This window comes from Danio aesculapii, chromosome 23, assembly GCF_903798145.1.
Source record: "Danio aesculapii chromosome 23, fDanAes4.1, whole genome shotgun sequence".
Classification (NCBI taxonomy): Eukaryota; Metazoa; Chordata; class Actinopteri; order Cypriniformes; family Danionidae; genus Danio; species Danio aesculapii.
Window position 1 is genome coordinate 11,819,347 of NC_079457.1, and position 65,595 is coordinate 11,884,941.

A 65,595-nucleotide genomic window follows, 5' to 3' on the forward strand; every position below is an offset into this window, starting at 1 on the left:
TTTAGTGTTCTCTTTTACTCCAAAAGCAAAAGAAAAAAAATCTACTCTAGTTTTTGCTGACTCATTTAACTGCTGGGTCTGAAATTTGATTTCTTATAGAAAATAAAAATCAGCAGCAGCAACAACAGAATTATTATACAAATATAAAAAGATACTACTCAGAATTTAATAATTGGGTTTAGTAAATGTTGAGGTTATGAACTACATTTAGTTTATCTTGAACAAACAATAAATTATCAATTTATTAGTTATGCTATTATCTTAGCAATTGAAACATTATTGTATACTGTAAGCAAAAATATGATAAAATAAAAAAAATTATTAAATAAAAAGTTTGCTTTCAGGTTTGTATCAATATTTCACATTTCCAGGTTTCTCGAAATTTCATAGTTGGGTAAACTTAGAGCACAGTGAATGGGAGAGTACAACAAATAATTTATTTATAATCATATTTGCTGAAATAATAAAAGAAAAACGCAACAATGGTGTTATCAAGACTTTCAGAGAGAGTAAAAAATTGTGAGACTGATAATGACAGACTGAAGAGAGAATAACTTCAAAACTTCCTGCTCTCATATACGCTGCATTAGAAACACCTCACACAAGCGTTAATTTGTTTTTTTTGTAATTTGATGCACATTAAATGTACATTCGTTTTAAAAAAAAATCTAAATATTAAAAACTTTCTACCATTTAAGATTATGATGACCGTTAAACACGTCATAACACTCTTGAGAAAAGGGTCCATTATTATTATTATAATTATTAGTAGTATTAAGGTAAATAATAATAATATTATAGCCTGAATTTATTTATTTGACAATAACACAACGTTTTAAAAATAACCATATTCACTAAACACAAGGCATAATGGATATTCAGAGATAATGAGTTTTTCTATAATTTGCCTGCTAAACTAAAGAGGAAATACATCATCAAACTTTGTGGAAACTGTTAATTGAACAGACTACAGATTTCTGTATCAAATTTTGCATTTGCGTCTGTCTAATTAAATATGGCATGTACATTGACCAAGGTCCATTAACACACATTTCAATTAAAATTAAAATGGATAATTAGCAACAAACCATAAACAGAAACAATGATTTTGAAATACATTTTCTTTATCACAGCATAATTAATCACATGGGTTTTGTAGTGCAGGATGTAGTTCACCCAAAAATGAACATTTTGTCATGATTTACTCATCCTCCACTTGTTCCAAACCCATCTGAGTTTCTTTCTTCTGTTGAACTCTAAAGAATATATACTGAATAATGTCACTGGCTTCCATAGTATATATTTTTTTCTGCTTAAACATCAATGGCTACTAGTTTTCAACATGTTTCTAAATATCCTATTTTGTGTTTAACAGAATAAAGAAACTCAAAGATTTGAAACCACTTCAGGGTGAGTAAATAGAATGTAAATGGTATTTTTGGGTGAACCATCTCTTTAATAGTGCAGTGTGTATTAATTCACAGTAAACCTAGTTTTGTATTTTGTGTTACTTTTTGCTGCATTTCACTAAGATTTATAGAAACAAAAGATGTGAATAACTAACATTTCAGAACACTTTCAGAACCAGTTCATAAGTTTGCACATTTGTTAGTGACTTAGTCATAGTTCACCCAAAAATTCGGGCATTGTTTACTCACTTGTCGCAAACCAGTTTAAGTTTCTTTTTTTCTGTTGAGGAGATATTTAGAAAAATGCTGGAAATCTGTAACCAGAGAATTCCATAGATGTTTTTCTCTTACTCTTTAAGTCAATGGTTACAGGTTTCCAACATTTCTCAAAATATCTTCTTTTGTGTTCACCAGAAAAAGGAAACTCATAAAACAGAAAAAGGAACCACTTCAGGGAAAGTAAATGGTAATGAATGCATTTTCATTTTGGTCCCTTCAATCAGTCAATGCCAGTCTTCCCAGACGTTTCTTTGATTCTCCAGGTGAGAAGAACATGTAACGCTATATGTAGGACACTGATCTAAACTGCTTGACCCCTGGCAAGGGCGGTCAAAGGTCAACTCACTTGACATCGCTTGCCAAATCTTACAACCAAACCAACCTGTACTGAACACTCCGACACACAAGACAAACAATATCAAATGCGGGAACTTTAAAAATGACACATGGAAGTAATCTGTTCATCTGTGCTCAGGGCAAGAGGCATTTTTAATTTCACTGGAGGATAAAAAGCCAGTGGCGGAGCTTCATCCATTTTCGCACGGTGCCTTAATTTCACGGGGAAAAAATTGGCAGTCGATTTGTTTTTTTGAAGATCCCTCCATTGATAGTAATTAAATTTGCTCTTGTCTCTCGTTTTTTTCCGTCTTTTCTCCATATCTCCTCCTCTCTTCCCCATCTGTATGCCTCGACTCCCTCTTCTCATTCTGCGTCTCTGTCATCTTTCACTGTCAGGCGGCCGCTTCGAGCCATCGACCTCTGCTCTGAGCCCCGGTTCAGCAGCGGGTCAGCGGAGGGAGGGGGGGCACTGCGTGTTATTGGGGGGTGCCAGTTTCCTCCCCTCGCCACGGTTACAGCTGCTGCTGCCATGGCAACTAGTTTGCAGACTGAGGAAGGACCCGCATGTGGATACTTGCAGATATAGAGAGTTAGAGAGAATGACACGCTAATGGTGTGTTACAACAGGGCCCTGTTGTGCTTTAAAGCAGGTTTAACTGCATAAGTGAAAATAATGTGGGATGACCGTAGGTTTTGACCTTGCTGTTTTAATGTTGAGTTTGGTGGAAAATACAATCTGTTCTTGCAGGATACAATGGAGGTTTTGTGTCATGAGGGTGACTTGAAATTGACGGAAATTGTGAAGAAAATAAATAAATAAATATATATATATATATATATATATATATATATATATATATATATATATATATATATATATATAATAGACTTGTTTAAATGGAATATAATTTTAATGATTAGTTTTGTTGCAAATTGTTACATTGAAAAACAGTACAATTATAAAAATGTTGAAAAACTACTGAATATTGCTGTCTTATAAACAAAATTAAAAATATAGAAAGAAACAAATAATAATATTTAAATAATTAATTACATTTGTCAAATATTTTCTAAATTATAAATATAAGTACTATAAATATACTATAAATACACTGTAATATACAATAATACTATAAATATAAAAACTAAAGCAGAAAATGAATATAGCTCAATATTAAAAATAATTACCAAAATTTTAAAATATGGCATGTTTTAAAAAAATGTTAAAATATATTATAAATTTAATTATTTATTAATTAGAAACCACATTACATTTAAAATGTACAGTTAAAAATATTGATTATGAGATCTGCTAAATATTTACAACAATAATATGCAATAATTAATGGTAGAATATTAGAAATGGGAAATTTTAAAGATAATTATATATAATGATAATTAAATAATATGATATTATAATAATAATAATAATAATAGCAATAATACTATTAGACTTATTTAAATGAAATATTATTTTATTGATTAGTTTTGTTAAATTGTTTCATTTGCAAAACAGTACAATTATAAATATGTTGAAAAACTACTGAATATTGCCGTCTTATAAACAAAATAAAAAATACGAAAATGGGAATAAATAATAATGTTTAAATAATAACTTATTGAATTTGCCTTATTATTTTCAAATTTGTCAAAATTATAAATATAAGTACTATAAATATGCTATATACTATAATATACAGTAATGCTATAAATATAAATGCTAAAGCAGAAAATAATCAATCAATTAAGCTCAATATTAAAAACGATTAACTAAATTTTAAAATATAGCATGTTTTTAAAAAATTGTTAAAATATATTTAATAATATACTAAATATTTACTAAGTAATAGTAGTAGTAAACTTTATTGCCCTTGGCAGGAAATTTGTTATGGGCGTCACTATATTACTGCAGACATTCCGTTAAGCAAACAATAAAAACAAACAAAATATAATAATTACAATAATTATAAGGCTAATTAAGATAAACTCTTGTTAAATAAACCCACTGAAATGGGTACAAAGGATTTCTTATATCGGTTCAACCTACACTTAGGGACTCTGTTTCTCTTACCAGAGGGAAGCAGTTCATAATGTGGAAACAAAAAATGAGTTTGATCATTCAGAATCCTTTTCACCTGATTAAAGAGACATATAGAACTTAAGGATTCAAATATATTTATCGTCTACAACATTTTTCCATCCTGTCTTTAAGAGGTTCATCAACTTTTACACTGTACAGATACCACACTGTGATACCATATCTAACAATGTTTTCAGCTTTATAAAACAACATCATAAGCTCCAAAAAGACACAACCTCCTTAAGAAATACGATCTCTGATACAATCTCGTGTTTTCCATGTAGAAGAACTATCAATGTAAATGCTCAAGTACTTATAGATCTCTGACTGAGTAAAAGGATGGTTGTGTACAATCAGTTGATGATGGTCACCTATACGCTTTGGGTCAAATACCATCTTTTCTGTTTTAGTGTTTATTAATAATTATACTAATCATGAACCACATTACATTTAAAATGTACAGTTTAAAAATATTGATTATGGGATATGCAATATTAAAATATTTTAAAAATGCAATGCTTTATAAAATATGCAAAAAGGGGTGTCACGGTGACGCAATGGGTAGCACGATCACCTCACAGCAAGAAGGTCGCTGGTTTGAGCCCCGACTGGGTCAGTTGACATTTCTGTGTGGAGTTTGCATGTTCTACCTGTATTCGTAGGGGGTTTCCTCTGGGTGCTCTGGTTTCCCCCACAGTCCAAACACATGTGGTATAGGTGAATTGAATAAGCTAAATTGGCTGTAGTGGATGTGTGTGAATGCAGGAGTGTATGGGTGTTTCCCAGTGTTTGGTTACAGCTGGAAGGGCTACCGCTGCATAACACATATGCTGGATAAGTTGGCGGTTCATTCCGCTTTGGCGTCCCCTGATGAATAAAGGGACTAAGCTGAAAAGAAAATAAATGAATGAATGAAGTATGCAAAAAGAATGAAGCTTGACATTTATAAAATAAAAATATAATCATTTTAAGATTTGAAAGACTTCTGTGAAGTTATTTGCAGTTATAAGGAATCTTAATGAGCTTAAAAATGAGCATGCAAGATTAATTATCCATTATTGTTCAATACATATTCATTATGAAGTGATAGATAACAATATGATGCAGAACGATAATTACGGATTTTATTATATATATTTTTAATATATAGTCATTTGATAATGCAAATGCATTGTTCAGAAAATGCTGACTTTCCTTTGTAGAGGCTTGTCTTCCCCAGATGTTGTTTTTCTCTTGTTATCATATTAGGGAGTTTTTCCTCACTCTTGTCTTGCACATTAACCATAATGTTTTCTGTAAAGCGACTTTGGAACAGCATTAGATGTACGAAGTGCTGCAGAAATAGAATATAATTGAACTGATTGGAGCATGCAAGCAAACTTTAATCATGAGCAGCGCTGCATGTGCGTAACAGACAGCCCATCACGCCTGCAGTCAGCTCGACTTGAAAATGTACAGTACACGCCAGAGGAATGTTTAATAAATCACAAGCTGATTAATGACACGATGTTGGCATCTTGGTGCAGATGATAAAGAGTCACCTGCGAATTGTGAGGTCAAACGAAGGAGAGAAAGCGAGTGGGAAGGAGCTTGAGAATGGAAGAAATAGCCACGAGCTGAGTTCCAGATCTCTCCAGGTGTTTCAGCACTGAACGGACTTGCTTCGCTCAAAGCCTCGGGCAATGAGGTTCAGACCAGGTGGAGCTACTACAAAAGAGACTATTAATTATCACTTCACCCCTCCTTCTTTTCCTCTCTTTCTCTCTTGCCAAACAAATATGATAGATGGGGTTATCAGTGTCTCGCAGAAGCATGAACGGCTGTCAGGTGTGCTTTGATGTCCGACAGCTTGAGTCTCCTGCCTTGTGCTTTGATGATGTGCTTGAAATCCAGATGAATTGACGTACTGTAGTTCACACTCCATACAACACGGCGGGCCATTAAACACACTCCACATAAGATTTAATACACTTGTCTTTGCTGCGATAGCGAGCTAGTTCTGCTTTATACTTTTAAAAGCCATTCCCGGCAGAGCAATGGCGAACGCTATAGCCCTTATCAAGAGGAATAACTTTATCTGTGTGACTTCACTTCGTAATGCAGCTTAAAAGCGTTTGTTACATGTGCCACCTGTCTTAACTATTTTTGGAAGTTTATTGCTCCCTTGGAGGATTGGGGAACGTGTGTTGTGATTCGGACAGCAGCTTGTGAGTGGATTTGTTGTTTTTTATTATTATTTTAAGTGCTGTGCCTTTGTTGTCCAATAGGTGGCGCTGCCTACATAAAACACACTGACTGTTGGGCCATTGAATGGGGGAGGACAGTTTCCACGTGCTCTTCGCTTCATGCTGGTTGTCAAGGTAAAGTTTCAGTATGGATATGCACTTTCAGGGTTGCTGTTTGTACACTGGTAAACAGGAAGTGGAATTTCTTTTAAAAGAAAAGAAGGGGAATGAAATGTACTAGCTAATTTTAACCAGAAAAGCAAATTTGGATGGGACAAACTGAGTTTTTTCTTTGAAAGCCTTAAAAAATAAGTTAGATAGACAGATAGACAGATAGATAGATAGATAGATAGATAGATAGATAGATAGATAGATAGATAGATAGATAGATAGATAGATAGATAGATAGACAGACAGACAGACAGATAGACAGACAGACAGATAGACAGATAGATAGATAGATAGATGGATAGACAGACAGATAGATGGATAGACAGACAGATAGATGGATAGATAGATGGATGGATGGATAGATGGATAGAAATAGGTGGATTGAGATCCAGATGGATGGATGGCTGGAGCGATTCATTGGTTTATTGATGGAATATGGACGGACTGACTGATGGATTGAAATATAGACAGAGAAAATGGATAGACTAATATATGCATAGATACACAGATGGGTGGATGATTAATGCTTACATAGACGGATGAATGGAATGACATGAAGATGATTGGAAAGACAGATGGATGGATGGATAGATAGATAGATATGCATATATAGACAGACGAGTGGATGGATAACATGCTTGCATAGATGGATGCATGAATGGATGGATGGAGAGGTGGATGGATAATGTCTACATAGACAGATGGATGAATGGATTGATGGATTAATATGAAGATGGATGGATGTATGCATGGATAGATGGACAGATGGATGGTAGATAGATGATAGATCCATAGATAGATGAATAGATTGATAGATCGATATATGGATGCATAAACAGATGGGTGGATGGATAATACTTATATAGACAGTTGGATGGATGGGTAAATGGATCTATGAATGGATGGATTGACATCCAGATGGATGGATGGGTGGGTGGATGGATGGATGGATGGATAGATTGTGGCATGGACAGATGAATGGGTAGATTGATATAAAGATAGACAGACGGGTGGATAGATGATGATTACATAGAGAGATGGATGGATGGATGCATGGGTAGATGGATGGATGGATGGCTAGACTGATGGATGGATGGCTAGATTGATAGATAATAGATCCATAGATAGACGGTTAAATGGCTATATTATTGCTTATATAGATGGATTGATAGGTAAATTGATATATGGATGGATTGACATGCAGATGGATGGATGGATGGATAGATTGATGCATAGACAGATGAATGGGTTGTTATATATATATATATATATATATATATATATATATATATATATATATATATATATATATATATATATATATATATATGGACAGATGGATCGATTTATAGATTGATGGGTGGATATGGGTGAATGGATAATGCTTACATAGACGCATGGATGGATAAATGGAAATATGGATGGATGGATTGGCATGCAGATACATGGATGGTAGATAGAATAGATGCAGAGATAGATGCATGGATTGATTGATTGATGGATGGGTGGATGGATGGATAAAAAGATAATGCATAGACAGATGAATAGGTAGATGATATATGGATGAATAGATAGATGGATGGATGGATAGATTGAATCCAATATTACAAGCAGCCTTTTTATACTATTTGTTAATTAAAGCAAACAAATAAATAAAAAGTTTTTAAAAAATCCTCATTAAATATCAATTGGGAGCTCAGCCTGTTCCAGCAAAGCTAACATATACCATTCCAGCACTGGAACATACTAAATGACTATATAACACCTCTTATGCAATATAGATTGTGGCGCTGAATTTTTGATGTTGATTTGACAAAGTCGTCGCCGCATCCGGTGAGCTGGACCAAGGCTGTGCTGTTAATGATAGCCCTCCTGTTCAACTCCCCGTGTCCCTGCAAGTCAGGCCCTGAATGAATCATTTACATTGTTTTAATCAGGCGAGTGTGAGACTGGCATGCATAAATGAGCACTGGAACCTATTTGCACTTCGTTTGCGGGGGCGAACGGCCGGCGCTTCCGTCTGAAGTGCCAGGGAAATGAGCAGCAGCTAAATGACCAGCCACCGTTAGCAGTCGCCCTTCAAAGAGCCAGCGACTCAAGGCGCCTTGGTCTTGTCTCTGTTCCTGATTAGCCCTCAAACCGAATGGATCGCGCAGATGCAGAGGTGTCTGTGACAGAATCAGGACAGGGTTTTTTTCCCTCAGGTGGGTAAGAGGGTTGGCACGAGCAAAAAAAGAGCGACAGTCAGAAGTGTGTGTGTGTGTGTGTATGTGTGGATGGCTAGGGAATCATTAGCCAGATACAAATGTTAGTTTAGACAGGGTCACGGATCAAAGCGGGTGAAATGCCCGGCTGTACAGGCAGTGGAATGACTGCGCTGCTGTGCCATCATGGTTTCTCCACTGTCGCTGCTGCCAGAGATTTCCAGTAAATGAGGTTTTTGCATAACATTACTGCAACTGGCTTTTCCCTCTACTTAAAGCGAACAGAGCTCTCTCTCTCGCCCTGCTTCTGAATTTCAGCTCACTGAATAATTGCATACTTATTACCCATGGCCATCTGCACAGAAGCACTGTAAAACTATTGTACTGTAGGACTGCAGTTAAAAATGTTGATTTAGCAGTGAATTTATTTTATAAAGTTACCTTTAGAACAGTTTTCATTAATAATTTAATTAGAATTCTCTATATTTTTAATAATGGCAAAGAAATAAGTATAGATACTCAAAAGGTTTTATTTTAGAAAACATACTTTAATCTTTGCTGTAATCACAGCTTTGAAGAACAATGTGGGATTTCGTTTTTTTTACATTGACAAAGTAACTGCGACACATTTCATGTCATCATTTAAAGTCTGACATAGTGATTGCTTGTTACACATTTTTTTCATATTTATAGTCATTTTTGATTTCCTGCTTGAATATGTTCCCCCATTTGTTTTTTTAATCTATTATTTGACATTGTGTAAAGTGATATGGCAACGCTATCTCTTGGCAATTCGTAACTTTTGGATTATCTGGCTTATTGGTATGAATTTGTACGATCTCATTTAATTTAATTTAGTAAGATTTTTTCATCCCCAATGACTGTTGGGTTTGGGGGTGGGGTTTGGAGCCCTGTCTCCTTTTAAAAGTCGACTGAACTAATTCAAACGAGTTAGCCACTAAACTTACAAAATGTAAAATAGTTATGTTTCCTTGTGAGATCAGGCTGGATGTAGATATAAAAGTGACTTGACTTGACATTCATTCATTCATTCATTCATTTTCTTTTTGGCTTTGTCCCATGATTAATCAGGGGTCGCCACAGCGGAATGAACCGCCAACTTATCCAGCACATGTTTTATGCAGCAGATGGCCTTCCAGCTGCAACCCATCTCTGGGAAACGTCCATACACACTCATTCACACACAGACAATTTAGCTTATTCAATATGCAATTTAGCTCATGTAGCACGTCTTTGAACTGTGTGGGAATCTGAAGCACCCAGATACAACCCACCCTAACACGGGGAGAACGCACAGAAATACCAACTGACCCAGCCGGGGCTCGAACCAGTGACCTTCTTGCTGTGAGGCAATCACGCTACCCATTGCGCCACCGTGACGCCTTGACTTTATAATGTACTGTAAAACATCAATATAGGCACAATTTTCACTCAGAAATTCCTATTAGAGTTCACAAATAATTGCTAATCTTAAGGTCACCCGAATTGAACAAGGAATGTTTTTTTAATGTAACATTACATCGTATGTAGTCTACAGCAGGAAAAACAGCCGTTCCCAGAATTCCCTGTATGAAACTTAAAACAGAGATATTTTTTTTAAATGTCTTGTATTTTGTATATCTTGTACTTGTATTTTTTTTCATATATATTTATTATCTGTTTTTTGTCCTGTCTCTGTTATCCTGTTGCACTGTAGAAGCTCTGTCACGAAAACAAATTCCTCGTATGTGTGAACATACCTGGCAATAAAGCTCTTTCTGATTCTGTTTCTGATTTTTTTGTTATTTAAATCACTGACCTTTTTATTTTTTACACTTTCAGTTGTAATCCATTAATTTATTCATCCAAAAATTGACCAAATCTGTAAAAAAAAAAAAAAAAAAAAAAATTAAATTAAATTTATGGTGACACGGTGGCCCACGGTTAGTACTGTTGCCTCACAGCAAGAAGGTTGCTGGTTCGAGTCCTGGCTGGGTCAGTTGGCATTTCTGTGTGGAGTTTGCATGTTCTCGCCATGTTGCTGTGGGCTTCCTCCAGGTGCTCCGGTTTCCCCCACAGTGCAAACACATGCGCTATAGGTGAATTGAATAAACTAAATTTGCAGTAGTGTATGTGTGTGTGAATTAGTGTGTATGGGTGTTTCCCAGTGCTGGGTTGGTTCATTTCGCTAGATATGAAAATGACATGTTCAACTTAAACTATTGCCAATGATCAACTTTTTAGTGCATAGATTTAATCTTGGTCTCATTTTTATAAAGACAGGTGAAAAAATTCAATACTTTAAATAAAACAAAAGTTATGAGCCTTTACTGCCAGTGTGATATTGCGTTTATACAACAGTTAGAAGGCATAATCGTGTATATAAAAAAGGAAATCAAGCACAGAGAGTCTAAAAATCCTTTTGTATGAGGAACCATATATTCACATCTACAGCTGACGTCAGAACAGCAGAAACTGTTGCTACTTCACAAACATCACTTTAGAGCTAATATTTAAATGATTCTCCTGCATAATATCTAAACAGATGACAAAACATCATTTTGACAACATTTTGCTCACATTTTAAGATTATATGGCTGAATGGCATGAAATGCCATCAGTCTACGGAGATTTCCCAGTATTTCTCTGTTGCAATCGGTATATCACAATAATTAACCCCAAAAAAGTCAAAGCAAACACTATCAGATTACTATGGTATAAATACAGCACTACTACATTCAAAAGAGAGAGATCGACTTAGAATGTCACTTACTTGTTTTATAATGATTTTATCAGCTGTGGTTTAAAATTATGATGTTTTTCCCCCTTAAGAATGTATTATGCGGTTTTTGTCGCCATCTTGTGGCGAAATGTCAACCCTCTTTGCTCTGCTCAGGCTGATGGATGCCGACGTACTGTATCTCTGAAATTATAAACTTAAAATAGGCACTGTCCTTATAAATAAACTGCGTAAAAGTATATATACTGTCCAACATCTGCTATATTTGTCAAACTGTAGGGAGTCTATTGATCTGCTGTCACTCTATGGGGGCGGAGTAATACACAAGGGTGAAGAGGCTGTAGGAGTGCTGTTATTGCATAATATCGCACATCTGTCAGCCAATCAGATTCGAGAACCAAAATGCACTGTTGTATAAATAAATATACATATACATACAATGTATAATGGTCATACATAACATAAAATATGTGATTTACAAGACCTGTTTTACCCTAAAACTGACAGAAAATCAAAGCTTAATATCTGAAGAAATGTGAAGTTTTAAATATGAAGTTTTTTATGTTTTAGTTGAAAAAGAAGCTTTCAGTAAGATTTTGTTTTACCGCAGTACCAGATATGACCACCAAATTCCATTGATAACCCTACAATGGTGCCCCTTAAATTTTGAAGAATATGAATCATATTTTTTCATACTTTTGACAATATTTGTTAAGTAGACATAACATTGTAAAGTAGTAGTGTTTAGCCTCTTAAGAAATAAAAAAAAACTCAGATTTTTTGTTATACATTGGTCCCTCGTTAATCACAGGAGTTACGTTCTAAAAAATAGCCTGCAATAGGTGAAATCCGCGAAGTAGTCCGCTTTATTTTTTACAATTATTATAGATGTTTTAAGGCTGTGAAACCCTTCACTATACTATTTTCTCAGATAAGCATTAACATTTTCACACTTTTCTCTTATTTAAACACTCGCATAAATTCTACCTTCCTTTTGCATGCCCAGAAGTCCAAACTTTTGTGCGATGGTTGGCATCTTACTCTGCCTTTTGTGTGCCTTTGACGGTGCAGAGTGTTTTGTCGACATTATGGGGTTTGAAGACTTGCAAACATACAGTCTTGCACTTCAGAGTCACACTGCTAGCGATCAAAGATTTATGTCAGTCTGGCAAGCTGAAGCATTCTGTACTCTAGGAGACATAGCACGGAGGAGATTGATTGACAAGGGTCTACAGCCAATCAGGATGCGGAACACAATGTGCAAATCATGGCACAGAACACAATGCGCTGTAAAAAAATAAAATGAATAAAAGCATGCCAAAATACACAAAATAAATCTGCAAAACCGTGAAAGGTGAACCACGTTATGGTGAGGGACCACTGTATATAATTGCTATTGCAAAGTAATGCTTTACGCATGTGCTTTACATACTCTGCTTTACGAATGCTTTACGTATCCCTGTTGGAAATTGATAAATAACGGTTGCTCAGTAATATCAATCAAAAAATAGTTTGATTCACCAGATATGGAAACTAAAAATGTACCATTCAAATGATTTTGTCATGATTGCATTGTTTAGACCAGAGATGCCCAAACTAGGGCCCGCGGGCCAAAATTTGTCCATGGTAATCTTTGATTTGCCCCACCATGCCATCTGAGAATGGTTTAGAGATCGTCATTACAAATTTAATGTAACCTTATATTTGCTTGTTTTATTGTTAAACTGCAAAAAAACTGAAACTTAAATCTGAAATGAAATGTTTCAATGTAGGCTAAATGGTGTAAATTAATCAGATTTAGTTTAACATGTACATACGGCGCATAGAGGACAGTGCAGAGACTTTGGTGAGCAAATCAAGGCAAAGACAGATTCTGCTTGACAGCATTGAACTCAATTTAAAGAAATGTTTTCTATTTATTTTTTAATACCATGAAATGAATTTGGAAATGACCCATGGCAGTTTTAATGTTAAATAGTTTAGTATTCATCTTCGGCCCACGGCTATCAATAGTATTTGGTTTTTGGCCTTTTATACGAAAAAGTTTGGGCACTCCTGGTTTAGACTATGATATTATCTTTTTAAAAATATAACCATAAACAGTCCTGCAGGTTTTAAGTGGAACAGTAAATCTAGACTGCTTCAATCTACTTCTCTTCCTATGTAACAAAATACTGTATTTAGGAGTCTAAGACTATTTCAGTGATGTATAGTTTGTCATGATTAGATTAAGATATAATTGCTAAAAAGTCAACTAAATTGTCCTTATGACAGTTAAGGGGCATTATCAGTAATTGGGACGTGTGCTTTTCTTTTCACTGTAATCTTAAGTTTACTATTTTGCTATCCTTTTCTGTACATCAATTGCCCAGACATGCACATCTGGCATTTTTCAAACCATCAATTCCACAGATTTGTTTTTACAGTGCATAACACATACAGCATGCAATAAGCTCTCATACGCGTCCACCTTTCACCTTAGATGAAGGATTACAGGTTGTTAGATCAGCAAAACAAATAAGTCAATAGTGGAGGCTTGGGAGTCTCCCAAGAGTGGCATCCATCTCTGCGGTGACTGGCAGCTCTGTCAATGAGCAACAAAGCAGTAATGTGTTGGCATTTGGGGGGCAGGAGGAGGTGCTGCTGGAGCTGATAAGGAGGAGAGAAGGGGGAGAGGCCTGTTCTAATCAACACTTTGCTCTATTAATAACGCATGAGATGGAGGAACAGCAGAACTCCCACTGATGAGCTTGGCAGTCGCTTGCTTTGGCGGGTGGATTGTGTGGTTATCTGCTGTTCTTCTTTTCTTTTTCTTTTTTTTACACTGATTAGAAAAAGAGTTGGCCATGTCTTCTTTAAATTCAGATTTTCATTAGTTTAAGCTAATGGATGGTCTTTAAACTTGCAATTATAGCAGCTTTGGTGCCTGGCCATGCATTAATTGCTTTCAGGGATTTCTGGTTGGTTTTAATGTGTTGGCTAGGATGAAAGTGGTGCTAGAACTGACTCCTGGATTTGGATTGCCAACAAATTAGGATTTGAATAATTATAATAAAAAAAAATACACAAGGCTTGGGTCTGTAAGATATTTTTGTCAATAATACTACACACTAAAATAATGTTAATAAAACCATAATAATAATAATAATAATGGCAATGATAATATTTTTGCATACATTTCTATTCTAAATAAATGCAAATACATTTTGAGTTTTATATTAATCAGAGATTCTTGAAGAAATCGCATCATTTGACCCCAAGGCATTACTGTTCATCATTGATATTAATTAGACATGAGCAGTGAATCTTCAAATGTCAATAAAATAAATTCTGTGACACTGAAGACTGGAGTAATGATGGTGAACAATAACATTTGTGTCACACAAATAAATTACATTTCATTATATATTTTAAAACAAAGCAGTTCTTTTTAATCATAGTAATATTTAAAAATGTTACTGACATTTACAGAGAATTCTTTCTACAGCCAAATATTATAACGTGTGTGGGTATAAAATATAATTTATTTTGTTTAATTCTGATTGTAAACGGGGACAATTTTGTTTTGGTGGTGTATACTTTATTTTCTAGAAGTAATATTAATACTTTGAATTAATTTCATGTTATCTTTAATTATTGATTTTAATTTCTGGGGGTGGATGTGGAGATTCCCCCCCAAAAACATGTAAAGCGATTTGAGTGTTCAGAAAAGCACTATTTATATGTAAGGAATTATTCCTATTACTATCATTTATTTTCTTTTCAGCTTAGTCTCTTTATTAATCAGGGGTCGCCACAGTGGAATGAACCGCAAACCTATCCAGTATATGTTTTACGCAGCGGATGCCCTTCCAGCTGCAACCCATCACTGAGAACCACCCATACTCACTCATTCACATACATACACTATGGACAATTTAGCTTACCCAATTCATCTATAGCGCATGTTTTTGGACTGTAGGGGAAACCGGAGCACCTGGAGGAAACTCACACGAACATGGGGAGAACTTGCAATAAATTAAATAATTTGTGACTGTGACAAGTCCAAGTTAGTTCCACAATGCCAGAATGGAGTTTTTGCATTTAATTTTATTTATTTCAGGTATACCATAAAACAACCGTTTTTGGTGCACCAAACACATTTGTAGTCCATTATTCTTAAAAGAAATTTCTCAGAGTGAAGAACATTTGAATGATATTGAAGCCTTTTTGCACAGCAAAACATCGTTTGTGCAATGTTAAGCTTCTATGCTGGTTAAAGATTCTTTATGCAACCATTAATGCTACAAAAAGCGATATTTTTTAGAAGTGTCGTGCTATTGATGAGCAGAGGTCTATAACAACATCTCTTACAATCCTTGTATGTAATCTTGATCCAAACTTTTGTTTCAAATCCTCTGGAGGATGTATCCCTAGTGGTTGAAAAACTGAAAGTGGTTCCAACACAGTAGGAGGCGACCCATGATCTCTCCCCATTGTGCCCTTGAGCCAGACATTTAACCTTATGTTTCTCCAAGGGGATTGTCCCTTGTAATAAGTGCACTGAGAGTTGCTCAGGATAAAAGCATTAACCAAATGATAAATTAGCAGCGTCTCACTTGTTTAGAGTATTTTTTTCTTTTCTTTTGCTCATTAACCGTATTCCACAGTTGAGTTCTATAATCCTTTCCCACAATCCTATTTCACAGTCCAGCTCATGAGTCTCTGTCCTGTTGTGCAGTCCTGGTATATAGTCCTGCATCACCTTCCTGGCAGTCTTTGAGTCCCCAGAGTGATGGTGCGAACCAGTGAGTAATCTCCCTGCTAGTATGCCTGAGTTTCCATTGATTTTGTCTCAACTTCCAGCTCCACCAATTACCTCTGTTCAAGCCTGTTAGTGGCCATGACGTCAGGGGAATGATAGTGGATCCTGGTCTTCACTCTCTGATCGGTTTGTTTGCACAACTAATTGTTCCTGCTGCTTCCTTTCATTAGGAGGAGCTGAGCTATTGGGATGTCTGGAACACTAAGTGCTTGTTTTGTTTGGATGGAATAGAAAGACCGTCTGTAAAGGGCTCAGACTGTTTTGTTCCACTCTACAGGGCTTGATAATGGAAGTATCTTAACCAATATATGTAATACTGAAAATTTGTAACTCACCATTTTGCACCAAATATGACTGGTTTTACACCGTCAGCTTACTTTGTCCAGATTCGATCACTTGATGTGAAATCGTGCCCGATCATGCGGTTTCATACTTGAATCGGATGTTACCTCCCGATTAAGACTCGAATATAAATATGTATAAATATATAAATATATTGACCGTAGTGTATGTGTGTGAATGAGTGTATGGGTGTTTCCCAGTGATGGGTTGCAGCTGGAAGGGCATCCGCTGCGTAACACGTGCTGGATAAGTTTGAGGTTTATTCCGCTGTGGTGACCCCTGATTAATAACGGGAATAAACAGAAAAGAAAATGAATGAATAAATATATACCGTTAAAGTCTGAATTATTAGTCCCCCTGTTTTTTTTTCCCGCAATTTCTGTCAGGGAGAAAAATTCTTCAACACATTTCTAAATATAATAGTTTTAATAACTCATTTCTAATAACTGATTTATTTTATCTTTGCCATGATGACAGTAAATAAAATTTTAGGCCCAATCCCAGTTCTACCCCTTAGCCCTTCCCCTTACCCCTACCCCTCGTTTTACCCCACTCGTCAAAAATAGAGTTGGGATTGGGCCATAGCCTGCCTAGTTAACCTAATTAACCTAGTTTAAGCCTTTAAATGTCACTTTAAGTTGTATAGAAGTGACTTGAAAAATATCTAGTAAAATATTATTTACTGTCATCATGGCAAAGATAAAATAAAATCAGTTATTAGAGATGAGTTATTAAAACTATTATGTTTAGAAATGTGTTGGAAAAATCTTCTCTCCTTTAAACAGAAATTGGGGAAAAAAATAAACAGGGGGGCTAATAATTCTGACTTCAACTGTATATATAAGGGCTGGGCAATTAATCGAAAAATAATTGAAATCGACACTGGAAGCCTATAATCGATCAAATTATTTTCCCTATACTGTGTGTGGAGTCATGTGAATCTGGTCTGTTTAAACTTCTGCATCAAGCGCACGTGAATCGGTCTGGCGCATCTCTCAAAAAATATAACTACAAGTTGTGATGACGCGTAGCGCAGGTTCTATGATTGGTCGGCTTGATAATGGTGATGAGCGTGAGCAGCACGGTAGCAGTGAGCCAATTGAAGACACTTCTTATTTTCTACTTTTAATATGAAAAACATTAAAAATATTTTATTTTGTTTCCATAAGTGCAAGTTTATTTTTTATTTATTTTCACCTTTTTATTAGAAAAAAGTGACTTCTTTTTAGGCAATGTGAGATTTAATATTAGTTGTTCAACATCGATGTTCAATAAATAGATAGTAGATGGTGTGTTAGCTTGAATTATTTTAAAATCAAGTAATGCACCTTTCATTCAAAAATCTCTCACTTTTAAAATGTGAGCATATTTACTGTTCAAAACTTGTTTGTAAACTATAAACTATGTTTGTAAGAGTAAAAAAGTAATAAAAAAAATCAGATAATCGTTCATTAATCGTAATCAAGTTAAAATGTTCAATTAATCGAAATTTTGATTTTAAGCCAAATCGCCCAGCTCTCTATATATATAGTCTCATTATTTTGTAACACATTAATAGTTTGTACACAGTTAGACCTCTTTCTTGACTTTCTTGCCAGCAAAGTAGAACACGGAAGCAGCTTGAAGTGGAAAGTGCAAGTATGTCTGCGGTCTGCAGGTATTATAAAGTTGATGATGACAACATTTCTATTGCAAACTGTGAGACATATAAATTTGGATTGCCTGCCGGGTATTTTATATCGAGGTGCTATTTGTTTTTATATTTGATTTGATTTTTATTTTATTTTATTTTTTTTCAATATTTACCTTTGCACTAAAGTCTAAAAGTGGAGAATTGATGTTATTTATTACTTGATTGTTCAAGCTACCTCACAGAAGTGCTCTGTTTGTTAACAGAGTTGTTGAATGTTAAAATAAGGAACATCCTGAATCTGTTGTGATCTGATTTTTATTCTTTTTTAATGTATTATAGAAGTATCGGATCGGGTTTCGACATCCTCAAGATACTCAAAATCAAATTACTCTGATTCGGACTCAAGGACAAAAAACCTGATTCAGACATCCCTGCTAGTTCAGGGCTTCACACAATTCCTTCATGTTGTCCCAACACAAATTTATTTAATTTAATTGTTTTTACAAATTTAAATGGATTGAGCATTAAACAATTAAGTTGTCTCACAAAAAACTTTGTTGATTCAGCACATGTTAAATAAGTAGTTTAAACAAGCAGCAAAAATATATAAATATTTTTCATTATAAAGGACAAGGTAGCAATTAGGGCTGTATCACCAAGCACTGTTTTTGAATCCCTCAAACTTTTTGCACTTGTCGAAACATACATGTTGCCAAATGCCAGATTTAAATATTTCCCACCCAATGGGCTGAGGATTGGTTAGGTTTTGTTTATGGCATGTTGTCACCATGTCCAAAAGAAACTGATTCACAGATCTACTATACTGATATACTTTCGTAGCTGTTTACATTCACTTACATAATCAATATTATGTTACTTGTGTTTGTATTTGACAAGTAGTGCTAAAGAGAGCTTAGTTTAATATTCAAATTATCACATATTTTGCATAATAATTAATGCACTTCATACAGTTTATTTGTTTGTTATATTTATGTGTAGCAATTCTATTGTGGACAGCAAAGAATTTTATTGTAAAGGGAAACTATTTTTTTTCTATTGTGCACATGACTAACTAACTAAATAAACAAACAAATGGATAGATAAATGAATATGTCTGACTGGCGACCTTGCACACTAAGAAAACATCAGGAGTTCAAACTTACATGGCTTTATTAGATTCAGATGATTTGTTTGTTGTTAATAACTGAGCCACTAGCACAAGCTCTAAAAGCACCACCCACAATCTAAAAGGGGGGGCAGAGAGTCGCAGCTCATTTGTTTTAAAGAGAGACACAAAACTAGTGTGTTTTTGTTTCCATCCATTTAAAAGCCATTTAATGCATAGTATAAGAACCGATGCATGATGCATTTCTCTCTTAAACTTCACAAACATATTCAGGTGAGACTTAGTATTAAGATCATAGTATTACATCTTAAAAAATAAAGTATTATACAACCCTTTTATATGAATATTTTCAAGATATCAGTACTTGTGATGAAGTTCATAGTCATTGGCATTGATGTAAAAACTTTTAGGCCATTTTGTTTATTTTATTGACTTGAATCAATAGTTGAAAAAGGACCTGTGGAAAGCTTATAGGCGTAGAAAATGTATTTGAATATGCCTTGTCCACATGTGAACCTATTGAGAGCATGTGTGTCAGCCGCTAATCCAAGGCTTCAAAACTAAAATTATACAAATGAGCCTGTAAATAAACAGGTGCTAAAAATGTAGTTCATAACCGTAAAAAGCACTGGCAGTGAAGTATTTGGTGCCATTGTGCCATTGTCTGGTGCTTTTTGTATAAGATGTCTTTGTTAAGTTTTTTCAAGGTTTTAGAATAATTCAAACCAAATTTATTCAATAATAATAATAATATTTTTAAAAAATATTATTTAAAATGAAAAATAAATCTGATCAAACACCAGTTCACATTCCACAGCTTCAGACTTCCAAAACTGCTTCAATATCTCCAAATTCCAAAACACCTCCCAGTTATCACAAAATGCAGAGGATTTTTTCCTTATTACATACTGTATGTGAGCTTTTCAAGAGCTAAACATGTTATAGGCTTTCTCAACCAAAGTCCAATGGAGGGGCGATTAACATTTTCCCAACATAAAGCAATACAATACCTTGCTTGTATTAAACATAAACCAATACATTTTCTATCTTTAGTAGACAAAGCACAACTGTCTAAATACATATTCAATATCCATAGTTGAAGTCAGAGTTATTAGCCCCCTGTTTTTCCCCAATTTCTCTTTAACTGAGAGAAGATTTGTTCAACACATTTCTAAACATAATAGTTTTAATAACTCATTTCTAATAAATGATTTATTTTATCTTTGCCATGATGACAGTAAATAACATTTTACTAAATATTTTTCAAGACACTTCTATACAGCTTAAAGTTACATTTAAAGGCTTAACTAGGCTAATTAGGTTAATTAGGCAAGTTATTTTATAACGATGGTTTGTTCTGTAGACTATCGGAAAAAATATAGCTTAAAGTGGTTAATAATTTTGACCTTAAAATGGCTTTTAAAAAATTTAAAACTGCTTTTATTCTTGCCGAAATAAAACAAATAATACTTTCCCCAGAGGACAAAATATTGTCAGACATACTGTGAAAATTTCCTTGCTCTGTGTTCACATCATTTGTGAAATATTTAAAAAAGAAAAAAAATTCAAAGGGGGGCTAATAATTCTGACTTCAACTGTAATTCAGGACTTAAAGGAATTGGAATGGAAATAAATTGTGAAATATATTGAGTCCCCTCCACCCAAAAATTTTGTACCTCCTCACACTCCTCCCACACACAATCAAAAAAATTACCTTGTATCTTATTGTTTTTAAAACCAAGATCTGTCTGGTGCTTTTAATGCGGTTTCATTAACTATTGTGATTGATCTGATGGGATGTTCAGTTTAGTGAGCCCATCTCCATCAGAGTACAAAATGACAGTAAAAGTGATGTAAAGAAGCCAAGACAAGCTGATTAAATATTATGTATAGTAATGCACAATATATTGACGTCGATATCAGTACAAATGCTTATTTAAATAATAATGTTATTGGACTGATCAATTAAAATAAATAACCAGCTTATAAATGCTGAATTATTTCTGCCACTTGATCCACTTCAGATGAATGCTGCATTTGCATGGAAGTTTAGATTAGTGCCATTTTTATGACGTGACAGCAGATGTGTGCTTAGGAAGAGTTTATGCTAGAGTAAAGACAAGATATCAGCCCTGCGTGGGGGGTCTTCACTATGAAAAAAATGGTAGGACTTGTGAATTGCAATTTGTAAATGATTTTGAGGAACAAAAGTCTTAAATGTTATTATCAGTTTCTAAAGGAGTTGTCATTTCCAGCCAACATTTCCATATTAATGCATCACTAGTTTTGTTATCTTTCAGCACCCGTTGGTCATTTGGATTGAAAACAAAATATAGATAAAACACATCACAAAATGTGTATAATTGCAACTTTTTTCACATCTTTATCACATTTATATGTTGCTTTTGCGGTTTTGTTTTTCATAAAAGTGACTTAACATTATGTATGGTTACTTCATATCTTATGATGTGACATTTAATCTTAATGTAAATTGATATTTCGCATCAGTGGGTTTACATTTTATAGTGTGACTTTTTATCTCTTTAGCCTTTGATTCCCAGGGAGTGATAGAATTGTGTATACGTTGAAAGCGATGCAAATCACTTTGCGTAAGAGTATTTGCATAAATGCAAATGTAATTTTAAATGCTGAGTATGTTTACTCGCATAAATCTAACCTATCGATTAAATGTATTCCTTTTTTTTACCCTGTTTCCATAGTAATGTGCCGTATTTCTGAACAAAACGGTATGTTCAGCAGGAATAAATGGGGCAAGAATCTATAAAAAGTTGCACAATGAATCCCAAATGTGAGTTTGCTAAAATAATGCTTAATCAGCAATTTGGATATCGGTTAACGTTATCGCTTCAGAGCATGAACAAGTTCCATTTTAATAAAATACACCCATGCAATAGCATGCACCAATGAATTGTGCACAATAAAACAAGACACTTGGGTCAGTTCTGATTTTACATTGACTTAAAGTGGACATTAAGCTCTTCATGCAAGGGGTTAACACTTCCATTTAATGAGTCCACTCTGGACAAATCCTTACCGCCTGCTAATGAGGACAGGAAGTCAAGAAGACTTACTCTCATTTCCTCTGAGCCTCAGCCCACTCTTATTTAGTCTGGCTCTCGCCACTCTCTGAGTGCCTGCTTGCATCTTGTGTTTGTGTGTGAGGTTTTTTCCCCCCTGTTAAACTTCATTGTAGTGAATTATGTCTGGGAGGGTTGTGCGAGCAAGCAAGACCCTGCATCTGCAGTCCCCCTCCCCCTTTCCCAGCAAGCCCAGCGCACTCAGCAGAGAGAGGAGAGAGCCAAAGAGAGCACAGCCGTGGCTCCTTAATGACTCCCATCCCTCTCTCTGTGCCACGTTATTAATTAGCTCAATGATCCTTGCCGATGGGACCTGGGCGGCGGATTAGAGCCCCCCGGCACACGCCCGTGGCTGCCACTGTCGGAAAGGTGAAGAGGGACAGGACCGTGCGCAGCGTGTCTCTGGAGAACTTGGGCACTGCAGCCAGTATCACTCTCAGAGCCCAGGGGAACCAGGTGTGTGTAACAGAGAGAGAGCGTGAAAAGGCTGAATGCAGAGATAATACGTGCACATGTTAGCGTATGTATGCAGTTGTTACTTTCACCACACTGCCCATACCCAGCAGGCAAAGAGCACAAAGGTGAGGTATATGACCTGCCTAAAGCCAGGCTCACAGCATGCAATTTGTAATACCCTTTTTTAAACTTGTCAGACTGTGATCCCCCATGCCACACTGTCAGATCATAATGTTGGAATAAAAGACGTGTCAAAAACTAATTTTACATCAAAACAAAATGCAAGTCAATAAATTTCATAAATATGATAGTATTTATAATGCCAATTGCCCCCCTCCCTTTTGTATTCTATGGCCATGTTTTTGAATGAAGGATCCCACCAGAATTAAATGTATTTGCATAGCTTTCTCCTATTGGTTCTTGTTTTGAGGATCATCGTAGTTGAGGTCACACTGCAGGAAAGTGTCTCAAATCTCTGTGATTTGATCGAACAAATTATTTAATTACAAAAGCCATTAATCGTCTGTTTGTAAACATGCCACACTTGCAATCAAAGACTGAAGATATTCACTTGATCTTTAAAGATTTTCAAAAAATTGCCTCAGAATACCACATCGTGGCCAAAATCACACAGTGTGAGACTGGCTTAAGTGTGATTGAAGTGTCTCCTCTACATGTATGTGGAGGAGACGGTGTCTCCTTGCCCTCCCATCGAATCAATCTGTTTATCTAAGGCCCGCTGCTCATGGCACATACATTTGCGTTGGTCAAAATGAAAAGAAAGTGTGAAAGAGAGTGGGACTGGCCTCTCCAGATGCCTGGCAGTGGCATGGAACAAATTAACATAAATGTCATTGTCAGAATGGAATGAAGACAAAATCTGGGCCTGTGAGCAAGCTGCGCTCCCAGCTGATGACAAGGAGACTCGTTTTAGCACACAAAGAAGATGGTTGGAGGATAAAGGTCATTGGTTTTGTTTAACTTTCAGTTCAATTACGGAATTCGAGATGGCAAACATTTAGCTTTTTGCTACATTTAAATTTGAATTCAACCCTCTCATTGATCCATGTTCTAGAATAGATAAATTCACAATGAATCCAAAGCAGTCATTTTTGACTGGAATTTGACTCAAAATACAAACGTTATACATGCATTTTGAACATAATATTAATTTAAATAAATTATCATTTAATATAATTTACATTTCATTCATTCATAACTGAATTTTACCTAGAAAACCTGGATTGCCAAAGATTGACTTTACATTCTTTTGTAATATATGTTTGAAATTTTGTGATCAATACATACACATGTATATGAAATTACCACAGGACTGGTATAGTTCATCCAAAGGGCAACAGACAATCAGAATGTTTAGGAGACTAATTTTTTCTTTCCAATACCATCTAGCTCCACTAGCAATGCCAGTTGAGTCAAGCTCTAATTGAGAGAACCACTTCCCTGGGGTTGGATCAGATCACATTTGTAGATTTGGATGCAGAGCTGCTGCTTTATTGGCCTGGCTTCAGAGCGCCAACACATGTGGTGGGCCATTTGGGTCTTGTCTGGGTAAATTGGCATTCCAGTCGCATCCTCCTTGCAGGCTGATCCTGGCGGCTGCGATAATGCTAATGGCAGCGTGTTGGCGTGGCGTTGAGACACTCGCTCTCTCGCATCATACGTCTCTATATGGCTCTCGGCGTCACCAAGGTGACAGCAGCCGCGCTGCCTGTGTGATTATTGACTGGGTGAACTCGGCACGACCCCGCTGGTGTGCGAGTAAAGGGCAGGGAGTTAGTGTATGCCGCACTGTCTGTCAGAGACGTCAATACTGTGATGAATGGAGGAGCTGGTTATTAAAGCAGAATTAGAGCGGGGGGCACGGGAGGGGGGGCGGGTTTTGGAGGAGGGCGATAAATGATGGTGCAAATGGCTCTGCAGTCGAGGGCTGTAGTGCCGGATGGCACAGCATCAGTGTCATCCGTCTTTATTATCCTCCAGGGAGAGGAAAGAGAGAGAGAGCGATAGAACGAGAGAAGGTTGGGGAGCGGTCAGGGATACAAGAGCCTGATTCCCCCTGCTGGTCACTCTCTCTCCTGCTCTCACCTTAAAGTCGTCCCCTTCTCCTTCTCTGACTTCTCTGCGCTCTTTCGTTCTCCTTCTTTCCCCTCCATTTTCTCCAGCACAGAGGGAGGGGAAGACCCCCTACTGCTATTAATCATGGTGAAGTCTCAAAGCCCAGCGGCTGTGCATACTCATGCAGGCAGACGCACCAACATCCGTGCGCACGGGCGATGTGTGGAACGGGCCAGCCGGTGGGTTCACTGCACAGTCACAGTGTGCGGGGAGAGAGGGTGATTGGAGGAGCCGATGCCCAGCCGGCCCCTGTGTGACATGCCGCCATGACTGCAGATGAGGATGTTGCCCGCCATTCGTATTCTCTCCTCGTTCCACCGAGCCCACAGAGAGGCTGTTGCTTTTTTCTAATTAGTGCTTTATTTATTGATACCCCAGTTAACATCTCTCCTAATTTGGGAAGACTCTGTCTTTATTACTGGAGGATTCATCTGCTTCAGTTTCTTTACTTTGCTCCAGAGATTGTGGAGACATTCGGCTCACCTTCCTCTCTTTGCCAACCAGTTTTGTTTTTCTTGATTAATTTTGGGAATATTTGCATATGTCTGCACAAGACTGACTGCTTTGTCTTGACAATTACTCACATTTTATTTTATGATATGTTGGTTGACGACTGCAAAATAAAACATGTTAGATAACCATTTAAAATCTAGACATCATCATACATTGAATAAGACTGACTACATTTTTTTGTGAATACTCACATTTTGTCTTGCTTTTAAAGCTTCATACTGTCATAAAAAATAGTTGACAACTGCAATAAAAAAAAAAATAAACATGCACCATGCAATAATCATTTATGGTCTTGTTGTCACTGTACATAGTGTAATACTTACTGCCTTGTCTTGGTGAATACTCACAGTTGTTTAGTCACACTTTCAGAGCTTCATACTGCAATAAAATAGTTGACAACTGTGGAGAAAATACATGATTAATAATTATTAAAATATTGTCATCATACATTTAATAAGACTAACATCCTTGGCATATACTCGTATTTAGTCTTTTAGATTGTGACTCGAGTTGATGAATTTACTTTCAGGGATCCATACTGCAATAAAAGGTTCAATGACCAAAAAAAAAAAAAAAACATACATCATCATCATCATTACAAATGGTAAAGGACTTTAAAATAAGTAAAATGCATTAAATAATCTAAAACACTTCATTTAAATCCACAACAGTCATTTATAAACTAGTCATAATTATTGATGGAATATTGTAAAACCGACTGCTTTATCTTGACCAATATTCATATTTATTATGCTTTTAGGACTCCTTAGTTTAAAAAAAAACATCTAGTTGTCATGATAAGACATTGAATAAATCTGCCTCTATATTTCAATAAAAGGTTTGACAACTCCAACAAAATAATCAATGCATCCAAAAATCTATGTAATTGTCAACTGAAATATATTGATTAGCAAAATCCTGTTTTGTTTTTGTAGCCATAGAAAACACACCCTAAATTCAATGTGAGTTGAGACGTGTAATTTACGACCAAATTATTATTTTGACTAATCATTTAAACAAGTCAGTCAAGTTGATTTATGAACCTTTGAGGTTTGAATCATACACGTTCAGTCAGTGAATCATTCAAAGACAGTGCTGAGTACAGCTTAGACTCTCTTTTTAAACTGTCCTATTCAGAAAGAACCAGTGTGGGCTATTTCTAAATATGAGACTCACTCATTGCATAACATGTAACTACAAAGCAGGTTTTTGCAACATTGGAATTTTAAAGTGACTTAATATTTTGCAGTAATAGACAAAGTTTAGACTTGATTATTGTTTTGTATATTGAGGTGCAGTTTTAAAGTTGAAACTTTAAACTTTGAAAGTCATTTTTTGCCACTCCACAGCCCTGATTATCCAGTTTTCTTTCTCATGTTTCATCTTTGAAGCATGTGTTGCTTTAACTTGCCCTGTTTTGGCAAGTGATCCTGCGCCATCTGCGTTCTGTCGTTCCGCCACTTAAATGAAAGTCTGGATCATTGTTGCGGTAGACAAAACATTTACTCGAGGTCTTCAGGAAGAGAGCCAGAACACTTAGAGGGATAACTGTGTTTGAGATTAATATGATCCAAGTTGTTGTCTCATGGTCACTCCCATAATGTAAGAGAGACTCTTAACCTCAAAATCTCTTACTCAACCCTCTTAACATCCAAAAGACAAACATAACTAATTTTAGGAAAAACGCCAAACATGACCCTTAATTACCAGCCACTCCCTTTGACCAGCATGTTATTCGCTCTCGTTTATGCATGTCATCTCGGTGTGCGGCCACTGTATGGCTGACGCTCATAAAATGGGAACTTAACCCCAGAGTTCAGTCATTCACAGCTCATGTCCTTTATTCCACACCGTTTTTATCTTCTGCTAAGATAAAACTTGGCTTGCAGCTAATATTCTTGAAATAAACCCTTTCAACCTTATTTTTATACCACTCATTTTTTATATTTGACAGTTAAGTGAGTATGTGGCTCTGAGGCCTAATGTGACTCAATGCTCTGTATTAAAGGAATATTACACTGTAGGAAAGGATGTAAAATGAAGTTGTAAATAAAACTAAAGATTATTGGAGTGTTCCAGTCGTTTTACCTTAAGAAGTAGTTTAATACAGTGTTGCTTCTTTGTAAATTGGGAATTGTATAAAAAAAATAGATGTTCACTAGAAAAAATGTGAAGAAAAAAAACTATGAAAAATGTTTAAATACCACATTTTAATCAAATTACAGTGTATCCAGAAAGTATGTGATTTGAAAAGGCATACATCTGTCTACATAAGTTCCCAGGATTGACAGTGCATGTCAAAGCACAAACCAAGCATGAAGACAAAGGAATTGTCTATAGACCTCCGAGACAGGATTGTCTCTAGGCACAAGGCAGAGAAATTTCTGCTGCCCTGAAAGTTCCAATGAGCACAGTGAGCAAAAATGAATGGAGTGGCTTCACAACAACTCGGTCATTGTCCTTGAGTGGCCCAGCCAGAGCCCAGACCTAAATCCTATTGAACATCTCTTGAGAGATCTGAAAATAGCTGAACATCATCGCTTGTCATCCAACTTCATAGAGCTTGAGAGGTACTGCAAAGAGGAATGAGCAGAAATTCCCAAAGACAGGTGTGTCAAGCTTGTGGCATCATATTTTAAAAAAACTTGAGGCTGTAATTGCTGCCAAAGGTGCATCAACAAAGTATTGAGCAAAGGCTGTGAATACTTATGTACATGTGATTTTTCAGGTTTTTAATTTTTTATAAATTTGCAACAATTTAAAAAAATCTTTTTTCACATTGTTATTATGGGGTATTGTGTGTATTTTGTGTAGTGTGTCTAATTTGAGAATTGCAAATTTCCATTTTAGAATAAGGCTTTAACATAAACAAATGTGCAAAAAGTAAAGTGCTATCAATACTTTTCGGATGCTCTGTATGCACTGTGAAAAAAATGAAAGCAGCTTGAAGTAATTATTTAGTAATTGGAAATCAGTTTTTCAAGTCAAGTTGAGCTTTATTGTCATTCTGCTAGGTGTCTCGCAGGACACGCATAAATAAACAATTATAAATATGGACACAGCACTGGATTTAAGAGCTATTTTAGACCTATCCATAACTGACATACCGGCACGGTAATCTAACTATACTAACAATCACTATGCTTATACTATAAATACCTAACTGTACACATAACCTTAGACAGACTATTGACCTTATTCTTCAGGTACAATCGGACTCAGCCATTGGAATCTTCCTGGCTTGAGACTTCTGGTTTTACTTCCATTGAATATTAGACATTAGTTTGTTATGCTGCTTGATGTTGCAAACTGATATTTTCATATTATATTATTCTTTTATGTATAGTAGGGATGCACCGATATGGATTTTTTTGACCAATATCGATAACCGATAATTTGATTTGGAGGCCGATCACAGATATATTATAGTCGGTAAATACAAATATTTCAGAGTGTTAAATTGTTATACACTATAAGCAACTGATTTTATTTTAAAAACTTAATAAAAGTTTGATTTTGATATAACACCTGAGCAATGAGCACAGATGGCTTTGACAAACACAGTGCATAATATAAAAACAGAATGTGGCGGACAGTTGAGAACACCTATGCTGGATTCAGTGACTCGCACATGTCTTCCCTGCTGCTGTTTTATGCGTTATAAATATGCCAATCAAACTGAATACAATCTTACATCAACAACACGTGGCAAGCAATGCATTGATAATAACATAAAATCATATCAGACTACAAACAACCCAACGAGTTGTTTAGCACGTGTGCATCGATGCTATTATGTTTATACAGGTAATATTTTTCCTGAGGCGATTTAAACCAAAATAAAAAAATTAATAAAAATTCAGTTGCCTATGGGAGAAATGACTAGGAGGTTCTAAAATCCCCAAAACAAGCACACTTCCACATTGTAGAATAAGATCAATACAAGTATTTTTTACATGAGACAGAACAATACTGAGCAAGATATTGTTCAAAATAGGTAATTTAAGGTCAAAGAAGACATGTAGTGTAACATGATTTGTGGTATATTCACCAGTAAACATTGTTTTCCAATATTTAGTACTTGTAGGTTCAAGTACAGTGGTGCATATGGAGAGAGTGTTCCACTGGTGGTTTGTCGAGCCCACTCACCTGTGTGAAGCACAGTCAGAAATGCCCAATGTTTTATAGAGATACAGAGTGATTGTAAGAAAGTGTCAATGTGCAAACTGGTGTAAGTGTCTCAAAGTGTTAGAGATATGAGAGAGTTTAACCTTTTTAAACCATTACTTGAATGATTTTTTTTGTTGGCTCACACTTGGCTGAATTTGTTTATTGGCTCAGTTGTCATTAGTCATTCTGAGTGTTGACTTGATTTAACAATTACCCTTCATTTAACATTTTTAAGCACTGTATATTTTGCTGACTTCATATAATATGTCTTGTTAACCAAGCCCAAGCAAGAATATTAGTTCAACTTGGATGTTCTTGCTCTTCCAACGTTTTATTAATTGCCATTTTTACGGTGTGGGTTTAGTACGTTACGCTCCATGGACTGAAGTTGTGGCATAGTGTTAATTTAAAATAATTTTCACTCATCCCTCCTTTAAAAAAACTTTCTGCAAAAGGTTAGTTTGTGAGATGGCAGGCTTGTGATCCATAAAATGCCATAAATTACATTAATGCCATAAATTACAAATTAGAAAGAGTGATGGTGTTTCCGATAATAAACACAGCCCAAGCTGTTATGTCCGGTTTATGAACAAATGTTTTTGAAGCAGACAAGTCAGTTCAAATAGCAATTACTGAACTCGTTACACATTAATCTGAAACTGCTTTGAGTTAAAAAACAAAAACAAAAACAAAGTTTTAATCCAAAATGAGGCAGCAACAAAGCGGGAGGATGTTTATTAGTGAAATAAATTTGTAGCATTTGTATCAGTTGTTAGTATGCTTTGTATTATAGTGTGTAATTATTAATGTGCTATAAAAATATTTAGCAAATTTAAAATGTATCTTATCAAAGATCAACCTATCTTATACAGTGCTCAACTTGAGTACACCCCATTTTGAAAATAAACTGTACTCATATGCTGAGCACCCTATGCCTATTTACATCTACTGACAATTATTGCTTTGTTTACAAGATCACACATCATTTCTCCACAGAGAGGGAAAAACCAGAGGAGGGTTGTGGCTTGATGTTACAGTACTTATTGCATTAATTAGCTGTTAGCTGTAAACAGACAGTGTCCATCATTGCATTATTTGGCAGAAACAGCAACAGTAAATATAAAGGAACATAATTGCTGATCTTTTATTTATTTGGCAAGCATTTTTAAATATTTGATGCAACTTAAAAAAAAAAAAAAAAAAAAAAAAAAAAAAAAGCATATTTGTTTTTTTTTGTGGACCTGGCAACTCTTACAAGGAGCAATACCTTGATGTATTTGTGTACCTATACTATTGGCTCATATAACAACATAATAAATAAAATATAAATATTCATAGCATTGTAATACTTTTTAAAAAATGTAAAAAAATCATTAAATTAATATAATATCATTTAAATAATGTTTTATATTAATATTGTGTTTATAAAATGTAAAATAGCTATTTTATAGTTTATAAAATAGACATGCTATTGAAAGTGTGTATATTAAGAGACAAACTTTTTGTCTTTACTCACCCATTAATTACTCAGTCATTTAATAAATGAAGATTGCATACATCAGTTATTCATAGCATTGATTAATGTGGATGTTGAAAAAGTCATTATTTGTGTTTGTTTGCTCAGAGAAGCATTCCTGTTGCCTCAAACTACTGGAGTTACATCAGTGATGTTTTATGAGAATGGCAATTTCACAAGTTGTCAACGGAGAGACAGAAACCTCTCAGATATAATGTCAAATATCTTCCTTTGTGTTCTGAAGCTCAACTAAAGTCTTATGGGTTTGGAGTCATTAATGACAGATTTTCATTTTTGAGTCAACCAATCCTATACATTCATTCATTCATCTTCCTTCAGCTTAGTCCCTTTGTTCATCAGGGGTCGCTACAGCGGAATGACCCACATGTTGCATGTTCTCCCCGTGTTGACATGGGTTTCGTCCATCTGAAACCTTTAAGATTTCATTAGAAATATTTTTATTTCTGTTCCGAATAACTTAAGGTCTCTGAAATTTTCATTTTTGGATGAACCATTCCTTTTAATGGACTCCATTCAGCAGTTATTTTTTTAAGTCTATAACACAGATTTTTGGCAAAACCAGGGGATTTTTTTTTCTCTTTAATATTTTCTTTAAGGGACAGTTCCACCAAAACTAAAGATACTATTGCCATTTCCCGCATGGAAAGAACCTATATGAGGATATATGTGCATATATCAAACCTACAGTATATGCAGTGTAGATATGCACATATGTGATAATATTTATGCTGCATATATGCATATATATGCCACATTTAGGCAAGATTGAGGTGCATATATGTGCATATACAGGCCATATAGGTCTCCTGTATTGCTTCTTTATATTGACATATAAGCCCTATATGTACATACAAGATGTCTCCTATATAGCTCATATCTCACTTTGGCAACTGTCATACATGATGCTCATATTTTCTATTATTAAGGCAAAAATGCTAAAACCTTGTGTGAACACTTGAAATTGGTATCACATGTAATTGGCTTCTTAATTTAACTATGGCAAATAAGTGAGAGCTCGCACGAAAAGAACCTATATAAACATATATGTTTTATTATAGGTTTTGATATAGGTTTTCAATATAAGTGGCATATATGGCTAATTTTATATATGTTACATATATTAAAAAACTATTTCAAAACCTATATTAAAACATATATGTTTATATAGGTTCTTTCCATGTGGGTTACTCACCCTTTACTTATTCCAAACCTCTTTGAAATTCTGTTGAAAACAAAAGAGGATATTTTAGAGCTGAGATGCCCAAACTAGGGTCCGCAGGCCAAAGTTACCCCATGGTAACCTTTGATTTGGCCCTCTGAGAAGAAGAGGGAGAATTTCGGGAAGTGTTGGGATTAATGCTTTTAATACACATTGTCGTTTCTAATTTATTGGTTTGTTTTATTGTTAAGCTACAAAAGCAAATATCAATTAAATGATGTAAATGAATTAAATGAATAGACCACAACTCCGAAGTCCTCAGTGAACAAATCAAGGCAAAGGCAGGTAAAGCTTGACTTGTGTATTCAGCATTAAACTCCATTTTCATTATAGTAGGTTCATTATAAAATACATAATGTGTTAGTAAATATGATTAATGTTTTCTATTTATTTTCAAATGAATGAGGAAATTATCATGTAATAAACAGTTGGATATATTTACCTTCGGTCTTTGGCATCAATCAAGTTTGGATTTTGGCCCTTCCTGAGGAAAAGTTTGGGAACCCCTGTTTTAGAGAACGCTTTAAACCTGTAACCATTGACTTCCATTGTATTTGTTTTTGCTTCTATGGGAGTCAATGGTTACAGGTTTCTTCAAAATATCTTCTTTTGTGTTCAGCAGAAGAAAGAAACTCATAAAGATTGGAAAGCCACTTGAGGGTTACGATATTCGTTTTTTGGTGAAATATCACTTTAACTTGCACCAAACCTGGAACATTCCTCTAAAGAGACTATAATCCAAATGGGTCAAATAAGCCCTGCTGCGAGAACGGAAGAAACTGATACGCTAATTAATTATTACATTAGCAGCCGCTTCTCTCAGGTGATCCGTCAGTGCCGCGGTGCTCCCATCCCACCATTCTGGCCACTATCTCATCCAAACACCTGCAGTTCTCCCTTCCTCTCTTCCATCGCTTCTCTCCGGGCCCTTCGGCTGCTCCTCTCCGCCCAGATGGAGCGAGACCCGGGTGTCACATCAATCCGAGTGTACTGTTTATATTTATGTACAAAAGAGAGAGGGGAGAAACCATGGCACTGTGGGGTTTATTGACTAAGCATTAAGTGGGCATTATCAGACGATAGGGATGTTATTTATGAGGCCGAGGGAGAGACACTGTGGCTGAGTTATGTGAGAACCAGTCGGAGGATGAAAGCTGCTCACACAGAGAAGGGCTGATAGCAGGCTGCCTCCGGGCCCTCAAAACTGGCTCAAATGTACCCGCTTGAAAAGAGCTGCAAATTTATGGACGGTCTCTCCATGCCAGCCTATAGGTCAGCTGTGGCCTGTTTATCCGGGTCTCACCGTTATCGCTTGGGGTCAGGGATCAATGGCGCTATGCAGAGCAGATGCAAAACGTTCAATGACAAATATGACACTTTGTGCTAGAAGAATGCAGATGTGCTTACAACACACGACAGCACAGACGTATACTGGTGATTTATGTGTGTAAATTCATGTTTTAAATATTACTTGCTAATATTTCGGAAAGGTGAGATAAAAGGGGTCAGAGACCTAGCGGTTTTTCAGCATGTTGTTAGTTTTTTTTATATCTGTAAGGGAAAGCGTTATTTATTTGCTTTGTTTTCCTTCAGTTCATTTACTCTCACTTGCTCATTAATAATAAGGGCTGTGAATCAATGTGAAAAATGAGCTGTAAACTCCAATGCCAGCTCTGCAGAAGTCAAAATTGACCCTGTTTCTTAACACACATACCTGGTGGAAGTTCAGAAGTGCATGTTTTCCATAATAACATAGCTTAATGTGACTTTTGTTGACATTTTTGTAGTTTGAAATAATATCATGTGCAAAAAAAAAAATTAAATATAGAGAAATATGTCTGTCAAATAACACAGAATGTACTAGCAGTTTATTACAAGGTTTTTGTACCGTATATACATCATCATCCCAGACAATATCACTGTAAACTATTAAAAATGATAACAAGTCACCTTTCCAAGGTTAAAAGAAAGATCAAGGTCTCACAATGCAATTCAAAAGCATAGCTAAACTGGGACAAATAAAAAAATAAAATTAAAACACGATTCACAAAATATGGAAAACTGCTCATTTAAAGATATTTTGCAGTGTGTTGCACTTTGTAATATGTCACAATAAGGGAATAACAATTGAGTTTCTTGTTCTTGGTTTGCAGTGAAAGTTTTGGATCAGTCAATGAATGCACCACGGCTCATAAACTACTTTTTCTGTATATTCATTCTTTGTGCAATAAGAAAGTCCAGTCTGGCAAAAAATTAATAATAGTGGGCATGGATTTTTACACAGTCTTGTGCAATGCCTCTAGAGACTCAGAGAGAGTAATATTGCTACAGTACAGTAATATAAGAGCTTTAAATAAAATAATATGTGTCAGCTGACTCGGTATATATTATACAGAAATGGAAAAAAATAAGAGACCTCTTTAAAATCTTCAGTTTTACTTGGTGTACTGGGTATGGGTTTGAGGAAAATGTTAATATTGATTTTAATGAATGTATTATGGTCTGTTAGCTTTTCTTCCAGATTTCTGTTTAGTTAGCAATATGCCAAAAAATAACACATTTTCATTTATCATCAAAAATCAGGGTTATTCCACCAAATATTGATAAAACAAAGTTAAAACATTGCTTTTGTGGTGTAAATTTATAACTATACAGTATGAAATATAGTATAGTAGTAGTATATATTATTACAGTGGATCCCAAAGTGGGAGTCGGGACCCCCTGGGGGTCACGGGACAATGACAGGGGATCGATTCTCGCTTAGTGATTTCTGAAAGTCAAAAAATTTTGATGAAACTATTAGAATTATCATGTTCATGAATTATCATATCATATTCATCAAAAAAAAAAAAAAAGAAAAGAGTAGTTAATAGTTACATTAAAAACAACAACATGCAAATATAGAGCTATCAGGCTTTCATTTTTATTTAATAGAATTGGTGTGTTTACATTAGATTAACAACACAGTGTAAGAGGCTAAATTATTATATGCATTTGTTTATATGACAAAACGTGTATATTTGACTCAAGAAGGTCCATACTGACTCCAAAGGCAAATACTGATAAGATCAGGGCCTGGTATATGGACTTTGGGAGTTTTACGATGTGGTCACATGTTGATTGGTCAGTTTGAATGTCATAGCATTTTTTGCTTTAGTCACATGGTCAAGAAAGATACAAAATAGCTGGTAAAATGCTGCTCTGCCTCTTTTCCTGGTCTCTCTTTTCTGTCTCTGTGTTTTCCTGCTCTCCTCCTCTGGAGTCTATCTTCTCTGACTCTACTGTAATCAGGCTAACTTCTGGGCCTGCTCTCTTTGTCTCTCTTTCCCTCCCCCTGTGTCTCTTCTTCTACCTCTGGTAACTTTAATTTAACATTTAAGCTGGGTACAATTTATATCATATGTTTTATCATTTCATATTTGATCATTTTATACAGTTATTTGTAACTAATTCAGTTGTAACCATAGAGAATTATTGTCATTAAATCACTTCATTTTCAAGTATTTGTGAATTACTTTTTGTGAATTTAACATCAACACTTAATTGCTCAATATTGCATACAATACAATCACATAATATCAACGCTCTCCCACATTTATAGCTATTAATACTGCCCTTATTTCCATTTTTTGTTTTAGGTTGCAGAAGAATGGTTTGACTAGAATGTACAGTTTTTTACCATACATACTGATAATTTTTTAGTCATTCGGCAGAACTAGAGTTCGAACCGCTGTAGTTTAAAACCCATTCCTACAACAGCATAAGTATCAGCTGCAGTAGATTTTATAGCACCTGGTTAAACTTTTTGACACCATTATTGCAATCAAATACAATAAAACTAAATACAGGTCACAACTGAACAATGACGATCTCCAAGTGGCGGTCTCTAAACATAAACCAAGAATTGGCTTGTGCTGAAAACATTGTGCCTACCGGTCTCATTATGTGAGGTTAATATCTATTAAATTAAACAAATAAATAAATGACTATAAAAATTATATGGTTGTTAGAATGTTGCACTTTTTTCTGTTGTCAATATGCTCGTCTTTATATAGTCCTATTGTTGTGTGTGCAACATTGGGATATTTATAACCACCTCAGAAGATCGTGAGGTCAAGTCACTGACATTGTTATTTTGGGTGTCGTGGGTTAAAAAAGTTATGGAACCCCTGTATTATAGTATGAAATATATCAACATCAAACATGGCATCTCATTTGTCATTGACAAATTGTCGTTTTAGGTTGTAAATGACAATTATTATTTTCATTTGGAGGAAATATCATTAGTAGTTAGAAGTGAAGTCTCGAATGTTTCTAAAATGTAGTTAGTGTCATGAGTTGATGGTTAAATAATGTTCCAGCACCATTAAAGGAATCAAATTATATGAAATGAAACAACATTTATTCTGACCTGTATTCTTTAAAGTATATAACTAGAAAAGTGATCATTGGAAATTTTTATTTAAATTTGCCATACTGTTACTGTTTAAATGTATTTAGAAAAAAAGCACTATTTATTTGTTTGTTTATTTATTCAGACACCTCTGGGGGAAAAAATGAATTATTTTTTAATTACTTTTGTCTTTTTAACTTTTTATTAAATAAAGGTAGCTGTCCTGTTTCAGTTCATATCATGTTTATTTCTATAGCACTTTTACAATGTAGATTGTGTCAAATCAGCTTAACGTAGTAGTTATAGTAGATTAAAACTGTGTCAGTCAAGTTTTCAGAGTTGAAGTTCAGTTCAGTTCAGTGTGGTTTCATTTTACACTGCTGAAAGTCCAAACACTGAAGAGAAGATCCATCGATGCGCAGCTCCACAAGTCCCAAAACTAAGCAAGCCAGTGGCGGCAGTAGCGAGTGTAACATGCTTGAATACTAATTACCATTTTTTGCAGAAATAGGTGTAGCTGGCAAGAAGGATAATTCCAACTTTAATTTCTCATTTGGCTTTCCTGTACAATGAGATGTGAGATGAGATGACCAACGAAATGCAGGACTGACAAGTGATAAATTCCACCTTTTAATATCAGTCGTGCATAAATACTGGAGTCAGGGAAATGCAGGGTTGTTGCGGACCTACCGAATGTAATTTTTACATTGCATTGGTTTAACATAAGGGACAGATGTCCCAGAGACCTGTATATCAAATAATTCATTTATATCTAATCTATTGCTAATAATTTTGGTATTGGCCAGCTGGGCCAGTTGCATTTCTGTGTGAAGTTTGCATGTTCTCCCTGTGTTGGTGTGGGTTTGCTCCAGGTACTCCGGTTCCAAAGACATGCGCTACAGGTGAATTGAATAAACTAAATTGGCCATAGTGTATGTATGTGAATGAGTGTGTATGGATGTTTCCCAGTACTGGCTTGCAGCATGGAAGGGCATCTGCTGGATAAGTTGGTGGTTCATTCCACTGTGACGACCCCTGATGAATAAAGGAACTTAGCTGAAGGAAAATGAATGAATGCATGAATTTTTGGCAATGAAAATCCTCTCCTAATTTTTTTTTTTGAACATGCATGGAATTATTTAGTAATTCCAACACACCAAACTAGCACGTTTTGTTTATAGAGCCCAAAATATGGGTTACATAATGTACAAATATCATTAATCATAAATATGTTTGTCAAAAGAAAACATTTATTATTCTGACCCGTATTTATTATAACAGAATAAGTGATTATCTTAAATGTTATTTGTATGTGGAAATGCTACAGCATACAGCCAGTTTGTTGACAATGATGGCGTGCTTAATTCTAAATAATGGCACTTGAGGGTTTCTAGAGCTAAAATAAAGTTGGGAAACACTTAAACTCCATATTCTCAACTCTCGACTCTCAAATCAGCTCCTCGTGAGTCCTGTTTAATCCTGTCGCTGAGAATATGAACATTCTTTGATGCTCTTTGGAGACCATCATTTGATTCATGCGTGACCAAATGCAAGTAATGTTTACAGCTGCGTAACAGTTTAAGTGCTTTCAGCTGAAATATGGGTTGCTTTCAAGACATACGGACAGAAATTAGAGGAAGGAGTGTTTCATTCACCAACATCTCAGTTTATTCCGAATTACTTATTACAATCACAGCTGTTGATTCTGAAACTTTATTGCAGATTTACACGTCTCGTGTTTACCTCTCAGTGGCCGGAGTGCCACATAAAAATGAAGAATTGTCAAATGCACTTTCAAAAATAAAACAAAATTCCTTTCTGCCTGAAACGGGGAAAAGGGATAAAAAAAAAGCAATCACATGGGTCAGCCGAGCCTTTTAAGGATGGAGCTAAATCTGACATCACGTATGATCACGCACCTTACAGGCCAACATGCACCAACGCTCACACTTCACCCACCTAAAGCCATCTTTCTCTCTAGTAAACCAGGTCAACAAACAAAAAGCAATTATGTTAGGCAGCTGCCGCCTGGGAGTGGGTAATTACAGTGCAGTGTGGACAGCTTCATTCTAAACAGGTACTAAAAGCATCATTAATCATTTCCATCATGATGCTTCAGTCGGTTAACGGTCACGTGATGCGTCGCCGAGGGCCTGTCAGGCTGCTGTGGGAGACGCCGGTGTGTGATTGGCTGCTGGCTGAAGTCCTTGCGGAGGTCAGCCAGTCAGCAGGCTTGACCCGCCAATGACCTTGTATCACTTGACCTTTGAAGGGCTCGGGAGCACGCCTTGATATCGGCTGCGCGGCGAGCGATGCAAAGGGAGGGAAAGATAAATGGAGGAGAGTAATGGTGGAGCGATGGATGAATAGGAAAGAGGAGGAAGATGGAAGACGGTTCAGATGAAAAATAAAACCGTGGCTTGATCGAGCACCAGGGGTTTTCCCCTATGTGTACACTGACCAGCGGAAAGGCATTATTATTATGCAGATAGCTAGACTGTGTTTCAGAATACCAATGTTTTGATAGCTGTATTTGGGAGATTCTGTTGGGGTGATTTTTCTACCTGGATATATGAAAAAACATAGATCGATATTTGCTGATCTATCTATGTAGGCTGATAGATATACTGAGTTTTAAACATTTCGTCATGATGCAACAATTTAACAATGAATTATGACGGCTGTAATTAGGTGAAACTGGTTCATAAGCAAATTTTAGTTTTACATCTGTCTGGATATATGAAAAAATGAGCTTCCCAGTAGAAAAGCAGATCATTATTATGCAGTATAGCTGTTCAGCAGATGTATTCTTGGGTCAAAAACCTGTTTTACTTCCCTTGAGTCATCTAGATTAATTCAGTTGCCACATGGAAAATCCTGGTAATATCTGTGAAATTGTGCTAAAATGATGCATGAAACTCAAAAAAATCATGAGTCATCTGTATTTCTATTTAATTACTGCAAAATTCATAATTAATCTATAATAATGATACATATAATTAATGAATTATGTTCATTTAGTTTATATATTTCCAATAGGGAGTACTATAAGATCTCTGAATCAGTGGTTCTCCATTTCAGTCCTTGGGTCCCACTGCCCTGCACAGTTTGTATGTCACTGTAATACTAGCGAGGAAGACATACAAAATGTGGGGGGACTGGAATTCAGAACCATTGCTCTAAATCTATCTATCTATCTATCTATCTATCTATCTATCTATCTATCTATCTATCTATCTATCTATCTATCTATCTATCTATCTATCTATCTGTCTGTCTGTCTGTCTGTCTGTCTGTCTGTCTGTCTGTCTGTCTGTCTGTCTGTCTGTCTGTCTGTCTGTCTGTCTGTCTGTCTGTCTGTCTGTCTGTCTGTCTGTCTGTCTGTCTGTCTGTCTGTCTGTCTGTCCATATATTTGTCTATCTTTCTGTCCATATATTTGTCTATCTGTCTACCCATTCATTTGTCTATCTGTCTGTCTGTCTATCCATCTGTCTGTCTGTCTGTCTATCCATCTATCTGTCTGTCTGTCTATCCGTCTATCTGTCTGTCTGTCTATCCGTCTATCTGTCTGTCTATCTTTCCGTCTATCTATCCGTCTGTCTGTCCATCCATCCATCCATCCATCCATCCATCCATCCATCCATCCATCCATCCATCCATCCATCCATCCATCCATCCATCCATCCATCCATCCATCCATCCATCCATCCATCCATCCATCCATCCATCCATCCATCCATCTCCGTCCGTCCGTCATTAATTTATCTGTCCATCCATCCATCTACCTTCCTATACATCTATCTATCCATATATCTATTCATCCATCTATCTATCCATGCATCCATCCATCCACCTACCCATCCATCCATCCATCCACCTACCCATCTATCCAGCCATCCATAAAATCAAGACTTAAAGCACATATTTTTAGCTTTTAATTATTTTTATTTACTTCTTTTCTTTTTTTTTTCCTGTTTATGGTAAGCACTTTACTTTAGAATTACCATTGTGAATGAAATGTGCTATTAATAAACTTGCCTTGCCTTTCCTTGCCTATATGTATGACAGAAATATTTTTCATTTATTACGTACATTCATTTATTAAGTACAAATAAAAACACAAACATATTAAATATATTCTATTGCAAATATTAAAAAATGACAAAAACAACCAAGTTTTTAACATTTGTACTAAATTTAAATAACATGAACAGTTAAAAAAATAAGTTTATAATAAAACAACTACAATAAATCAATGTTCCCTTTTTTATTTCACAAAACATTTTTGCTTCCTTTGATTTGTCTGTATTTATATTCAATCCCTGCATGAAAATGCATGCAAAAATGTTGCTAAATTGATTATCTTTATGCGCTTGTGTAATTAATAGACCAAATTAACTCAGTTTATGAGTTTCAGGTGTGTCGCTGTGATAGTGGCAGGGTTGCATCCGTCGGATGGTTCTGTGGCGCGTTCAACATGGATCACAAGATTGAGCACAATGTCTTATCTGGAAGACAGACAGAAAGACAGCAGCCTCTGCTCCTCTCGCCTCCCCTCCACCTCCGCCAGTGTCTGTGAGCGTGTCACTATGGCAACCTCACCCAAGGCAGAAACCGTGTGTGTGTGTGTATTTGGGGGGTTGGCGTAGTTCAGACAAATAAGCATTGCGGAGCTCATTTATTCATTTTTGGTTAGCTGAAAATGTGAACATGAAAGGTCAAATATGCTTGCGTTTGCATATTTGTTTTGCACTTTTGTTCATAGCGCGCATTCAATATGGAAGGTATGAAAGATACGGTTTGTTTTGGTGAATGATGCCAGGGAACAAAACATATGGCACTGAAATTGCACCTTGTATCTGTTAAGAGAAAGCCTTGAGATATTGCTATTAATTTGTTCTGCGTTGCTCTTTGTTTTTTGAGCAATATGCCACTTGCTTTTGTACAATAAATGTGTTTTTTTCCTTTTATGGTTTTCAAGCACAAATATCAGCATCAGCAAAATATACATGCTCTGGTTGTCGTGCTGTTAGGTCCCTGTAGTGCTTGTCTGCAACTTTTCAAAGGGCACTCCAAACATTGAGTGTCCGCAGTGCTCTGCCATTGAGGTCAGCGCTTGCTTCCCTGGAATCACACATAAAGGCCTTCTTTATTTACACCAGTGAAGAGCTCTAACAGCCAAGTGAGTTGCACTGTCACACTTGCATCACTTAACCTTCAAAGTGAAAAGGGTTCTTATAACGATGTCATAGAATAACCATTTTAGGTGGAGAGTTCCAAAAAAAGAATCCTTGATGCTTAGAACATTCTGATAAAAGTGTTGAATATTTGAATAATTCATCATTAATGACTGCCAAAACTATGTGGGATTGATTTTTTTTTTTTTTTTTTTAGCTAGGAATATATGCTTGTTAAAATGCAAAAGTGCTGTAATTTGTCTTTTCAGATCAAAGTTGCACTCACTTACAGGAGAAAACTAAAACATGAGAAGTAAATCTTTTCACTTTGGAATGTATTTAAAACTGTCTATTTTCTCATATGTGACATTAATATATTATATAGGAATACGGGGGAAAGTAATAGTTAATTTAAACATCTTTTTGGACACATTTGCATTAGCTTGTCCACTACTACGGACTAATACTACTAGTTTAGGCCATACAAATGATTTGTTTTCTGGGAGAAATTACAAAACAGGAGGGTGGTGGGAGATGGGTGACAAATACAGCTCTTGGGAAAAACAGTGTGTTGGCAGGTATGCTTTAGATGCCAATAAAGAACCAATTTAAATCACCTTTAATCCTAAAAATAAAGATGTTCTTGAAATGATGTCACAGAACAACCATTTTAACTGATTAATTTAAAAAAATAAAGATTTTTTTAAGCATACAAATCATTGTAATAATGTTTTAGAACATTTTGTGGAATGGAAAGGTACCACAGATGCTAACAACGAGCTTATTTAAATCATGAATGAATTTAAAATTGGCATAGAAGATTCATTTGTACATGATGAGTTTTGAACAGTCTAGTAATCTTTAAGAATGAAAAGGTGGCTGATGAATATAATATAATATTTTAAAATGTTGTCATAGAATAACCGATTTTAAGTGATGAGTTCCAAAAAGAACCATTTTTTATGTTCTAATAATCGTTCTAATAGTTTAAGTGTGCAGGTGTTGGGTGGTTCGTAGAATGATGTCTCAGAAGAAACTTTTGAAGTGATTAGTTAAGAAGAGAAAGAGTGTGTAACATTGTAATAATCTTTCATTTGTAAGTCATTTGTAAGATGCCAACAAAGACAATTTAAATCACTTATCTCAAACAAAGGGTTCTTTAAATGATGTTACAGAAAAAAAAATAGTGATAAGTTCCAAAATAATTTTTCTTTAGCTGTTTGTAAGTTTGTAGGAACAGTTTCCTAACCATGTGTGAGCTTACCTTCTAATATGTTTAAGAATGAGAAGGTTTTATGTGGTTCTTAAATTAATGTCACAAAAGAAACATTTTAAAATGATCAAATAAAAAATGGAAAACTTTAACAATTCCATTGATCATTAAGAGGTTTCTGTTGAATAGAATGTTATGACAAATGCCAATAAAGATAAATTAAATAAAAGCCAGTTTAAATCACTTACAATCTCAAAAATAAGGGTTGTTCTTAAATTTGTCTTTGAAGAACCGATTATTGGTCATGGGTTCCAAAAATAGCCATTTTTTGAACATTCTAGTAATCTTTGAGAACAAAAAGGTGGTAGGTGGTTCTTAGAATGATGTCACAGGAGAACCTTAGTAGAATGTGTGTTTCTCTCTTTTTCTTTCTTTCTTTCTTTCTTTCTTTCTTTCTTTCTTTCTTTCTTTCTTTCTTTCTCTCTCTCTCTCTCTCTCTCTCTCTCTCTCTCTTTCTCTCTCTCTCTCTCTCTTTCCTTCTCTGTGGAGCATTGTAATAATCTATAGAAGAGCCATTTGTGGGAAGGAAATATTTTAGAAATGCCAACAAAGAGCCAATTTAAACCTTTAAATCACTTATGATCTTAAAAATGAAACTGGCTCTTAAAATTATGCCATAGAACAGGGTTGCCCAATCTTTTTCGTATAAAGGGCCAAAAACCAAATATCATTGAGAGTCATGGGCCAAAGGTAAATATACCAAATTATATTACAAAAAAGTTGCCTTGGGTAATTTCCTAATTTAATTCATAATATATCAAAATAAACATTTTTAAACAACTTTTAAATAATATTAACTAATCCAGTATAACTTTTGAGATGATAACTTATTGCAATAAAGACATAAACAATCATTTATAACACAATGGAGTTCAATGCTAGTCAAGCACAAACCAATTTTAGTTGAGCTCCAAAGAGAGACATTTTTTCAGATGTGTTACATTCTAATAATCTTTTAGAATTAAATGGTGGTGGGTGGCTCCATGATGTCACAGAAGAATCATTTTTAAGTGATTTATTTTAGATGCAGGTTTTTTTTATGAAAATGCGTATATGTGCTCCTGTGTGTGCATGTGTTGAACGTTCTAATAATCTTTAAGAACCCTTTGTGGAGAACTGCATAAAATCACTTATAAATCTCAAAAATAAAGGTGTGTTCTTTAAAATGACACAGAAGAAGTTTTTGTAAGTTTTACTTATAATCTCAAAAATAAAGCTGGCTCTTAAAATGATGTCCAGAAGAATAATTTTTAGTGATGTGTTCCAAAAAGAACAATTTTTCAAACATTCTAATAACCATAAAGAATGAAAAGGTGGTAGGTGGTTCTAGAATGATGTCACAGAAGAACCTCTCTCTTCCATTCTTTCCCTCTCTCTAATAATCTGTAGAAGAGCCATTTGTGGATTGGAAAGAAACCACAGATGCCAACAAAGACCTGATTTAAATCACTTATAATCTTAAAAATAAAAGTGGCTCTTAAAATGTTACAGAAACCACAAATGCCAATAAAGAACCTAGTTAAATCACTCATGAACTTAAAAAGGTGGTTCTTAAAATAATGTCATAGAACAACCAATTTTAATTGATGAGTTCCAAAAAGAGCCATTTTTCGAATCTTAAACATTCTAAGAATCTTTTAGAATTAAATGGTGGTCGCTGGTTCTATGATGTCACAGAAGAACCATTTTGAAGTGATTAGTTTTAGATGTGGTTTATTTATTTTTTTTATTTTTTATTTTATTTTTATTTTTTTATCGGCATAGGTGTGTACATGTGTGTGTGTGTATGTGTGTGTACATAATTGTGCATGTGTTGAACATTCTAATAATCTTTATGAACCCTTTATGGACAACTGCATTAAATCACTTATAATCTCAAAAGTAAAAGTGAATTTATGTAAGACTGTAAGAACCGTTTCCAAAAATAACCAATTATTTCTTGGGGTGTCTTGCCATCTAAATTTTTAAATATGAAAATGTGGTAGGTGGTTCTTAAGTGATTAATTTAAAAAGAAAAAGTGTGTGTGCGTTTGTAACATTCTAATAATCTTAACAAATGTTTTGTGCAGTGGAAAGGGTACCACAGATGCCAATAAAAAGCCGATCTAAATGCAACCCCCCCTGAATGTAACCTTGACACACTTTCACCTCGGCAAGCGTCGCTCGTCCTCTGCCTCATTCGGATTCCTAAACCCCGCTCTCAGTGTTTTCCCCTCCCCCTTCTCCGAGAGTGCAATTTCTTAGCCGGCTAGAAGTGCTGAGTGCTGCTGTTTGCTTTGTACACAGAAATTCGCTGAGGCTGTAAGCTGTCCCCAAACATCTGTTCTGGGGAGTCGTAAATGGTGGGAGAAACGAGGGCTAGAAAGTGGTCTGCATACACATGCCCTGTGCACGTTATAAATGTATATATGTGCAAGGTGCCTGAAGACCTTCCTCCTCCTATGTGTGTTGGTGACAAGCAAACAAATGCCCATCAGTTCTTCATTTTACAGCTTACAGTGCAGAAGGCATTGATGCTGTGTGTGTTGGTAATGAAGAGTGTGTGTGTGGGATGTGAAGGTGTTGGACGCGGTGTGTCTTCTTTTGTTAGTGTACGATAGTATCCAGCCATTTTAGGGACCACCCATCAGATTCAGCCACCGTCAGAGGCAGATGCATAAGTGAGACATGCAGTGGCTTTAAAAAGTATGCTTGAAGATTGTTGCATTTTAAATGACTGCTTGATGTGGTGATATGTATGTTAGGATTCCTGGATTTTGTGATGAATAGTTTTTTCAGTAAGTTTCATTAACTGTTTGGGATTATTTAAAAAGTTTTATTATAATTATTTCCTCAATAATACCAAAGCAAAATGTATTTTTTGTTTAAAGATTTATTTTTTTCTAGATATTTGGATATTCCAATATTTTAACATTGACTTTTGATGGCTGTTTGGGATAATCTTATTAGCTTCTTAATGTTTTATCAGTTGTCTGTTGTTACTATCAAATAGTTTTTTCCATAAAAATATAATTAAAAATAGAATTTTCAATTTAACATTAATGTCGGTTAAGACTGTTCGATTTATTGCTAAATGCAATTATTTTGTTAGATTTATTGCTAAATACATTGATTTGTTATCTTTAAAGGCATAAGAACAATATTTTAAAATATTTATGAAGATCAAAGTTGCAAACTTAGAGCAAACTAAAAGATGCAGTATAAACATACAAGCTGTTCATTTTAAAACCCATATTTTAAACCATTATTCAGCAAATACGTCTGACAAAATGGAATAAAATGCAGGTAGTTTATTATAAATATTTCAAAAGAAATTGAAAAAAAAGAAACTTTTTTTCTTGCCTGGTGTTTAAAATATGTAAGGGATTTGTTATCTTTAAAGGCATAAGAACAATATTTAAAAGATTTATGAAGATCAAAGTTGCAACCTTATTAGAGCAAACTAAAAGATGTATTAAAATTCAAGCTGTTCATTTTAAAATCTATTTTTTGACCAACATTCAGCAAATATGTCTGATACAATGGAATAAAATGCAGGTAGTTTATATCAAATATTTCAAAAGAGACAGGTTAACTTTTTTCTTGCCTTTTGTTTTAAATATGTTAGGGATGTGTTATGCTTAAAGGCATTAAAATAATATTTTAAAATATGAATGAAGATCAAAGTTGCAAATGTGTTAGAGCAAACTAAAAGATGTATTAAAATTCAGGCTGTTCATTTTAAAACCCATATTTTAAACCAATATTCAGCAAATATGTCTGATAAAATGGAATAAAATGCAGGTAGTTTATTTTAAACATCTCAAAAGAAATGTTAACTTTTTTACTTGCCTGATGTTTTTAATATGTGAGGGATTTGTTATCTTTAAAGGCATAACAACAATATTTGAAAATATGAAGATCAAAGTTGCAAACTTATAAGAGAAAACTAAAAGATGATTAGAAGTAAATGGCCTTGACTTAAGTGCATATATGCATGATGTTGTTTTAGGGAATTTGTGGGAAATTAATAGTCACTGTTTGTTTAATTTTTTTAATTTTGAATTTTTTTGAAACTTTTGCTTAATCTTTATTTAACCAAGTGTAATCTAGTATAACATTTCACTGTACATAAATTAGTGAAACAATATCATAAATGTCTTATTATTATTAATAATGTGGCTGTGTTAATACTTTAATTGTATTTTGTCACTTAAGGAAAATTAATACTACATAATTATTAATATTTAAATTAATAGCAAAGTATTTCGTAAAATAAGTTTACTTTAAGAAATTGTTGTTATTTCTAACAACAATTATTTAAGCTAAATGAAGTATTCTAAAGTCATAATAGAAATTTAATAGTAATAATAATATTTATTTTTTTATTTTTTAAACATTAGGTTATTTTTACACATTTGTTTACTTGTTAAATAGCTAAAAATACGTTTCGTATAAAATACGTTTCGGGTAAAATTGTGTTCTCATTTTGTGTGGTTGACACTTGTAACATTTTTCTCTCCGTGTATTTGCATCTGAAGTCATTGCTGTTCACTCAGATTTGACTGATATTAGGCCTGTGATGTAAAAAAAAAATAATGTATGGCTTTGGTCATCATCCTGAGAGCATCGCTGTGCGCGAGGTAATGTCGTTTCCTATCAATTACTGAATAAAATGCAACAGTGCGATGAGGATTATACTTGATCCCATCACGTTATCTATTTCTGCACCCACATCCCATAACGTGGGCATTAAAGCCCCGGCATGCGGATGTAACTGAGCTGAAATGCTCATCAGCTTGTGTAGGTGAAATCTAATGATCTATACGAGAGGAAAAGTTCCTTCCTGAACGCTGTAAATTTTCATGCGTCAGATGTTTCGAGAAGGAATCTGCAGTATCGTAAACAAGCCTATATGCTTTTCTCAATTCCAAACCTGGGGACATTAAGTTCGCATTCACGCTTACAAGCGCGTCAAAATAATAGTCATATATCTAGTTTTATAATCTGATTTAAAAAAAAATGATATGAAGAGTTGTTTGGAGTATTGTGAATTCAATTAGGCTACAAATGATTTGATTCAGTGCTTTTTTCCTCCTGAGTTGTGTAAAAGGTGACCAAAAAGATAATGCATATATAATAATAATAATTTATTATTCTTATTGTTTTTATTATTAATATTTAATATATATTATTAATGTTGTTCTTCTTATTATTATTATTATTATTATTATTATTAAAGTTTTAATACTAATATTTTGTCAATAACCGTTGGAGCAATTAGTAATAACTGATATTTATTATTAGTTGATAGTTTTACTACTGTTATTACATTTATATTTCATGCATTTTGCACATGCATCTTAAATTATGAAACTACATGCATTGAGTGTAACAAGAATAAACATCTCAACATTAAAAAGTGTGAATATACGGCGAGGGCAGCACAAATTAATAATGCAGCCTTTTCTCTGTGAGCCACTGACCGGGTCATTGCTGTCTTGAGGCAAAACAGAGGTCAAAGGGTGAAAGGTGAACTCTGGAGTAACTGCATATATTAGCAGGCTTAGGCATGCAAGTCGTGCTTAATGCAAGTTTCCTGATACGGGAGGTTATATGTTTTAGTAGGCCACAATAATTACTCTGAAAGGATTTAGAACGAGCCCTTTTGCAGGGACGTTTATTTCAGTTAATTTTTTATTTTATTCGCCTGTGTAGTGTTTGTTTGATTAACGCATCTCGATTTTAATGGTGCTGGAAATTTTAAGGGCATTTAATATAGTTAAAGACTCGTTTTCATGGTTCAGATCATTTATCTTTTCACAGGACTGTAATGCTTTAGATTTCGCTTTGATACAAAGAGGAAGATATGAAGAAAACTTCATATTAGAGTTATTATTACGTTGTGGAATTATCGCAATGGGATAGTTCATTTAAAGAACAGCACTTCTGTTTTGAAAGCTGATTTTGTGAAGAATGAAACCCTAGGTTTATCTTAGATTTCAGTGATCACACTGAAAACAATAAGTAAAAATAAATCTGACTTTAATTCTAATGCTGTTATTATTCATCCTATCAAAGCAAATCAATTAAAAGTCAATCACCTTAAATCCACACCACGTCGATAAATCGATCGTTTGTAAATGTCGATAATCCCCTCTCGTTCCGCTTAATTCTAGTAATTATTTCTGTCCGTATACTCATCGAATAGCTCAGTAAAGAAGCTAGATATTTGGGATTATACAATGCAAATAACTCCATGTGTTTCTTCATAACACTTTAATTTAAATTATTAAGATAAAGTGCATTTAAAAGTTGCCATCTGAGTAAAGGAGCATGCATTCGAAATGTAAACGCTGCCAAGCAAATAATAATCACAAAAAACGTCTGTCTTCATTCCTCCACCGTTCTTCCAGCTCTCAGAGCACTACTTTGATGCTATTAAAATGAGGAGTTGGTATCAGAAGGTTCAACCCGTGGCACTGGATTTAACCTCTTCCAGCAATAAATTGGTGAAAATACACGGCTAAGTGGAGGCACTTTGTACGTTGACAGCTTTTCGCCATTATTTAGAAAGACGAGTATCACCGATCATCGTGCGGCGCTCTTTATTTGCAGATAAAAGCACAAGCAGCATGAATATGACAGACACCGCATGTCTGTGAAACTGCAACAAACCTGTTGAGTGTGTTTCTAAATGTGTACAGCCTGTGTGTACTTTTATGCTATAGATATTGTACGTGCACGATGTTTTGTTTACAATTAGATTTTTAAGAACACGGTAACGTTAATATAAAGAGTTAGTAATATCCCGCTCGGTGCATTAAAATTATAATATAATTATTTAAAGGTTGCTTTAAAATAACCATCACGAGTATAGAAATAATAATCAGATGAGACCATTATCAAAATTATTTTTTATTAAGAGGAATAATTTTACGTTTGTAATGGCATTTTTCTTATATATAAAACATACAGACTATTCATTTTAAACTCATAATTTAAACGAATATTCAGCAAATATTCATTTGATAAACTGAGTAAAAAGCAGGTAGTTTATATAAAATATTTAAAAAGTGACAAGTTTTGACAAACTTTTTTTTGCATTTAACCTGATGTTTTAAATAGGCAAGGAATTTTCGTGACACGTTTGCATTGAACCCTGATCAGGATTCTGTTGCGACTTATTAATTGAAGCGAATGATTCTTTTATAATCTTCAATTACAAAAAATATAGATACACATATAGAACTTAATATAATATTGTATAAGCTATAAAGTGCCTTTTTATTTAATAATACCTCTCCGCTTGTCTCAACAGGTATGCAAGCTTTATTTGTGTCAGATTCATTACTTTAATATCTTAAACTGGATCGATAAATAAATATTTATATGTGGGGTGCAAACTTAAATTCGGGCGTGCAAATATATTTCGATATTTCAACAGAATCACTCTTTTCTCTTGCGTTTAATTCTCACGTGATTGTTCACAGTTTGTAGCCCACAACAATCTTACCCTAATGAAATTGTTTATTCAGGAGATGAACAAGTGTCAGATGATTTTTTCGAGTCTTCGTCACATCCAGAAATCAGCATTAATCCTGGAACTAGGCCTTCCCGCAGCATTTTCTTCTGCTTCATACGTCTGTTCTGAAACCAGATCTTCACTTGTGTTTCGCTCAGCTGGAGAGGGTTTGCGATCTCTATCCGTCTGGCTCGAGTCAGATATTTGTTGAAATGAAACTCCTTTTCAAGTTCTGTGAGCTGTTTGGTGGTAAAATTAGTTCGCGAGGCTCCACTCGAAGGGTCCTCGTCAGAATCTCGTCCGTGGTCCGTTTTCAGCTCCCGGTCCGAGCATTTCCCCATTTGTATCTTAGCTGTTAAAAGAAATGCAATATATATGTATATTAAAAGCATAAATATAATATAAGGTAAAATTCAGGGATTGCAAAAGTGCTAACAGTGCATGTTATTTCAGTTTTTAAAAAATGATTACAGCCCATTTTAAAGCAGAATGAAAGCATATCGTTAAATAATCTCATATCGAATCAAATGACAGCGAAAAAAATAACAGATGCCAAGCGTTTTATTTTTGTTTCTAATTTATTAAGTATTACAATTACTAACATGTGCGTTGACTTTTATTAATAAGTTGAAACGATTTAATCTAAGCTTATACAAAACGCTATGTTATTATTGTAAAATGGTGCATACTTAAGCCCTAATAAAATATCTGTTTTATTAATGTGGTGCTCTTTTGTCATGTAATAAACTTTATAGGCCTATTTTTAAAAATAATAGCATATTAAAAGACACACTGAGTTTTACAGTGATATTAAAAACTATAATATCTGACATCTTTAATGATTTTGATACCAAAATAAAGTTTAAGGTATTTGTGTTTTGTAGCTAATGGTAGGAGATCAATTCTGATAAATGGTGAAATGCTAAAGTTTTGATAAATCCACAGCCTTTGAGTTATTCTATAAAAATTGCAATTACATCTTTATAGCAGAAAAATTTCCCAGATTTCCAAAATGATCACTCATTCATGGCTCTTGCCGCTGAATCTATTTTCATTGCGAAAGTGGTTTCTGATTGTGTGACCTTCACCTGAATAAAGAGTTCCAGTCAGTGGCGGATAAATAGAGGAGTGTGTTTGTTTGTACCTCACAGATGACTGCAGGACAGAGGTCAGATGTACTGTCCATCATGGGCTGTCATAAAAAAAACTCCAAACATCCTGCTTTGCGGTTTGCAACTATGTACTTTGTCCAATCTAGCATGCTCTATAAATTAATATGAGACAAAGTGCCCTTCTCTACCATGTTAATTTTAGAATAGCGTATAATCTGCAGTTTAACTGTAAGCTGCTCCACTGACAGCTGTTTTTAATGGATATCAAGCTCTTGTTTTGTTGTTTGCTTGTGTTGTTTGCTTTTGGAAGCACAGAGGAAGTTGCACATTCCTTTACGGCACACACACACACACACACACACACACACACACACACACACACACACACACACACACACAAGGGGTCAGGCGGGAAAATCCCCTGGAGTGATGCAGACGCAGTGAGCCCTCACATACTGCTACAGTTGCAAGTGTCTCTGTAACCTCTGTGCCATCTGCACACCATGTGTATGAGTGTGTGCTTGTGCTCATGTCATTGCAGTCAACGACCTACAGTTTGAACAGATGCAGGACATGCAAAGATAAACCTCAGATAAATGCACAATGTTTTGGTTGCAATATCAAAGGAAAGGGCATTTATTTGACTTGTTGCTTTCTGTGTTTTCCAGCATGAGCTTCACGAGTTGTCAATTTACACACCCTTGTTGAACAAACTCTACATGCCACTAATAGCAACCCTCAGCTTCTCTCTTAGGGCTCAGAGCACAAACAGTTGATTTTGAGAGCGCTCGCCACTGATCTTTATCATGCTCTCGCTGTGCAGATGAAAGCAAAGCGAGATATAAAAAATGCAATTGAAGGGTCACTTCGAATGTTCACGAGGGACATTCTAACAATATGTGCATTCACTGACAAATATGAAGTAATTAAGCAATTTCCTTAGGAAATAAAAAAGTGTGCATGGAAACACTGATGAATAAGTTGCTGGATAATAGAATTGGCAGTTGCCAGAAGGCATAAAGGAATCAAACTAAACATTTGAGGAATGACTTGCAAACTAGGAAATGGCCAGCCAGCCAGAGGGATGACGTGGACCACTAAGCCTAAAAGAGAGCAGGGGAACTGGGGGTGGGGGATCGATACAGATTGCCTCGGTCATCTGGGCATCCAGCCCACAGTAATTCAGGTGCTGTCAGGGTATAATTGAAGAATGACGCACCGGGACTATGTGCACTGTACTGGGGGATCCAGTCAGACACTCTTTATAAGCTTTTATTCATGTTGAGTATAGGAAACATTTTGATGCTGCCTAGTAAGGACTGTAACCCTCACAATTCATGGGTTTTCTGACCTCAAGGAAAGTTTGCCCTGAAATTAAAATTCTGTCTTCATTTGCTCACAGTCAAACCTGTGGAACCCAAAGAAGATATTTCAAAGAATGTTAAATGATCATAAAGGATTTCATCAATAAAATTCATTTTAAAAAATTAATGTAAAAACTTGCAGTCATTTTGGGGTTAAAACTATTGTTTAAATGTTTTAATAATACATTTTCAGTAGAATTTCAGTTTGGTGGTGTTCAAATTTCTACTAATGTTTTGCTTCTTAGACTTTTACACGCCTGAAACTTGTCTATAGCGCTTGTTCACTGCTGCTCTTATAGTTGTGTAAATTGCTTCCTTGTCCTCATTTGTAAGTCGCTTTGGATAAAAGCGTCTGCTAAATGACTAAATGTAAATGTAAATGTAAAATAATTTTATATGCAGAAAAATAAACATTCACCCTACTATTCAGCATTTGACTTTGGCTGCTGTGCTGATGTGAGCATTATCTTAAACACTTGTTGACAGACCTCTCATATATCATCATGCAGTGGTTTCTCCATAAGCTTTGTGATGAAACTAAAGACATTACTATTTATTATTTTAAGTGAAATTCAACATTGTCATTAACTGTACTTGCATGCATGTGTGCATGGAATAAAAGTCAGTAGGATCCAGCATTGTTCAGCCACTAGTGTTTTTTTATTTTTTTGAGTGAGCTACCTCTTTAAGCCTCACTCTTAAAGGGGCAGTGAAGTTCATGGCTAGCTAAAAATGAGTGCAAACACTAGTGTGCTTATATAGTACCTGATGAAAACAATGGCTCTTTCATGTGTCTCTTGGTGAATGTGGGTGGACAGGCGGGAGAAAAACAAACAGCAGAAGTTTCAGTACAGTAAACAAAGTGTGAACTTCTGGCCTTGCCACCGTTCAAGCATTTGGGATTTAATATAACAGGCCTCTCTATCCTATTTTCTGACCACAGCTGCTGCTCATACGCTGGGCGATATAGCCCGAAATGACCTTTTCACTGACATATTTGCCTGTGAGTTATTTTAGATCATCAGTGTGGCCTGGCCAGACATTCTTCTCCTTGACAGTCTGGAAACCATATGAATGCTGCATTACTGATTCGTAGGAAATGACAAATAAAACAGGACTCTTCTTGGTTTTACCATCAACCTATTACATATATTGTGATTTATTGAGGGGGACAAGCGATTCACAATTTAACGCACAGCTCTCACAACAAACATGAAATACTTTGACATAATACAGGTCAAATGTCATTGAGCGTGACATTTTATGAGCACATGTCAAGTAACTCACATTTGAACTGCATTAAACGCAGACCTATCCAATCATTACTCTGGTTAAGGATTACGCTGAGATTCTGACAGACATTTTCCGACATTCAATATAGAAAATTAATTGCAGCATATAAACATTGGTCTCTATTAAGATTTAGGGCTCTGTCGAGGAACAGTGTTCCTCTGAAGTTTATTTGGCTCTGAATGGAGAGCTAGGGGGTGCTGGACTCCTTTAAATATGGCCTGGGCTGCTGCTTGTCAATGAGAGGATTTTAAGGGGATGAACACAGACTAGCGTGGAATGTGCTATTTATAAAAATGGAGGAATTCAGCCTGGCATTGTTGTTGCTGACCCATTTAAGCACCAGAGCAGATCTTGTTTTATTACACTCTACTTAAATTTTTAAAGGCTTCTCCATAAAATGTTTTCAGCACTCAGGCAGCCTGATTTGTGATGCAAAAACTCCCTGACACGTGCCACATCTGCTGAAGAAATAGGCTGACTTGGCTAGTTTGGAAACTTGGTTATTATGGTTATATAATGTGTAAATGTTGCATTTATAATGTTAGAGTATATATATATATATATATATATATATATATATATATATATATATATATATATATATATATATATATATATATATATATATATATATATCAGAACCTATTCATTTAAGTGTACATGCTGTTTTTTTCAGTAATAATATAATACATTCTAGGTACAAAACCTTAAGCCTTCAGTCAAACCTGTTGAGTTAAATAAAAACGATTTTTGGCTTATTTATTACTTCAAATGTACTCACAGGTAAAATATTAGTTCAATAGTCAATATAGTTGTGAGTATTTTAAAAAATGGCCCAGCACATGGCTCCACCTCCAAGTATTATTTTCTGCATGCTGAAAAGGTCTTGTTACACTTTATCCACAGTTTTAGTTCGCGAAAATCACTTGATAATTGTAAAACAAGTTTATATGGCACGTTTAAAAACTTTTAAAAAATCTAACCACATACATGTTTTAAAGAATATTATGTAACAATGTTTGTTGCCTGGAGTACCTAGCGGTGCGTTAATGCTACGTGCGCTTCAGAAAAGTTAATCGTACTAGAAAACTTTAGTCAACTTACCTGCACGGGACTGATTTCTCCTCACTCTCATCCATTCGAATGTCTTTCCACTGTGCAAAGTCTCGTTTAACGTGTTTAGAGCCCCGTGTCCAGTATTATCATCCTCCACTGCGGAGTGACGCACTGGGCCGTCGCATGCGCGCACTTCTTGGTGTGTGTTGTTGACAGGGCCGAGTTCACAATGCGCGCTGGAGAAAGTTCTGAAAGTGTCTGATGAAGGCGAGAAGCCCGTTCTGGAGAGACCCTGCTCACGACAGCTTTGGAAGGAGGGGACTTGGGGTCGATTGGGGTGCACTGGTCTATAGAAATTTTGATTTTGGGGGAAGGGGGGTCTGGTAGAGTTAGCACGGCCAGGGTCTTCACAGGGCTTTGAGCACGCGCCTGTGGCCGTGGTACTGAGATTCGTGAAATGATATTGAAGAAAATCCGCCTCGGTGTTGACATCCTCTCTGCTTGGGAAGTCAGCAGTTGATCCGTGGTCCTGATGCAGACGCATTACTCCAGTAGCACGATAGCCCTTGATGAAAAGTGACGTGGTGTCCCTGAACCCTTGATAAGAATTCATGACCGCAGCTCATATATTCCAGATTTTCATCCGAGGCTGGACGCGAAACTCCATCCACAGACGCCACACATAGCGCGCAAAAGGACGGAGGCACCGATCTAGACAGGGACATGCCTTGTAGAAACATTCGATCGGTGATGGATGGGGATGACGTGCCCTCTAACTCTTGGCCAATAGCCGGACATCTCCCTCATCCGACTGAGCGTTAATTTACCAAAGCAAGCAAGTTTGAACGACTTATTTGACCTGCTAATAAGGTCTCGTGGATTGTGTGTGCGTGTGTGTGCTGGATCCTGCGAGAAGGGAGGTCAACATAAGTACTTAATCTGATAAAAGATTGTCACATTTTATGGAAGCGCACGTTTGATTATTTGTTATGAGAATTTTGTACAAATGTCAATGCAAAATCACGTGTAGGATATTCACTTTTTTGTTCAGCTCCAAATATATTTTGAGGAAACATATCGACAGAATATTTCGACACGGAACGGTTAATTGTTCCGTCTCTACATTGTGCGTGCGTGCGTGCGTGCGTGTGTGTTTGTGTGTGTGTGTGTGTGTTTTAGAAGGCCCATATCAGAGTTTCAAATTAGCTCGCACGGAAAATCAATGACGTTTAAAGTCAGTATAGAAGCCTAAGCTTACCCGAATGTCTACAGCCGAGGGAATACGGTTTAAGCAATTGTCAATAGTTGTTAATGAGAACGCCATAGATCTTTTAGTTGACGTCTGTTAAATAAAACGTGACGATTATGCTTCATTTAAACTTTGAATAAACTTTTAAATGACCAACTATAGCGCTCTCAGGTGGCCTTTACTAAGCCAGCTAACCTACATTTACATTTGATTTTTTTCCTTGGGTTTTGCAGACCATCTTCTCTTATTTCCCGTTCTTTTTATCTTCACAACAGATTTCTTCAACGCAATAGTGTCTCATACTTAGGGGGAAAAAAACTAAAACTTAATTCTAGGCCATATAGGGAATCTAACATAACCGAAATGATGTTAAAAGGGAATCATAAGGTCATTGTACGAGATCTCGGAGCGATTATCAGTGCTCCACACAGCTGTCGTTACAGGTCATTCGTCGGTCAAATGATAATTAGCAGCTGCCTCCCCTGCAATAATGAACTTCTTTATACGAAAAACGATTAAGCTTTTGATTTGAAGATTTATTTATTTATTTCCAAACAAATGACAGGCCAAACTGACAAGATCATTAAATAATTATATTCGTTAATTAATTATGAAGTAATGCAATAAATAGAGTAAAGTAGGGGTAGCCACAAGGGTAGCCATGACCATTGCTTCGTTTTAAGTTATATACTTTATTACTCCCATTTTCCAACGACAAAGTAAAACGCTATAATTTAATTCTAATAAAACTTTTGACGGTTCTGCTTCCAGTTTTTTTTTTATTTCACACGAAAATTCGTGAATTAAATTTCAATATTAAAATACTAACAAAATCTTATATTCAGTGTGCTAACTTTACATTGACGATTGGGGTGTCAACTTTTTTGGTAGTAATACTACGTGCTTCAGTGAGTCGAATTTATGATTGTACTTAAATTACTTCTATTTCCATTGTTGTGAGGGATATTTAGTGATTATATTTTAGAGGTCAAACTATACAAATTATGTGTATATATTTTTTTTTCTTAATTTTTAAGGTTTCCTGCAGATATAAACATCTTTTTTTCAATAAACGTGTGTTGTGAATACTTAAGAAGTCTTGCTCTAGAACTGTTTCAGACTGTTGAATAATATTTTTCCTACCATTGATTGGCGCGATTGAGTGCATTACAGTGGGCCATTGGGGGTGGGGGGGGGGGGGGGGGGGGGGTGGTTCAAATGTATGTTAATATTATAAATGTTTAATTATTAATATTTAAGAAAGCTAATATTGAAGAAAGCTGTTTCTTACTATTAAAGGGCTGACCCCCCTATACATCTTGTTTTGATGTCATTCAGGGGGGTCAATCAACCCCCAAACCCCCCTGTAATTCGCACCTTGCTTATACTCCCTTACAGTTTTCGGGTTTTCCCTCGACTTTTTTTCGAACCATAAATGATAACATAAATATAACTATAATAACAATTTGCACAATTTTATAGCATATAAAGCTTCTTTCTTTCTTTCTTTCTTTCTTTCTTTCTTTCTTTCTTTCTTTCTTTCTTTCTTTGTATCTTTCTTTCTTTCTTTCTTTCTTTCTTTCCTTCATTCAGTATTTCTTTCTTTCTTTCTTTCCTTCATTCAGTATTTCTTTCTTTCTTTCTCTCTCTCTCTCTCTTTCTCTCTCTCCTTCCTTCCTTCTTTCCTTCCTTCCTTCCTTCCTTTCTTTCTTTCTTTCTTTCTTTCTTTTCCTGCATAGGCAATATTAAACTTGAGGGAAGTGGAAGTTAAAATACAACAAAAACTCCTAGGTTGTAAATTGTTCTCACCTTTAAATCATTTTTGGTTAATCTTGACTGTTTGCATGTCTGAAATGTTCTGAGCGTTTCTGACTGTTTTACGTGTGCATTCTTAATATTTTACAGGTGACATTCCAGAAAGTTTCGCACAAGTCATAAAACATACTATAGACATTTAGAGGTTATCAGGAGTACAACAATCTCACATCTATTAAGTTGCCCTGTATTTTTATTTTTTAGAACATGAAGTTTTCTGTACTTTCAAGCATGCAAGCACTTATACATTTTAAAAGTGTTAGTGGGTCAAATGTTTTCAGGAAGCATTAATACTTAGACATGCACTGCTGCCTTAACTGTTAATCACATTTGCAACAGATTCATGCATTTGGAAGATCAAATGCATGCACTAGATGAAAGTGGCAGCTTCTGGAATTAAACTGAATTCTGCAAAATACCAGGCGATGATGATGATTTTATTTGTATTTTACCATGCACAAACTGTATTTGAGTAAAATGAAGTGGCAAATGTTAATTAGGAAAAGAACAAGATGATAATGTTGTTTGTATTTAAACCATCACAGTAAATGCATTTGAACTACGGCACAAGACAGAAGGAGGGATTTCTGCTTATATGACCAATAAAGAGTTTTACTAGGGCTCTGCAGTGATTAAAAAACAATCTCAAATAATCAACAATGTATAACTGTGCACTCACAACCCCAGAGATCTGGTCCCAGCTGGAAGAATAAATGGAATTCTACGGGCAGCAATGCACTGAATGACGGAGTGCAATATATCCCTTCCCTCTGTACATTTGCATGGTACACTTATCCATCTTCATGTCAGCTGTGGGGTTACCCAGGGTTCACGCGCTAGCTTGTTTCTCTCCTCTCCGCTCAATAAATAAATCTCTGCTGCTCTCTGTTTACGGGCTGAATATAAATTTGTTTGCAGTCGATCGCGGGCCTGTGTGAAGGCATTAGAAATTGTATTTCTGTAATGGGTTTCAGCGTGAGGAGGTGGGGATGGGGGGGCTGGAGGTGGTGTGTGGCAGGAGTTGCTGAAGTGTTTGACTGCAGGGTAGAGAAAAAAAAAAAACAGGTGTGTGCACTGCTCCACCTCAATGAGATTATACACACTTTTTTATCGTCCAGATAAGATAAATTTGCTCAGGGCTGAATTCACAATGGATTTAAACTGAATTTTAATGTTATTTACTCTCATTTTATAGAGATCAAATATTAAGGGTTTATCTGTTTCTCTTCATGCCATATGTTTGATTAGTATAAATTGTGAGAGGAAGCAGTGTTCAACATGCCTCCATGTGTTTTCTACAGACGTTTGACCTCAGTTGAACAGCTCCGGGTAAACAAGTCATCGCAAATGTCTCCTCCCTCAGTTTCGAACAGCTTGCATCCCATCAGTGCGTGTGTTTTGCCAGGACAGATGACAGGAAAACAGTCTCGGTTCATGTTCATAATAAGGTGAGGGAACATTCATTTTCCTTATTGACTGGAAAGAGACCAAATAATGCCAGCTTGCCAAATTTGAGCTGTTTCTAGTCACATGCTGTCATAATACACTGAAAAAACAAATGGTGGCGTAAAAAAATGGTAAGTTTAACGGGCACCTATGATGAAAATCAACTTTTGTAAGCTGTTTGGACAGAACTATGTGTTGGTATAATGTGTCCACTGTCATATTGGAGTGATATAAACCCTAACAAGTAAATTTTTAAAATTTCCCGACAATAAAATAGGACCCAAATCCCAGTGATTTTGAGGCCCACCGCAACGTTATGCAGGAGTGTGGTGTTCCCCACCCACCGAATTAATTGACAGGCACCATGTTCCTATAATAACACAATACACATGTCCACAGAACATTTTTTTTTGCGAATAAAATGGGATTAAAATATTTGTTACAACTCTGTGACTTTTAAGTTTAAACGTTTTTAAAAGAGAGCATGTTTGTAATCTAGACAGTAAAATCATTATGTAATTCTTAACCAATATAATCACCACAGCCGCATGGTGTCGTAAATGCTAATGTGTGTGTCTGTGAGACTCATCATTTCAGAAAGGCTTGAATAAACTCCACCACAAATACATGAAATTAACTTACCTGTTTGTTTGTTTTTTGACTGAGCTGTATTTCAGCTTCATCTGATTCTGTCTCTGCCACTGTGCTGTTTATCTGATGTAACACATGATGAGAAGCAGACACGCATGTGGGAACGGTGGGAGGGGAGAAGCAGCTCATTTGCATTTAAAGCCATAGGCTACAAAAACAGCTACACTGTACTCAGACACAAAAATGGGCAGATTCTGGAGGCTATAATAAATTATGTAATGGGTAGTTTGTGCTGAAAATTTACAGACACATTCTGGAGACAGCAAAGGCTTATCTTACATCTTGTAAAAGGGGTGAAATAGGTGACCTTTAAGTTAAGTCGGTTAGTTCAAGTAAAATTAGTAAAAACAAGTACATGTCACTAAATACTATTGAAAGATTGTAAATATTGGGGGAAGGGGGGTGTCTGAACTCATTAACTTTAATATGAAGATTTGTTGTATGAGTGGTTATTTTTTATTTGGCATGATTGACTGAAGACACCTTCATCACTCTAAAAATGTTATTCAGTCTAACAGAAGAAGAATATTTCACAATGCAACCCCCCCCCCCCCAAATAATTGTAAACTTTTATTCTTCACCATTATCCTTCAACAACTGAGTTTTATAGCAACGTGTCAATGTATAAGAATATAACACAATTTTCCATGATCGCGTATTATTATATATTTATATTAATAATTACAGGTCAGAAAAGTTTGTTCAAACTTTTTTTACACAAAGTGAAACTGTACATTTTATGTTTTACTAAGTTAACCTTTGAGTTTGTTGTCACAACATACGTTCTGATATGTTCTGTCAACCTTTACAGTCTATTATAATGTGTTCATTTAAAACAAATGACATGTGGTGGCCAAGCCTCTGACTGTGAAGTAATTGCATGCATGTTCACCTCTCCGTCTCTTTTTAACTGGAGGGTGATGAAAATACCAGTGTGGTGCTGGTAAGGTTTCATTATGATTTGAATGCATCACTCTTCTCGCAGGGTAAGCTCTCTCTGATAACCTGATCTCTCTTTGGCCATCCTCCCACCAAGCTGTGGGATCATGGCCACGATATGGAGGTCATATCATTGGCTGATTTTGACCTGCGACCCCTGTGACAGAGCTGTGGAATGATGACTTGTAGGCCTGGTTTAACCCTAGAGGACTGTCGGGCCTAATTATTTCTCATCTTTGAGCCCTGAAAATGCCAGGAGTGAGACGTTGCTGACAGGTGACTGTCACCACTGGTGGTAAGGTCATTGCTGTTAATACAGAGCAGGCCTGTCTCAGATGATTGGTTAAGGGCTGGTAATCTATGCACTTGTGTACACCTCTTACTTTATCACTGGTGAACACACCAGAGAGGAGGACAGGTGAATAGCAGCCTGGCCTAGAAAATTTTATTTTAACTGAGGTAACAAACAGGAGGCAAAATTGCGACAAATTTGTAAAAAAAAGCACAGAAATTTAGTTAAAGTTAATATCAATGCTTAATTGTAATTACCATGAAAACAGAGTTTAAGATGAATTAAAAACTTCTATTGTCCCTTTATTGAAAGTTTTTTCTAAAAGAATTAAATAAGTGTTTGATCTTTTTTATGTAGATTAAAAATGCATAGATGGATAAATGGATGGATTGACCTACTGGATGGAAAGATAGACAGATAGATAGATCGGTAGGTGGGTTGATGGATGGATAGGTGGATAGATGAATGAATGAATTTTTTAGGCCAAAAACAACATAGACAAGTGCGTCAATGTGGATCAAAACATCTCATCAGTGTGCTCTAGCAGATGGGTGAGTGGGAAGCGAAAAGGATAGAAAACATGGACAGAGCGATGGATGGATAGATAGATAGGTAGATAGAAATTGATTGATTGATTTTTTCAGGCCAAAAACAACAGAGTCAACATTTGAAGTGGATCCAAACGTCTCATCAGTGTTGTCCAAAAACTTTTATAACAATTTTTATTTTTATTTTTGATCCACTTTAAATACCTGCGTGCGTGCGTGCGTGCGTGCGTGCGTGCGTGCGTGCGTGCGTGCGTGCGTGCGTGCGTGCGTGCGTGTGTGTGTGTGCGTGTGTGTGTGTGCGTGTGCGTGTGTGTGGGTGTGTGCGTGTGCGTGTGTGAGAGAGAGAGAGAGAGAGAGAGAGAATGTAAATGAGTCCAAGTAAAAAATGGCAAGCAAAGCTATGTTGATTGTGCGTACACACCTAAAGGTGGTCACTTTCGACCAATCAGCTGTCTTATCTTTACAATCACTCTCATTGGTTGGTGATTATTGTTTTGTGTGCAGTGAGTAGCAAAAAAATAATAATAATAATAATGGCATACTGGCCTACCTAATAAAATTTGTATTTTCAATATGCCAGAAGTAGTCAAGCAATTTTTTTAGCCCATAATGTTATATTGCACAAACTAATTAAAGACTTTTTTTCACTATAACCACTTCGTAATGCCATGTTCTGAGAAAACTGAAATTGTGTGGCGAACGTCGGTCACAGTAACTTTTGTTTTCTGCTTTTGCTCTGGATAAAAGCACTGGATAAAAGCAGTGATTGATGAATAGAATGATGGATAGAATTATGGCCAGATGGATAAAACGATCGATAAATGGATAAAGAGAGATAGAAATGATTTCTAGGGTAGATGGTTTGATGGATCTGAAACATGAATCAAGTCAATTTGCATCTATGAAATGCATGGGCATGTAAATGTTCAAGCATTGATAGAAAAAGAAAGGCTGAGAAAGAAATGCAAAAGGAGTAAGTGAGAGAAAGCAATGCAAGAAAGCGAAAGAGAGAGAGAGACCAACGGGGAAGATGAAGCCGTTGATAACATCAACAGCAGTAATTGATTGAGCACATTGCTGACAAGGTGATTGTTTGAACTTGCAGTGGTGCATTTTACTTGAGCAGCAAGATGACTCAAATAACAAAGCACACCAAGCACTTTAAGAAACTTTTTAGACTTGGTGGCTTCATGTGTTTTTCCTAATAGCTATGTAATTACAAAAACACCAAATGCCCTCCAAGACGCATTTGAGGCAGACGTGGGAGGTGGAGGCGGTTGGAGATGCATACACAATGTGGTCAAGTGTAAGTGCTTCTGTTTGTTAATTAATCCCAAATTCCCAAATAGTTTAGGTTCAGTCCATAAGAGTCCACATGTGAGCGAGCAATCGTAGATGAGACTTGAACATCATTTAGCCATATGGGACCGAGAGAGTGTTCAACAGATCATTTCACTGCCCACTATTAGCATTATTACTGAAGTGAGCTCTGTTGCATTTGGATATAGTTGTATAAAGAATGATTATATATGATAATAATTATAATAATAATGATTTTAATTTATGTATTTAAATGGATAATTTCATAAAGTTATGCTTAATATTATTGTGATGTATGTAATATATTTTTTAGGACTGTCATATTGCATTTGTACTTTATAATAATTAGTATATATACTACTGGTCAAAATATTGGGGTCAGTAGGATTTGTAAATGTTTTAAAATAAGCTTATCCTACTCACCAAGGCTGCATTTATTTAATCAAAAATACAGTACAAATAGTAAAATAGTGAAATGTTATTGCACTATAAAATAACTGTCCAAAAGTAGCTTATGATTTAATTTAATCATTTATTTCAGTGATTTTAAAGATGAATTTTCAGCTTCATTACTCCAGTCTTCAGAGTCACATGATCCTTCAGAAATCTTTGTCACATGATCCTTCAATCTAATATTAATTGTTGTTATTATTATGATTATTATTATTATTATTATTATTAATGGTTAGAGTAATAAAAGCAATAATGACTGGAGTAATAACTTCATTTAAAACTACATACAATAAGAAAGCTGTTATTTAAAATTTTAATAAATATTTAACAATTTAACTTTTTTACATTTAATAAGTGCCGCCTTGATGAACAGAATAGTTTTCTTTAAAAAAAAAAAACATGGAAAAAAAACTGACCCTAAACTTTTGACTGGTTATGTATATATTATAAAACTATAAGTCAAGCCTGAAATTATTCATACCGTTTGCAAATTCAGACTTTTTTGTTCAAATGTAAATAAAAGCTGAGAAATATTTTTTTCCACAATAATGCCTCTTGTACATTGTCTTATCTTTTGGGAGAAGCCAGTCTCATTTCCAGTAAAAAAAAAAAAACATTTTGGTTTTGGTTTTTATTCTGGTTGAATTAAAGTAACTGTTGGAATATTCAATCAGTTCCATGTGTGTTCAATAAAAAAGGTCAGGAGAAGTTTTTCTTCAATGTCAAAAATCGTTACAATTTATTAGATACAAATGAATAATTTGATTCACCGGTATCTGTTATCCTCAATGTAATGCAAAGGTTACATTCAGGAGGTGCACGCAACAATTTTCATTTCCTGACTTCAACTTATACAGGCAGCTGGTGTTAACAGGTGGAGTTTAGTGAAATTCGTCTTTGTCAATCATTGTCCAGTCCTCCATTGACTGCACCCATCCATAAACTCTTTTTCTATGAATTCTCTGCACAACATTAAAACTGTAGGAGGAACCATGAGTTTTAACCCAAAAATGACCAGTCTGTCAGATCATTCAGTTAAAAAGAAAGTTTACTTAAGATAGTTTGCAGTTTCATCAGCAGAAGCCAGCTTCAACATTCGCAATGAGTTTGTATAGGCCTCTCTGCTTACAATCTCAAAACAACATTTATACTCACATGACATCATTAGGATCGGCTTACATATAGGTTTTAAACCTGATTGGTTAAAACAGATAGAAAAAATTCCACA

General features: G+C 35.4%; 1 protein-coding gene across 1 annotated transcript; it reads right to left on the reverse strand.

Annotated features, from left to right (window-relative positions):
• Window positions 1-50,378: 50,378 nt before the first annotated feature.
• Window positions 50,379-56,717, reverse strand: hoxc1a (homeobox C1a). Its single transcript, XM_056449426.1, has 2 exons — window positions 55,703-56,717; window positions 50,379-51,181 (listed from the first exon to the last, which is right to left on the reverse strand). Exons 1-2 carry the CDS (start codon window positions 56,265-56,267, stop codon window positions 50,835-50,837), a joined length of 912 nt encoding a protein of 303 aa, XP_056305401.1. The 5' UTR covers window positions 56,268-56,717; the 3' UTR covers window positions 50,379-50,834.
• Between the last annotated feature and the right edge of the window lie 8,878 nt (window positions 56,718-65,595).

Excerpts from the sequence above, each read along its gene's own strand:
- hoxc1a (XM_056449426.1), bottom strand. The coding sequence starts at position 56,267 with ATGAATTCTTATCAAGGGTTCAGGGACACCACGTCACTTTTCATCAAG. Across the intron at positions 51,182-55,702 it reads GAGAAATCAGTCCCGTGCAG|CTAAGATACAAATGGGGAAA; the intron begins GTAAGTTGACTA and ends TTCTTTTAACAG.